The sequence below is a fragment of the Tauraco erythrolophus genome, chromosome 6, assembly GCF_009769465.1.
Source record: "Tauraco erythrolophus isolate bTauEry1 chromosome 6, bTauEry1.pri, whole genome shotgun sequence".
NCBI classification, from domain to species: Eukaryota; Metazoa; Chordata; class Aves; order Musophagiformes; family Musophagidae; genus Tauraco; species Tauraco erythrolophus.
In genome coordinates this window covers 13987804-14059892 of record NC_141470.1, presented here as the reverse complement: position 1 = coordinate 14059892, position 72089 = coordinate 13987804, and positions in this window count along the sequence as shown.

Below are 72089 nucleotides of genomic sequence, written 5' to 3'. Positions count from 1 at the left end.
ATGAAAGACACTTGCATGAAAGAAGAGGAGCTCACCTGCTACTGAAGTAAAAATAGTCTTATTTAATTCTGAAGTAATTCCAAATTTTGCTATTGAGCCAAAACATATTAGGTGTGAGGGCAATTATTTATTTTAGTTCTGTACCAGAGTAGAAGGAAATTGTTTTGGGGATTTTGGGAGCAAAAGGGAAAAACTCACTTGTACTTTTGATTCTACCCCCTACTTCGTTTCAGCTGTATCTGTTGCCTCAACTGTATCTGTTTCCCTCGTAGTCACTTCCTTTGCAAGGGTGGAAATATGAGTGAGATCACAACCAATGCCAAACACAAATTTTTAATTTGCTAATATTTTCCTGCAACACCTCATCATTTCTACTTCTTCATAACACCCCTACTGTGGGAAATAAGGTCACACAACACACCAGTACTTATTTCACAATACCTCCTGATAAGGAACATTTTACTATTCTCACATCTCTACCCCTTTTTCTCCTCCTTTCCCTGCCCTTCTCCCTCCTACTCGGCCCCTGCTAATAGCTGGTCTAAATTTCCCAGATTAATCCAATGTGCAAGAAACAGTGATACAAACTTGAAAATTAAATATACACAAAAGCAGAGAGGCTACAGAATGGAAGATGCACGTCCTACTTGATTTGCTCTGTGACAGACAGACTTATAAACAGATACACAGCTTTGCCCATAGCCACTGTATTCCACAAACCCTTTGAAATATTTCAGTTTCATGTCTGTGATAATTAAAGAGCAATGACCTTCTCATTAGCGCCAAGAGGGCTGATGATGATTGTTCCCCATTTTTCTTAATGGATGCAAGCTACACGCATGATCTTAGAATATCAAAGCAATTCTCCAAGATATTTATTAGAGTCAAAATTATGAAAACACATAGCAAACCTTTAGTTTGAATTACAAGTGTTAATATATGCAGAACCAAATGAATAGCTCATCTTTCTTCCTCTCTTGTATCTTAAATTTTTCATTACAAATTTCCAGGGCTTCAAAGTAGTATCTCACAGTCGGTCCCCTTTTTTCTCTCTTGCATGACAAAGAGCTGTCAAAAATTGTTCCTGTGTTTGTTAGTATTTTTCTCTTTTTTCTCTCATCTAAATGTCAAACAACTTAGCTTAAATAAAGCACAGCATTCTTCATCTGGTGCTTCTCAAAAGAAAAACAACACCACAGAAGGCGTCTAAAAAGGCCCTAATTAATGTTTCTCATTGATTTTGTTTTAGTGTGATGTATTTTATGAAAAAAATATGAATCCAGAAGGCACTCTCATTAAAATCATTAGTGGCTCAATGTTAGCTGAAAACAGCTCATTCTTTGGTGCAGTGTAGAGCTTAAAAGCACGTTCACACACACAGCTTCTTATTTAACATCACAAGCTAGTGTTAGATGAAAACTAGCATTAGTTTTGTCAGGTACTATTGAACTATGATGAGCACAATGTACAAAAGCTATACCAAGGTGAATAATAAGAATATACTGTTGCTATAGCTTGCATCTCTCTCTTTCATGCCTAAAATCCCAAAAATGTAACTTTCTGTAATTTATTTCTGTGTTATCCATTTTAAAACAGCCAAAAAAAAAAAAAAAAGAGTAATCTGGGGCCTATTACAGCAGTGAGACCTAGAGGCGTTCTGTTTTTTAGGCAAATTCTTGGAAGCTTGTTGCCAACATTAACAGAAACATGTTGCTTTTGCAGAACATTGTTCACAGTTCTGTTTTGGTGCAAACATATAGTCATGTACCCTCTCCAGTAGTACTTTGCAGTAAAAACTAGAAGAAATTCTATGTATACCTTCCAGGGGACCAAAAAAAGGAAAAAAATTAAAAGAAATAATTAAATGGGTAAGGAAGTATTTTCAAATAAGTTTGTGGATTTTTTTTTTTTTAAATTACAGATTTTTTTTTCTCTTATCTGCTGCAGTCACGATTATTTATACAGGGCAAATGTGCTTTTCAGAGCAACACAGCTTTGTACTGAAATATGACTTTTGCAGACAGAACTATTTCCAGTGTAAGAAAGCCAGTTTAATGATTTAAATCTTTTGTGTTCAAGTAAAACCGACCGTCTTCGTAAATCATGTGTTGTTTATCTGAGAACATTTCAGTAAGCTGGACAAATTCTGTCAAGTTGCAGTGGAATAATGCAGTAGAACAGGCTCAAAAGTGAGAATTGTTACTACTGCCATACTCTGACACGAGGCATTAGAAATTGCTTTGGGGTTTTTTAGATTTAGTATGTATAGAGCTGCAAGTTAAGCAGAAACACATTTTGGCATCAAACATATGCATCTTATTTTTAAAAAAGAGAAACAGTAAGTAATGTTATTTTTTCTACTGTCTCCTTTGGATTTTTGTAAGAATCTTTATGAGCTGCAATAATACATCTTGTAATAATATCTTTGTATTATGGAACCATACAGACAAATAGGACTAGTGAGAAGTAGCTTATAAGGGAAATAGAAATATCCGAATTAAACAGTATAGCTGTTTCTACTGTTTAAGCTTTGTAACACGTAGTGAAATGACTGAATTTTCATTAATTTGTGCCTTGTTTTTTAATATGTCATTCATTATAAAACTTCACTGAAAACTGAATCGCTGATGGATGCGTTTTTAGTAAAAGAGGTAACGTTTATTCAGGTATGATCACTGTTAATGGGTCTGTCAACAAAATTTTCGTAGAAAAATAATTGCACAGTAAGTAAGGCCATTTACATCTAGATATGAGTAGTAAACCTGTATTAATTTAGGATTCAGACTATGTTAATGGTTTAATATTTTTTCTTTATAGAGAACACAATAGTGAGGTCATCTGTAATAAAGATGATAATATTGAACCTTGGTAGTTTTCCTTCCTATGTCTATAGGACATTTATGCCTGAAATATGGTTGAGAGAGCCTTAAAACGTTGTTTTATGGCAACCTCTGTGCAGTGCTATAAAGCACTTTCTGTTAATGATAAATAAACTATGGAAGATCTATGTCATAGTAAAGGGCTGTGTTCTTTCCCTTGTGAACAACCTGACTTCAGCAATGTTTAACTTATCATGGTTACATGAGCTCCGATTTAACCCTTTTGCAAGGATATATAATTCCACTAGTGTTACTGGATGTATAGAGAGGCACACACACTGCTGCTGAGTTTGGCCTAAGAAACACAGTACACATAAAAGTTGCCATGATTGTTCTTCGACTCTTAAACAACTTACTATCTCAGGAATTGCCTCATTAAAACTTATATAAAATTGTCCAGTTTGTCTGCAAATAATTACTTGAGATGCCTTTTACTGAAGCTGTGCGAGGCTGTCATTTGTACAGTACTGAGTTCCTTAAGAGGTCATGAATAAGAAGCACAATTCGGCTTTTTCTTTGCTGAAATATTGCTCGAATTTATTCATGCTAATGAAGTTGTAGAATATAATAGACATGACACTGTATCGAAAAAGATAAGGGCAGGTTTTGCATTAAAGCTTCTGTGCATTGCACTGATGTATGGGGATTTCAAGCTCAGAAATATAGTTAGACTGAACTAGAGTTCATGTCTTATTTGTGATCATGCAACTCTAAAGCTGAGGTAATTCTATTGAATCCAGTGTGAATTTAGGTCTTAGGCAAACTAGAATTTTTCTAAGTTTACAAAGTCTTCTCTCTTTTTTTTCTCTCCCTTTTTTTTTTTAATTTTGTTCCCCCCCCCCCCCTCTTCCTCCCCCCGCAATATCTCCATTCCTGTATACTGGGTTCTTGCCAGGACTGTAGAAAACAATACTTCAAACAGAAAATATCCTGAGATCTCCCAGGTCTCAGATGAAACTTGAACTGGGACATCTAAAGCCTCTCCTATGTTGTCACTTTTCTCCTTGTACATGTTCAGACTTTCTCCTTCCCTGCACACCCTTTCTGATGCAGGGAACACAGCGGTCTTTCTGTCAGTGTACTGCTGGGTGGCTGGTTCCCATTTACAGTTGTTTTCTTTAAGAAAGATTGGCAATGAAGTCTATGTCCCTGCAATCCCTGTATCCATTCAGTGGAAACAATGAGCTTCCTGATGTCCTCTTTAGGATGGGGAAGTATTCTTTTGACCTTAAGGTCACAGATTGAAGAGTGCTGTTGTTATTACAGTGCGTGATTACTCTCAATAAATGCTACTTGCTACTCCTTTTTTTTACAGCTGAGCCTATGGTTAGGTCCTCACGCACTCAGGCTGTCTTCAAAATACAAAGCTACCCTTGACTTTAAAAGTTCGCCTTTACAAATAACTAACACAGAATAGAAAAGAAAAGAAAAAGAGAGAGAAAGAGGGGTTAAGGACAGTACTAGAGCCAGGTCTCATTCCACTAGCCCTGTTACAACTATTTCTAAGTCACCGCACTACCACATTTTTACTAAGATGTGAAGAAATATTACTTTTATTACTAATATTTGCTACAGAAGTAGAATGCTGCTTGGTTGCACAAGCTGCTTCTTGCTAAAGAAGAAGCTTCAGGAACATGAATTGTGACTGATAATTTTCTCAGGTATTTTGGATGAGCCAAGAATTCATTGCCTCTGGGAAGGTGAAAAATTTTAAGGAGTTCCTGGCTCATGTGAGTGTAACCCACTATATTTCTTTCCCTTCTGCATGGTGTATCTACGTGTTATATGTGGTTACTGTCAAAGAGCTGTGTTCTCCTACAGCAGCCAGAATATGGTTTTTATCTCCTTTGACTTAGAGCTTTACTCTGATGGGCAATCGTTAGCCATTCTTCAATAACTTATAGATAATGCTTTTGCAAGTGTAATTTGCTACAGCTGCATAAGAAAGCTGACTGATGGACAGAGAGGAACCAGAATGATGAAGTTTGGCTCCAGATCTAAACTTAATCAGTGCTTGGAAGTTTCTCATACGTGAGCTTTATATGCAGGATCCTCTCTATTTATAGTATCTTGCACTGATTACACTAATAGTTATTAGCTCTTTTTGAATGTATTGGACTATAGGAAAACAGTTTCCTGACTGTAAAAAAAAACCCAACAGTTCTCAGTGCAACCAGCCCATAACCAAAACAGCCGAGTGACAATGTGTCTGCCTGAAATGGAAGGGAGCACACAGCCATAGAGCTGTTTCTGGATTATCTCAAATCTTAATTAAAAGAAGAGATTTGCCAAATTAAGAAGCTTCTATGTGCCTTACTAAGTAAGTGCTTTGAATTCCTCCTGGAATAGAGTTTACAATTTTTTTCCTAATTCTAGATGTTGTATTTTGTTGATCTTCTGACACTGGAAACAACTTCTTATAAAGCATCTGCCTCAGATGATAACCTGCATTTATCTGATTTACATTTATGTTATCAATTTAGAAATGTATTTCTTTACAAACCAAGAATTTTTCTGCATTTTTATGAATCTCTTGCTCCCTTTAATCACAGCAGTACATTTGATTTTGTTTTACTCTAAGAATTCTCTCAAATTCACATTTTCATTTCTTTTTCTGTTGCATTTGCAGCCCTCAATATGCATCATGTATTGTGCAATTCTTTAGTAAGTGTATCAACAGTGAACAGTGAGTAAAGGGAATGTATTAAGCAACGTACTTCAAACTCATGGTTTTAATTAGCTAGGGACAGGATTTAGCAAGTCACAGCTTTTATTTAAACAGTCTTGACATAGCTCAAGACAGCAACAGCAAATTTAACACTTAAGGCCATATTAACAAACACAGATGGTTTCAGATTCTCTCTTTAGAATGATACTGTTGCTTTAGATGATGCAAAGCAGTTGGAAACTTTCTGAAATAATTGCCAGTTGCAAGTTTCAAGATTTAGCTGTGAGTTATGTCCACTATATTCTACCCATGCAAATTCCTTGATTCGTTTTATATATCAGTGTAAGAGACTTGACACATCAATGATTATTTGGTGTTCAGATCTTTTACTGCGGGCCTGATTTGCCTTTATGTAGCAGTTTATACTGCCTATAACAACTGCACTATAATCTTTTTTTGCACTCTGAAAATATCTGAAACGTGAACCTTTTTCCCTTTATGTTTCAGAATGTGGTGTTTTTTCTTACTTTAAGCTATGGGCCAAGAAGTACATTTTTAGCAGCATGTGTAGCTGAATAAACATATAGCTCCCATTAGTGTTAATTGGAGTTGCATATTCTACTTTGCCTCTCAAGCGGTTGAATACTTATGCCTAGCTGTTTAAAACAGAGTAGGAACATGCCATTTGAAGCTACAGACTAGTGCCAGAATTTCTGGCACAGAATTAAACCTGATTGTTGAAGCAGTTTTGACATAGGCTTATGTCTAGCATAACCTTGCAGACTTTTATTTTTCTGTGCAGCACACGCTGCTTTACTTGCATCCATTTGTGATGATGTTCACTGCTTAAATACACTACTATCTCAGATTACCCACCCATGTAGAGATATTCAGTGAGTTGGGCTTTGCACTTCAGTCTTTTGCTTTGTTTTTATCTATATATTAAGTACAATTTTACTTAAGTCCTGATGAAGCGTGAAGGGAAAAAAGCTCTGGATGCTGTCTGTGGTTTCTGTAAGATGCTTAAGGAGACGTGACTGTATGCTAACCTAAGAATAACTCCTTAATTAAATGAGAACTTTTTATTGTCCAGACCTGTCTTCTATATCCCAGATACCACCAGAAACCTTTAAAGCTCTGTATATTTAGGAAATATAGCTGTGGAGACTCCATTGTACCTGTATAATGACTTGGATAAAGAGGAAGAGATAATATCATAAGCGGTTTCCATTGAGCAAGTGCTGGAAGTGAAATATTTGAGTAAGAGAGGATATAGAAGTATCTCAAAGGAAAACTTTAACAGGAGTTATGAAGAATCTAGTTTTGAAAGAACGCAATTCTAGTAATAAGTTACTGCATAAGAATTTAGGATCCAGTTTATCATAGATATTAAAATAATTACAGCGATTGTAGAATGTCATGGCTAAGAAAACACAATTTGTGTAAGGAGTTTCTTTTGTGAATCCAGGTGATCATCAAAAAAATATCTGTAGTGCCTGGATTGGTGGCTAAATAGCTTCTATTTTGGTTCAGCAAAAATTTCTAAATGAATTTGCATTTTCTGTCTTCAGTAATTTCATGCATTGTCTGCAAACGTATCATCGCTGCTGCCCCACTTGCCTTCTGCCTTCCTTCCTGGGGAGTGTCAGCAAGTCTGTCTGGTTTTCCAAGGCTATGGCATAGGCAGAAAAATAATAAAGCAAGGGCTGAGTGGCTGTCCTTAGCAGTCAGCCTTCCTGGGCAATTGCCTGTGTAGAGTTGTGTCTGTGGAACATGAACACAGGCAAATGGAATATTGGTTTTAAAAGTGTGGAAAAATATTTGATAAAAATGTTCATCTTGCAGCTTTATTTGTTTTTAAAGTCCAGATTTGTACAAACATGGATTGTAAGATAGGGCCATTGTCCGTAGGGAAAAATCTAGCATAACTATCGATTTTCTACTTCTTTATTTATTTTCATTAAATGCTATTCAAGTCAGTAGGTTTCTTCTTACCCTTTACTGCAAGCCCAAATTCATTCACGGTCTGAATGCATGTACTTATGCTGCACTTGGGGCTTGTGTACAACTTGTTCCACCTCCTTCCAGTGTTTGCTTTTTGTGCTGTAAAAAGCTTTTCTGTTTAGTTCTTGAGTTCCTCTACTTCAATATTCTATAGTACAAACGACACTGAGCGACACTGTGTCCAAAGAGATTATGGTCAGTGGTTTTTAACTTCTCCTGTATTAAGACTATTCGCAAAGTTAATACCTTTTCCCCATCTCTCTCCAAGTGTTACAGAACTAGATGTTTTGCAAGTGTGGCAACACTTTTGAATTGACAATAGGAGTTGGAAAAACCAGGGATGGAACGATCTTTCAGTATGTGACATGATGTAGAAAAATGTATAGATTGGAAGAAGAGGAAAAACAGAGACACCTAACTGACAAAATATGACTGCTCCTTAGTATTTTGGGCTGTTAATTGCAACAACTTGAGATCTATGTCGTTTCTTCCTTTCTGTTTTCTAATAAATATTATGTCTCCTTAGCACTATAATGAACTCAAAGTCATTTAAAAAAAAAAAAAAAAGATTTGCAGTTCTTTCAACACTACTGTCTTGCTGCCAACAATAATGTTACCCCTCTGGCAGTTTCTAGCATTTGAGATTGACATTAATTGGAGAAGAAAAAAAATTCAAATTATGTTTCTATTGCAAAGTAAACTTATTGAATTTATACTCGTGACCCAGCACCAGGAGTAGTCCTAAGCATAGCTCCTCTTCTCTAAGATTCTCAGACCTCACTGTGGACAAGCTGCTGCATCTCAAGGACTAGTCTAGCAGAGCTGACCTTCCCCCTGTTTTGATGGATCTGTGTGTTCAGAGTTTATGAGACAGATCAAGGATGAAAAAATTTTCCCAGGAAAAATCTTATTTTCACTTTTTAATAAAACAGAAGCCAGAAGGCTGATTAACAATATCTGGTGACACCTGCCCAGAACCATATGGATTAGTGGTCCACCATAGTCAGAAAACACTTCTCATAGTTTTTCACATACAACAGCACTCCAACACTGGGAGACTCAGAAAGGAGGAAGAATCTGTAGTCTAAAACTACAACAGTTTTTGACTGTAGACAATGTTTTCTTGATTAATTTAGAAGTTTAGTGCTACCTAATTATCAATATCAGGAAAATGAAAACATGTTTTTAACAATCACTCCTAATTATTCTGTAACTGTGTGCCTGTGAGGTGCTTTTCAAACTTGCATAGTTACTTTTCGGAAAGACTATAGGGAAATTAAGATTTTGAGCATTTTTCTGTTCTTAAACTTAAAAGAATTTCAAATATTGTTTTATACTTTGAATTTTTTAGCCTTAATAATATATGTGTTTGTATAAATATGTACATACATACACGTATATGGATAAAATTCCCCAAAACTAATCTCCCATAACTTTACTTTCAAATTATTTTTGTCTGAAAATGCATTTGGATCTGTAATTGTTTTTTTTCATCCTGAGAAGTTTATTCCTGTTTCTTTGCAGATTCTCTTCTCTCCATTGCTTTTTTTTATTATTTCAACACCAAACCAAACATATTGAAAATGCAAATATCTAAAAGCAAAGAATCAATTTGCTCAAGGATCCAGCATGATCAGCAAAGACAAACAGAGACGTTGATGGGGAATAATGTGCACCTAGGGAGACAATGTGGCTGAGCCTAGGGAGTGGAAGGGATGAGAAGGAAATGAACTACCAGCTGGAGCCTGTGAAAGAGAATGCCTAAATAAAAATCAAAAGCTCCCACACAAAAAATAGGAGGAAAAGATTCTCCTGTTGGCATTGTGGTGTTCTCTCAAGTGAATAGTGAGTGATTTGCTTTGGCTTAGATCTTGGACCCAAACTAGTGTTTACTCTGCAGATAACAATCCTGTTGGTCTTCTAAAAATAGTTCATTCAGATTGCAAATATGCACAGATTGCACCAGTCTTGAAGAACATAACGCGACCAGGATGTCGAAGAAATGAGGAAGTGCCTATGTAACATGAATATTATCTCTTTTTTTCATAATTTGCTCTTCACTAAAGTTTTACCTACTGCTTGGTGATGTTTTGGGAGCTGACACACAATTACAATCTGATTTTTCTTTTCTCTTTGCCCATCTCCTACCCGTATAAGGCACTGTTCATTCTCATTTAGAGTCCTGCAGGAGGAAGCCCACTCAGTCAGTCCTCCCTGTGGTGTTCCTTCTTTCCCATTTACTGTTTGTGTTATGAAATGTATAGTTTGCTTTCTGGTAGGGTTTGGAGGCCTCAGCTGTCTGTGCTGTATGCCCATGTACCTATATAGAAACAAACAAACCAAAAGCAAGCTTTGTCTCGAAGACAATGTGATTGAAGATGCATTTATCATCCACTGAACTGTTACGTGAAAAGGAAGAAAAGAGATCTGTCAGTTTTAGTTACCTGTTGAAGACCAGGCATAAGAAATGACTTTGTTTTTCTTTGCCACAGTTAGGGACCTATACTATTATTACGTATCGTATGGATTGTGTAACTGCCAGTGCAGAAGTATATTTCACCAGGTCTGTCTCAAGTTTGATGAGCTCTTTAGTGCTTGTTAGGTTGTGGTTTTTCTGTGGTTTCCTGCTGTCTTTTCTCTTGCAGAAAATAAATGCACCTACTGGTGTTTGGCTTTAGGCTGTACTTGAGTTTTTCCCTTGTAATATGAAACATTTGTCTTCCTGTGTTCACTCGCTGCAATGGTTACACATATAAAAATCATCACGTTGCAAGCTAGACTGAAGGTACTGGCAATGCAAAATTGTTTAGTGTGAGGTGCTGTACGATGAAAGACACTGTCATCACTAGTTAGCTAAGGACAGGAGTGGTATGGTTGTAGTTCTGTGTTACCTATTTATGTCACATGCAACTATGCTTTGGGATAAAGGGAACCTACTTTGGGTCTGCTGAACAGAAAATAGAACTTCGGAGGTCACGGTTGTAAGAGACCTAATAGAGGAAAACAAAGAAGCACGAAGCACAGAAGTCTCTGTAAAGACTAGCTTGCAATGGATTATTTAAACAAACCAATTTCGTCACTCAGGTGTATTAGATTACTTTGTCCCTAAATAAGTGCAGAGAGACTGCACTTTCCTCCACAGACCTTACATTTTGCTGCTTTTTCTTCATTAGTCTCTGCCACTAAACTCTTCTGAAGAGAGCTATTCAAGTCAGGTCAGGTCAGGTACTTATTAGCCCTCGTATTAGGGTCTGAAATGCTTTTTTCTCTTCCCGTGCTTATGCTATCGTGTCCCTGTGATCACACTGTCCTTTTCTTACCACAGTTAACCTCTTCTCTGCTGAAACGGAACTGAGTTAGAAGGGCTTTCTGTACACAGCTACAAGACCCACCAGGTAAGGCAGATGCTGCCCAGGCTAATTTAAGTATCCCATTTCCAAGGATTTGAATAATTATTCTGCACTGGCATTATCTGTTGGATGGTGGCGCTCCAGCTGCTGTGGTTAATTAGTGAAAAGTCAGTTGTGAAGGAAAAGCGTAGGTGGTGCTTTAGCTCTGACTTTAAAATGTAAGCATTGCCAATATGGCAATATAAATGCCTGCATGATGATTTAATGGTTTGCTTCCTTTCAAAATCCAGCCCACACGTGCCCAACTCTGTTTTGAAATTGTAATGTGGAAGTGACTCTCTTAACAGTTCTGAAAGTTTCACCTAAGTTGTGACAAAGTCAGCAGCTGAGGCATTATTATCCACTTGGCATTTCTTTCATGTCAGCAGTAACAATTTTTAAAAGTTAGATGTACTCTACCTTTTATTTTTCATTATGCGTTCTGTCTGCTTCTGACTGAGGCTGGCAAAACTTCTTGACAAGACTGCGATAATGTACTAGAACCAAAAAGATGAAAAATCAGAATAAGGACATTCAGTTACAAAATAATCCCTCCTGTGATTATTCCAGTCTAAAAAAATCTTCCTGTTAGCAAAGTTTTCTGAGTCAGACTGTACCTTTGTTCAGTTTTTGTCGAGCCAGGGCTCAATAACGGTAAATGTTGGTGATAAAACACATGATACCTAGTGTAACAATTCGGGCTCTAGGAACTGAGGACTGAATGCACAGAGTTACTTTAGCACCAGGGTCTCCACTGCTAATGAGTAGAAGTTAATCCTCTCAAAATTTTGGGGGATCGGACTTAGCAAGACCATTACTTTATTTCACATAAGCAATGTAACACTGCTCAATAACCTTTCACTGCTGCTTCTCCCTAAACTTTTTACAAGTTTGTAATTTGCTTAGCACTGGGTCTGAACCAGTTCCTGGGCTGCAGGACTAACACATGGCACAGACAGGTCTTCTGACTGAGTAAGGAGCAAAGGATTTGGTGCCCTAGAAATACCTGATCCTCCATAAATGGCAAAAAATGTAACGATTAACTTGGGGAAACATAGACTAGTGCTGCTGGAGGACTTGCTGGATGCATAAGCCGTTGTTCACTTTTATATTCTGTTGTAAAAATGAAATAAAATATCTATAGTTATTGTAGGAAGAATTGGGAAGCATCAAATCATAATTAGAATGGCAGGAAAGAGTTTATACTCATTACTCATAAAACCAAAATAGGTAAGTAGTTATTGATTAAAGGGATGCATGCTTAACAGCAATTTATAAATCCAGGACTCAAAAGATAATGTTTGTTTTACTGCTTTTAATTATTTAACATGCAGTGACGTTTCTGTTTTGCCAACAGCAGCACAATAGACCCCTAATGAACTGCACTGAGTTACTAATAATTAAACCATCACGCAGAAGTAAGGGGGTGCAGCATGTTATTAGATTAACATTCTTAAATAATCATTCTTTTGTTTTCTAAAGAAAACTCTTTCTGAGAATCTTCTTCGCTGCCCCAAACCAACTAGACATCAGACTATTTAAAAAAGCAAAGACCTTTCATGGCCGACACAGAATCCTTGAAATACTAATGAAAAAAAATCTGAAGTTGAACATAGGACTACAATGAAAGTTTGGTATCAGTACTTCAAACTGGAGCCCATGAAAACAAATGGAAATTGACTGTTTACCAAGCATGTTGGTCAAGCTTTTTCCTTGCTCTAGTTAACATCTTACTCTGTGATTACTTGATTGTTTTAAGAGAAAAAGGCTTGAAGTGCAATGAAAAGTTGATACATATGGTTTCTTGAAGGGCAGTAGACTTGTTGAAAGATGCTGTTCACCAGGGAGCGGAATATATTAGCTTGTGTAAAGAATAGGTTGGAGATGAATAAAAAAACCTAGTCTAATACCTTCAAGTAAAATCTATTATTTTTTTTCTAGAATAAATATTCAGTTCTACTTGCACAGTAGCTACAAAAGGATATTGAAGAAATAAACAGAGTATTGAGAGGGAAAACAAGAATAATAGGGGTTACGGAACAAGACTAATATGAAAAGAGATTGAAAATACTAAGCCTTTTTATTTCGGAGTAGAGTGAATAAGAAGAAATACAATAAGGGGATCAGAAGTAATGACTGGTTGAGAGAAGGTAGATCAGGAACACTGTAAACCCTTTCTCTTAAAGCTAAAACAAGAAAATATATAGCAAAATGAAAAGGAGGAAAACTCAAAATTGATAAAAATAAATAATTTCACTTTGTTCCCAGGCAGAATTCCTTGATAAAAGGTGCCACTGAATTACAGAATTTAGCAAGATTTTTTTTTTAAAAAAATGGTCTAACATTAAGAAATGCTCAAAACGTGGTGGTTATATCACCTCCAAAGTTCCCATTTTCACTTGAAGTTCAACTAGCTATAGGCAAAAACTTAATTTTGAGTCAGATTATTCAATAACCAGGGTTCACTGCCTGCGTCAGAGGCCGGTTAAGGAAGCAGATGGGACATTGCTTTTCTTGCATCCAAGATGAGCTGGTTTTGGTGCCTTCTGCCTTCTCCATCAAGTTAGGAAATTCAGAGGAGCCTGAACTCACCAGTTAGTTACATAAGGTTCATCCACAAAAACTGTGATGTGGAAGTGTCTGGGGAACAGACTGTCCTTGTCAGTAAGTAAAAGTTGTAAATGAACAGAATGCAACATAAAACTGTGGCAAGGAGGTTACCAACTTCATTTTCTAGATGTGCTCCTATATTGTTGAGGAACTTTCACAGCTGAGCAGAATAGGGCCTCATTTGTATTTAAAATTAATCTAGATTCGGTAAATGGTGTTGAGAAGCTAATGTAGCAGGGAAAATGTGACTAGAAGGGAAGAGTCTACATAGAACTGTGAGGAGAAATATAATTTACCTTGGAAGGGGACTTTTTTTTTTGACTTCACTAAGTTTTACCCCACTTGTAAGAAAGTAACATTGCTGATTTGTCTTTTTTGTCAAATGCTAAAGTGGGCAAATAAAGGGTAATTTTTTTTCAGTAGTGCCAGAAATTAGTGTGGATACTTGGACACTTAGAAAAAGCAAAGGCAACATGCACGTACTTACTTATTTTACCAGTGTCAGCCTTAATAAGATCATATTTTATGCACAGACTTTTCTTTTATTTGGTATTTTTAAGACTGGCACGTTGCATAGTACATTCTTGAGCTGTCAGGCTCTAACATCATAGAATCATAGAATGGTTTGGGTTGGAAGGGACCTTAAAGATCACCTAGTTCCACCCTCCCCCCACCCCCACCATGGGCAAGGACATCCTCCACTACACCAGGTTGCTCAAAGCCTCATCCAACCTAGCCTTGAGCACTCCCAGAGGTGGGGCATCCACAACTTCTCTGGGCAGCCTGTTCCCCAGTGCCTCACCACTTGCAGTGAAGAAATAACATTGTTATACACCACACTGGTGCTAAATGGGTATGACTAAAGTAATCCTGGGCTGGTTCTAAAAGTATCCTGTTAAATGTACATTCTTAGGCACATTGTATATCTGACTGATGCTTCTCTAGTCCCTAATCTAAGAGTAAATGCATACCTGACCTACTGCAGACCGAAGTCCTCAACTGATTAGCACTAAATTATGGCTATTGCAACTGTGGCTATTGCCCCGATTGCCCAGCTGGATTGAATTGGTTGAATTTCCTAATTAAGGTTTAGGCCCTGCCTACAAAAGGTGGGCTATTTCTTCCTGGTTGTGGGAGGTGTAACCATATCTTTGGAGCTGCAGCCTAGGCTGGTGAGCAGCAACTGGTGACCCCAATGTGATACGTCTGAGAGATCCTGAAGACCGTGACTCCCTTGCTGGAGCCAGAGTAGCCAGAGCCGGAGCCAGGACTGGAGCAAGAGTCCTTTGATAAGGAAGGTAAAGCTGCAAGCCCAAAGGAGGGAAGTGTGCTGGAGTTGGAATGAATGGACTGGGTCTCTGCTCACCATAAAGCCTTCACCTTCCTTTAAAAACAAAAACTGGTAAAACAAAAAAGGGGAATTATGGCTATTGCAACTGTGGCGATTGCCCAGCTGGATGGAATTGATTGAATTTCCTAATTAAGGTTTAGACCCTGCCTACAAAAGGCAGGTTATTTCCTGGCTGTGGGAGATGCAACCACATCCTTGGAGCCATGGCCTGGGCTGGTGAGCGACACTAAATATGGCTTTGGGCCAGTATTTTTGAGTGTAAGCATCCTTTAGGGGAAAAAGAATCTTATATGTTCCAATAATGCTAAAAAATCTGCAGTGGTTATTTCTAAAAATTGAATTATTTTCTTCAAATTCATACCTTCATTGGTAAGGCTGTTAGCTTGTCATCAAACATGGAAGCTTTCTCTATTCCATTATTCCCCTAACCTGTGTATTTTAACGTATCTAGGTCTCAATGTGAAATGTCTCACCACTTTGAGGCTCTTAGAGCTATATATTGTTTCACACTAATTCTTTCTCTCTGGTGTTTGACAGCAGCCAGGTCGCGTTCTGGGGAGGCTTCGAGTAGCAGTGCTTCTCATCTGTGCAGGCTGCTCTATTCATACAAGCTTCTTATAAGGTGTTGCTAGTAAAAACTTTTGCTGTACTCCATATGCATATCTGGGGAGATTTTACCTTTCCCCCAAATACGTTATCTCTGAATATTTGCTTTAAGTAGCCTGAAATCATTCATAGGTGATTAGTTTTATGCTGTTCAGCTTTGGATCTGTGATTTATCTCAATTCTGACATTACTAGGAAGCCTTAGCACCAGAAATGCTATCCTGATGTGGCTGTACTTGCCCTGGCAAACAGACTGAGAAACTGTCTGCTTAACAAGGATATTGCTGTAAATATACACAAAGACTGCACTTGCATGAAAGACAAAGCAACCAAAGGCCTCATACCCTGCATTTTACACTTTTGAATGTCATACTATATTAGAAGAAATATGAAAATGAAACTGATTTTTAGAACATTAGTACATGATAACAATGCTCTTTTGAAATTTTCACTACAGAAGGTCTTCAAAAGAGGTTATTAGGGACTTAATTGTGTTCCAACTACAGCAGATGTTTCTGAGTCACAGTTTATCTGGTCTAGGAGATTGGGAAAACCCGTCCTAAAAAATTGTCTTTTAATGGTCCTTTAGGCTTGGTCCAAATAGAGTAGCAATTGCCCTGTGCTTGAGCAATGGCCTGCACCAGATGCTTCACAGGAACGGATGGAATTTTACAATAGGGAGATTCAGGCTAAACCATTCCTAGTTTTCTGTCTGTTTTTTTCAAGCAGTCATGTTCCTTCCAAAACGTTTGCTTTTACTCATGAATGTTCTGGATATCTTTGAAAGTGGTCTTGGTAACCCCACCACTTTGGTGTTTACATGGGTGGGCAGGCCATGAGCATGTGTATCATGGCCACGCTGCTGTAAATCTGACCTTTGTGCGTGCAGAAGTTTGCATGTACTATGTAATGAGAAACACGTTGTATGAAAAGTACTTTCTTTTGCAGAATTTTAACTTGTTTTTGAAACACAGGCAAAATGAGGGATATTACTTCATACTACTATCATCTAAGTGTCAGATGTCAGACACAAAACAAAGAATATTTCCTTGATTACTGCATCCATGTGGACTGCTGCCAACTTCCTACCAGGACTTTGGGGATGGGACAAGTAAGAGGCTTCCCAGATCTTATGCTTTGTAAACTAACTTAGACTGAATTGTTGAGGAGGTATTTTTTTAATGTTCACATGACTCATTTCTCCCTATTTGTGTTTAAATTTCTTCTGAAAGTCTGAGGAATCTGAAGAAAAGCAGTTCATGGGAGAACTTCAACCCCTTTTTGCAAAAGAGGTCCAGAGGAGGGCCACGAAGATGATAAGAGGGCTGGAGCACCTTTCCTATGAGGACAGGCTGAAAGAGTTGGGGCTGTTCAGCCTGGAGAAGAGGAGGCTCCGGGGTGACCTTATAGCGGTCTTCCAGTACCTCAAGGGGGCCTACAAGAAAGATGGGGAGAGGCTGTTCAGGAGGGCCTGTTGTGATAGGACAAGGGGTAATGGTTTTAAAATACAGGGAGGTAGATTCAGGTTAGATATTAGGAAAAAATTTTTTACCATGAGAGTTGTAGAACACTGGAACAGGTTGCCCAGAGAGGTGGTGGATGCTCCATCCCTGGAGATGTTCAAGGCCCGGTTGGATGAGGCCCTGAGCAACCTGATCTAGTTGGAGATATTCCTGTTCCTTGCAGGGAGGTTGGACTAGATGGCCTTTGAAGGTCCCTTCCAGCCCTAACGATTCTATGATTCTATGAAATTCATTAAACTTAGCTAGTACGTGGGTTGTTCAAACTGAATCTCAACTTAGAATCTTTTGAAATTGGCTCATCTGTCAAGAATATGCTATTTCATTTAAACTATGAAAATACTAAATAAATAAATTGAGTAAATATTTTGGCTTCTGACAGCTCTTCTTCTTTTTATTCTACACTTTACGTTTTTGAATTTTTTTTTCCTCCATGATGCCATGTTCAGGTGAGACATACAGATGGCAAAAGTAGTAATTTGGGAAAAGAGCTGGGAGGAGAGTTTCTTACAGTGATAAATTCCCAATTCCTTCATTCTTTTTACATCATATAGATAATTCTTATGATTTTAGGAAATTAATCTGAGTATTTGGTAGCAACTAGTTGGTTTGGGCCCCTTCCGAATATGAATGCAAAGCTGGAAAAAATCGTGTTAAATCTTTTTCTTTGTGATGCATCAAAAAGTTCAGAAAAAGTTCATTTTATTTTTACCTTGAAGAATCGCGATTAGCCAGAAACTATGCTTTCAGAACCTGCAAACAGTCCATTTATTTGCCAGCATCAGAATGAGGCTCAGAGTTCCAGCGAAAACATCTTTTTGTCTGCTAATGTAATGGGTGCTTATTTTCTGCATCTTCATGTTCCTTGGAAAAGCATCAGGGTTTCATTGTAAATCCATTATGTCTCCCTTGGTCAGAAATTATAAATGACAACTAGTCCCAAGGTAAAGAAAAGAAAGTATTATTTTGTAGAGTAAAAAGGGGTTAAATCACTTTTTATCATGACTGTCCTCCTGGTTATGACATATTCAATGTATTATTTAGTTTAAGTGCATGATTAAGATAGGACCGGGGTACTTCTGGGGAGCATTTTCACAGACGTTATACTTACAGTACCTCGTTCTGTGGTACAGAAGAAAGAAAAATGACATGTCCCTTTGTGAACCTATCCTTTTAAAATTAGGTTATAGATTATATAGTGGTGTGAGATCCTCTATGAATTTCTGGGTCAGAGGTACTTTGTTTTCTTTCTTTTATACAGCAAAACCCTTGTATCTTTATTAAAAATTTATTTGCTGTCAATAATTAAATGCTTATTATTTGATCTTTAATGGGGTCATGATTCCCATATTCCCATATTAATGAAATAATGCAAAAGTAAAAAATGCCTTTCAGTTGGAAAAAGTACTTATTATTCTTTCTTTATTCTGAGTAAAATAGTTTATCTTAAATTAAAAATTTAAAAAATGAATTTTCTTTAATCTTAGAATTAAATTAGTGCTAATTAGTTCTATTTTCTCTACAACATTCAAATGCTAAAGTCTTAGTCATTTCTTCAGAGTATTAATAGCGCCCTTTGGCTGTAATCAGGATTATCTTCAATTAAAAGCAATACAGTTAACTGAGTTGCATTAACAGTTATTGTTCTCAAATCACAGGGTTAAGAACACAAATCTTGTGTGTTTTCAGCATGGGTGCATTGCAAGGGTGTGTGATGCATGGACGTGTTATTTACATGTTAAAAGTAAGAAGCACTAACCTACAGTGTTCACTGATTAAATCCTTTCATATGTGTAATACACTTCAAACAAAGTATTTTTTGAAAGTGGTGAAGTAGACAGAATTCAAAGAGATTACAGTAAGCTAAAACATTTTTTGGATTTGGTCAGTGTTTGAGTAGTCTCCCCCTGCTTCTCCTGTACACCCCTCCCCCAGCACTTCTTTACTGTAAACTCTCTAAATTATGGGGCGTTTTCAATGAGTGAGTTCTGCTTGATATTCACAGCTGTTATTCTCCTTTGTGAACAGTTAAAGAGCACTTGCCAGTCTCCAATAATTCATCTTATTTTATTAATGCTTTTTTTTTTTAGTTCAGAAAATGTCTTATATACAGTAGTAGTGGATTTCAGCTGAAAATAGAAATATTTCATTCAAATTTCTTAGTGTATCCAACATGAATTAATGCTAGTCTCACAGAAACAGAAAAAAGAGGTTTCATCCATGCTCATATAACAGTTCTTTTTTCTGGGTTCAAGAACTAAGCACAGAATATGGGACTATTTTGTTAAGATTGCTGTGTTTACAAACAAAAAGTATAAATGTCTTGAGCAAACAAAACTGATGAGGGGAACTGTGCTTGCTTGTTAGCACATTACCACCCCAATATCAAAAATAGACTGTGATTCTGTCTCAGTAAAAATTAATAACAGTTAGTGATACAAAAAAAAGCCTAAATGTTACAAAAACATTCTATATATATTTGTATATGAACACCTGCCAATATCACTTCTATATTGTATTCCAACCAGAACAAAAAGCTCTGGGCACTTCTAGTGGCTACCAATAGTTGGAAGTTTCCATCAGTTTTGTTCAAATTTTTATACTTTAGATGCTTTACCAAATGATAATATCTGTTCAAAGAGATTGCAGTAAGCTAAAACATTTTTTTGATTTGGTCAATGTTTGAGTAGTAATATTCTCTATTTTATTTTTCTTTAGATTCACCTGTTACTAATCCACGGAACAAGATGGTGATTCTTCTATGTTGCTGCCTTTCAGGAGTTAACGAGGTAAACAGCATAACTGGACAGATACTGTCAGTAAACCATCTGTAGTCTCCAATATTAAGCAGGTTTCTAATATTTTAAAATCTATTTTCTCAAAGTGAAATGCAAGCACAGGTTTTCTTTGAACTAACATTTGTATTCTATGCAGCAAATACCCTTTTTGAGTCTCAGAATGCTGGCACAGCCGTCTTAGTTTGATACTGAAGCAATAAATCAAAAGGGATGGACAAAGATATGAAACCATGCCCTTCAGAAAGAGCATTGTGTCTGTACATGCAAAAATAATTGCTTTCTTGGAATGTGACAAAAGAAAATTGAATATAAAATATGGTGTTAACAGACAACAAATGTAATATTTAGAGGATTCTTTTTCTACCTCAGTCAGGATTTCCTGAGGAATCACATGTCTTCGGTACAATATGTAGCTAGGTATGTAAGTAGAGCTTAATGCCTTCCTTCTTGGAGGAAAATTTAAATTTGCTAAACTTTCCCAGAACATCACAGTGTTTGTCCCAGAATGTGACTTTAAATAAAATAATGTAACATAGAATCCAATGATTTGTTAGATTCTCCTGTGATTTAGATGAGGCCAGGTAATCCTCTGGAAAATTGCTGCAGTCTGTTGTGACTATAGAACTCTTGTATCAATCCAGCAATTAAGGTACTATGAAGAACCTTAATTTTACCCGATGGCCAGTATGTTGCTTACCTCTTTCTTAGGCCCCTTTCTCTTCTGCTTGCATGATAAGTAGAGATTTTACCAGTCAGATTTCATTACCCTCTTCTGCACTTAGAGGAAATGCAGAAACATGGACTTTATGCAGATACTGAGGTTTTTATATAAATTTATATATGTTTGTGCAGAAGAGTGTGCCTATATATTTGTAGGATGGAGAGAGATGGTTTATCTGTGTGTATGATTTTTTTCAAAAGAGGGAAATCAAATTCCTCACCTGAATTAAGCAACATCTTAATTTTAACATTAAGCAACATATTTGACAGAAAAAAAGTATATATTAAACTAGAGGAAAATTTATGAGCAGAGCTTCTTTCCTTTATGGGGCATGCCCCTTAACAAAATATACAAAACTTGATTGCCCCTTGTATCTGTCTGTTTTAGCAAGTTATATCTCTTCATAGCTGCACTGCTGCTGGAGACCTCAATTTGCTATTATAGGTTGCAGGAGCCTAACCCCTACTTCCGTTTGGTTTTTAGACTGGGCTGCCAGTCATCGAAATTGCAGTTGCAGTTTTATTACGGATTGTAAGGCTTGAGCAGAAGTTAGTCCAGGATTTAAAAGGCTGGTATCTTCTGTTGAGTTTTGTCTGTAGTTGACATGAGATATTTCCCAGGAGAAAAGTTCTGCCTCCAGTTCTGTTGATGAATTTGATTCCCCTGCAGAAAATGCCAGGAAGGATATGTAAAGAGAGAAAGGGATACAGAGGCAGTTTTGGGCAGTGGAGTGCCTGTTTCTGTATTGTTCGTATTTCACAGTTAGGTTAACTGGTCCAGGAGTATGGTAGGCTGTATTTTGGTCACGGTCATTGAGAATTGCATAGGCTGTATTCTGGTCACGGTCATTGAGAATTGGTCACAGTGCAATTAAGACTGGGATGTGTTGTTAGGTATTTTGCTATTTATTGCAGGCTTGTTCTTTTTTCCAGAAAGAGCTATGTTTATACTTATTTACAAATGAAAGTGTGAAGGACAGATATACAAAATACTTCTTACCTGAGCACAGCAGATAGGCATACAGATGTACGCTCATGTACCTTGGTGAACCTCAGATGATTTCCCTTTATGGCATGTGAAAGGGAATATGGTGCTTCTTATTCCTATCTCTTTTTATGTATTACTGTGTTGAGTAGAAGAAAGAATTACTGTTTAGTATCTCTCTTCAGTTACCAATTGATACAATGCTAGGTAAGGAGAATGGCCTTTATTATCTCAATTGATTTCAGTAGACACTGGATCTATCTAGAAAAAATGGCCAGGATTTCTCCGAATCTTGATGGGAAACTTTTTGAAATCTGAGTAAGTTTTGAGTTTTTTCTTTCTCCAACAGTGTTTTTTAATATCTCTCCACAAAACTGACTGGTCAGGTACACATTTTATTTCTCAATTTTCTTTATTATCCAGAAGGAAGTATTGAAATGATTATAACTGTCAGCCTGAAAGCTGTGACACTGTAAGAGTGTTCAGACTGACTAGCTGATCTGAGTCATTATATGTTAAAAAAAAAAGAGGAGTAGGCCAGTCAAAACCTTTTTTCCCTAATCACCTTGTGGTGAGAATGAGGAAAAAATGTTTTGTCTTACAAATCTGCAGGAGCTGAAAATATAAAATTCAGAGTTCATTCTCTACAGAGAAATGAGGAAAAGAACCAAAGAGCTCCATCAACCCCTGGAGCTCAACTTTCAATTAATAGAGCTGTACATTAACTCCTCTGATGTTATTACATTATGAAATTCACAGTAAATTAAAGCAAAACCTGCTTTTCATTGAATTTTCAGTGTAATCCAGAAATGAATTAGAAATGTTTATGTGTATGCAGAGAAGGTCAGTCACTTTGGTACCTCATGAAGAACCACCCTAAAAACCTGACCCTGTCACCAAGTGTGGGCTATTGTGACTCTGCTCAGTCAATGAGGAGGCTCCCCTTGAACTCAGGCTTTGGGGGAGGCACCTTAGAAAGCTCCATGCAGTATTGTAGCATTCTCCATTTTTACTTTAAGTGAAGGACCTCTCCCTAATAAATTCCTATTTTTTTTTTTTGATGTTTCAGGGTGTAGTTCAAGTGAGAGTGAAACAATCGTTTCCTGGGTACAGTTAAAGATGTGCAAGAAGTTGTCTCAAAAGATTTCAGGCATTTGATTGACGAAACAAAACATGGTCCTGACATCAATTTACGGAGATTACTTTTTAATGCATATGACTTTAAAAGCATATGCAAAATTAAGATCAGTCACAAAAAAATGCATTTAGATATGGCATTTAAAGAATGAAATACATAATGTATTGGAAATTAACTTTTATAATCTACAGAAAATGATTCTTATTGCTGGTTCTCTCTATTTGTGAGAGCTTTGGCAATGAAAATATTAATTACAAGCAAAGGAAAACTGAATTATGTGAGTTTTTTAATTAATATTGCTTGTGTGCCAGATAATGACCTCTTAAAATATTAGTGTACGTGATTACGGAGTTCTTTTACAGTCAAATCCTGCTTGTCTCCCACATGCAACTTCTCTCTGAAGTTAAGGAAAAGGTGTGTCTTGCAAAAAGGATTTGGCCAGAATTTTCCCCTGTGCTAGTATTCCTAATTATCATACTGGTTTTCCCCTCTGTTTTCTCTCTTTAGATTAATGCTGTTCCTAGCGAAGATGACGAAAAAGTTCACAGTGACTTTAACGACAGTGGTAAGTCCTTCGACAAAAAGTACATATAGCCTCATTAAAAATATATTAATTTATGCTATATTTACCTGTTTTGAGCCTTTTCATAAAACACAGTCCAGTTTAAGAAAACAGCTGAAAGAACTAGATTTATTTTCTGCTGTTGAAAAGAAGAGGAATCTTGGCAGTAGCCTTTCAGTGTCTACACAGTTATCAGGAACATGCTGAATTGCTCTCTGTATCAGTCAGGTGAAGGACAAGAGGAAATAGGCTTAGCTAGTAGAGAAAGGATGTCTGCATTCAGAAAAAAAATTAAAATCTCATTGTACAAATAAGTAAGCAGGTAAATAACAATTTCCCTGAAGGAGGAAATGCAACTGGAGGTTTTAAAGAACTGTTAGCTTTTCCCAGTAAACATTTACTTAAGTACAGATGACTCTACCTCAGGTAATGGTATTAGACAAAGTGATCTACTGAGATCCCTTTCATCCCGATAATTGTCTGACTTAATGTTTCATTTATATTTCAAAAGTGATGACACCAGTTTCCCAGCTTTCTTTTGACAAAGATTTGTCCTTTAAAGAAATATTACAATGTATATTTGACTTTCTGAGAATTCATGAGTGACTGTGGTCAAGATGTCTCCTCCCAGCTGTACACATAGTCGCACTCCGCTAGCAAAAATTGTCTCTATCTTGTTTACTCTCTGTACTTTAATTGCATTTAAAGAGAAGAAATTCCAAAAATGCCTCATACTTCATGAGAGAAGACATATGAACCGCATGTAGCTTAATCTTCTTATTAGCTGAGAAGAGGAGTGAGTAGGTGGAGGTATGGTGACTTCAAGGAGAGGCTGGGTTATTGCAACCTGTTTCTCTTCGGAATGAAAATGAGGTGAAGGTTTTCCTACCCAACTCTTAACTGAAAACTGAGGCTATTATAAGCTTGATCCTCTTTCTGCAAAGAAAAGGTGGGAGAATGATGGAAATGTTCTCTAGACCAGATCTCATTCTTCTCCACCACCACAGCAAACAAGAGATTTGGTTCCAAACATGTACTGGTTTTCCCTAGAGATCTGATAAGTATCACTGACAATTTATCATAAGTTACTTTAATACCATCTTTGTGACTAATGATGCTGTAAAAATAGTTATATAATTTAGTTGTGATTCTCTTTAGATTGTCTACTTTTTGCAACAAGCAAAAGAATACCCATGCTAACAGATGTCCTCTGCATAGCTTGGTAAAAGTGGCTTTATCTAAGTGCACTTGAGAGCTCTGTATCCGCTATAGCCATGTTGAATAAAAGTGAAAAAATTAATTTGGATGTAAAAGTAGAACACTTTCCAAAGGAAAATAAGTGAGGGGGTGGGTGAGTGAATAACCCTAACATAAAGCAACTCATACATTATTAATCTAATTTCCTATAAAGTTTGAACAAAAAGCATGTTGAGACATTACTCTGTGTTTCCTTGTTAGACTGTGTTCATAATGCCCTGTCCCATTTTATGCAACGTATTCTTCAGCCTAAATAAGATATTCTTGAAGCCTCAGGATTTTCAGGCCTTCAAAGCTCTCTGTTTCATTTCTAAATATTATGGATTTTGAAGCACCAGAGGCTTTAAGTTTGGTCCCTCAAAGACTGTTCACCCTTTTAGGTAAACCCCAAGTTGGCTTTCATATTTGCTTATTACCCAAGATTCTTCACAAGAAGCTTCAGCCTGTTTTACAATTAAAGGCTTTGATCATATTTACTGTAGCTACGTAAAATATTACTGCATGAATGTTACATGAGTTCCATTTCTGTATTAGGCTAGGAGTTTACCTGATATCTAGTATCTACATGAATCCTTTCTAACAGAATTATTAAACCTAAACATTTCAATTCTCCTTGCTAACCATAGACAAGGAGAAGAGCTGCTCCTCTGAGCTCTCCCAGGACGCTTACTGTGAACAGCCCCCAAGACACTGGGGTCAACCATTGCAATATTTCCATTCCTAGATAATCAAGGTTCTGTCTGGTCTTAGTTTTTTTACTTTAGTTATATGATGTGTCTGAAACTATTTGGAAGCTTTTCTCAACTGCACATGAGCTTTAAGGTCTGGACCTGAGTAGCAGAACATACTTAACAACGTACCTAGGAACAGCTTTAGTTCTGCTGAGTTCAATCATAGCAAAATAGTTACGAGAAAGGCTTTTATGTATTTGTTAAGAACTACGTGCAATATGCCAGTTTCATTCCTTTTTTAGTATATATTCCAAATTTTCGTTAAATTTTTTAATTGTCTGTTCACAAGTGAATTAACTTGAGAAATACTGAAGTATGTTGAAGATAACTTCATGCTTTTACTTCCTTTGCGTAAGAAAGTCACTGAATGCATAATATACCACATAAAGTATAGTTCTGGTATAGGTAACTTTTAAGAACTGTGCACTTTTCGTAAGAGATATATGTAAACAAAATTTTATTTGATTCTTGCTCTAAAATTCAATAAACATTACTTCAATGAGAGCTCCTAAGAACCTGCCTCTCTTGTATTCTCAGAAGAGTTGTTTTATTATCTTTTGTTCACTTCATCTTCCTGAATTAAAAGACAAAAGTTAGTTTTTGAAACTGCATTAACCAATGAGATACATCAGCTAAACTCTATCTAGCTAGAAATTTTGAAGCTACTTTATCCGTTTCTTTTGGAAATGTTTTGAATTTCATGGGCTTCATTAGTGTTACAAAATGTTTATTATGGTTCCACTCTGGTTAGATATAATGGAATGATATGTGGGATATGAGAGTTCTTCAAGTTTGGTGACTAAACTTGAACTTCACTGGAGTTTAATCTTGGTAATGTTTGTGAAAGATTAAGTACAAAAATCTGTATTTAGTATTGCAGTAATAGTATTTCTTTGTATAGTAATTCTTGTCTATTTTGGATTTATTGAAGATGACCAGGACTATCTTCTCTTAAATTAGTAAAATCGTTTCGTATTACTTCTTTCAGATGAGACTTAAACTTTCCAGAAAATTTCACTTTTCATCGTTTTGTTGTTGTTTGAAGTTGTGATTCCACTGGCATTAACAGCAAAATCTCAGTTTTGACTATATGGTATTTTTAATGATGTTTCAGGGTTTGCATGTATGCACACACATCCTGCAAGCAAACTACCCTTCTGCCCCTAAAGAAGAGAAAAGCTAAGGAAGTGTTTCAGCATTTGCAGAATAGAATATTTTGGTATGCTTTTGTTTTACTACTTATAATTTTGTTGTTTAAATATAGAAAACTGGAATGTAGTACTTTCACTGTTTTGATACAAATAGAAAATCCTTCATACAAACGACTTCAACCAGAAATTTTTAAAAATACTCATTTGTAGGAAGTGTCGCATTTAATTTTTCTTATCTTGAGAAATTTAACACATTCATAGAAATGCTTCAGGAAATTTCTTCCTGGCTGTATTTTTCAGGGGAATACCAGCAACTTCCAACCCCTGAGAATCAGTCTCATTCCTTGTATTTTGTGTCCTGTAGACTGAGGATTATTCAGCTACAAATTTCCCTTTCATTTGTAGCTTCAAAGAGTGTTCTTTGCTGCATGGAAGGCAGGCAGTGAGCTGATTCCCTAATACACCTTCCCTTGGACCGGGTCCACAACAGCAATTGTACAGAAATCATGTAGGAAGCAAATTACAATTTGTCCCTCAACTCTTCTGATTATTTCCAGTTTTTCTGATATAGATATTGACACATGTTCCTCAGGACTGTATTCTCTTGTGAATACTACTCTCCTTCCCTGCTCCTCCTCGTGTTTAATACTTTGCTATTCAGCAAAGCACGCAACTCTTCTGCCACTACTGAGATTTTAATACATATCATTGAATCTCAAAAAAGCAATAGGTTTTCAACACTAATGGATTAGTGATCAGGATAAAGAACTGTTCCCTCTTTCTTATTTTTGTATGATTTTCTGACATCAGTCCTTTCACTGACTTCACCAGTTTGTTCGTTACATGACTTATATTTAAGGAGTGAACAAGTGTAGCCTTAAACTTTTCTGGTCTTCACTGCTAGGACTGACATTCTCATTTGGTTTTTTACCAGTTAGTTTTGTTAAGTGCGCCTTTCCACAGTGCATTCCTCTTCATCTCCTATGGTGTAACTTCTAATCAGATTCAACCTTTCCATTTGGAATTCTTCCAGAAGCAGATGACATTGGTGGTCTTCTGTATCATACAATTCTTGGTCATGTTACTGGTCATATTTCTTCTATAAAAATTCTTTTGATTAATTCTTCTCATTAGTCAACTTGGTAAACAAATTACTGCAGGAAGCTTAAGAGCTTGGATTGAAAGCCAGAACAGAAGCAAAAGATATCTTGTTTGCAAGTCACTATTTTCCCTTGAAAATATCTGCTCTTCTATCAGGTTGTCAACTGAGGCTGCTAGAAGTTTTTATTACTCAGGGTTAATTGCCTCTGGCACAATCATGTCAGATTTCTCCTGAGAATTACTGATAGCCCACTCTCCTTCTGAAATAAAATTATTTTCCTGTGGAGAAATGTGATGACTTTTTAATATTTCTTTAAAAAATAGAATAAATGGCATCAGGACTTATATTCCTCTGCCTCCTAGTTTTGTTTTTTCACCTCTCCTAAGGATATTGTTTTTCTGTTACTAGGTAAACCTTCACCAGTTTGACATGCCAGCTCAAACTGTGTCGTATTTTAGTCCAATAAATATAACTAGTTGCTTTCTTGAGAGATCAGTCTTCAGCTCTCATGTATGTGAATGTTGTACTGCAAAATGGCCTTGGAGTGCTTTTAATTCATTTTTTTATACAGTTCAGGCATAGATTGTCTTGCTGAATACTTACGTAATCAGGAACACTTTTTTTTATTATGTCTGCATCCTATAGTGTCTTTCTCATAGTAGACTGATTCCCTAAAAGCCTCTGGGAAGTAGGCTGCTGGAAATCCATAGTCCTGTGGAACTGCTTGCAAATCTTTCTCCATAGTTAATCTACTTTAAATAAATTACTGTAATATGACAAGTAAGGATAAATATCAGTGTAACCAGTTTCTGTTTCTGGAAATACCTCTCCCAAAAGGAACACTCCAGAAATTCTATTTTTGTCAGTCAGTGACTCTTGCATCAGCTGTGATGTAATTCTGGAATTTCCACTTCTGTGCTTATCCATGAAGGGGCAATGTGAGAATATCGTGGTCCCAGGGCTGGCAGTGATGCAACTGATACTTATTTTAATTGACCGTGGCTTCTGCCAGAGCCCTGCGTTCATGATTTCGGAGCATGTGGAGGGCAGGATAGAGTTGTCACTGACATCCCCATCATATTTTCAATTAGTAAACATGTTTCTTGTGCGTTCCAATGATTTGAGAATGGGAAAATGTATTTTTGACTTTGAACAAAAGCCACTGAAGACTTTCTGAAAAATGCCTGATTAGAAGTGTGACAAATTAAAGACATTTGGAATTTTTCTGAAGAGATTTTCAGATGTTGGGCAGATGTTATTGTTTGCTGACCTAGGACTTTGCAGAATGGCAGAAAATAATTTGATGTTCTAACAAAACATTGATTACACGCACTAAATAGCCCTGGTAAAGTATTTCCCTTATGGCTTACACTTCCAGGGTTATGGTTAAATGAGCACCCCATGTCATCAAACACACAGAAGGTGCCTTTACCACTCTGAGGGGATGATCCCAGCATTTAAATAATGATTTACTGCTGCTTTTATTAGAACAATTATTGGTTATTTCAGACTTGAAATGGGCAGATTAAGCTCTGTGAACCTCACAGCTGAAACCTCACAACACTGGCAATTTTCAGTGATTAAAGTAATTTACTTTATCTATAAAATGTAAAGATATTTCATAATAGCCATACAGCAAGTACAGGGAGGTGTAGTTTTCCTGGAGATAATCAGACCTCTGGGGATAAAGGGTCCTGGCTGCACCTCATGCATTGCGAGACCCAGAGGGCTTTATTATCTGATGATTACCACACCCCCGTTTCCATGTCTTTTTGCTTAATTAATCACAGTAACATTATTGCCCAACTTCAGACAACAAAAATAATGAGAGAGGCTTTAAAAGATTCAAAGACTAGAGGAAAAACAAGAGATCCCATAGGAAAGTACCCATAGTGAAACTGAGGTTTACAAATCATTGAGATCTATTAAAAATGATGCTTACATTTTGTAAAGTGCCTTCTTTAATATAAATATAATTATGTTTTAAATATTGTAAATGTGTATATACAATATAAAACATATACTTGTTTTGATCAGAGGAGATGAGATTTTATTTTTAGGACAAAAAAAAACCTTTAAAATATCACAGCCATAGCATTGAAGGTTATAACCACTTGCTGTTTTATTGGAAACGCTTGCCATATCTACTGTGCTGTTCCTTATTCTATCCAAGTACAGTTCCATGTACATCCTTATTTCTTTTCTGCCTTTCTAAATTATCTATCGATCATTCAGTTTATGGGGACAAATCCAGAGTAAAGTCTTCAGGTTTTGCCTGTCAGAACTCACTTCAGAAATCTGCACAAGCACACATGATTAAACTTCTACTATATTCTCATCTCTCCTATTAATATGTCCTTCTCTGCCACACTTGACAGTTGTTCTTACTGTACCTCAGTATAATTATCTGTAAAATAGGTGCCTGATTTTTAAAAAGCTGGGTGAAATGTAATTAATTTACATGCTGATGCCCTTCCTTACACTTAGTAACATTAGCTTAGACTGAGGGCAGAAGCCTTTTATTGTAGCTCCAGTCCCATCAGAGAAGATATTACCGCAAGCTGCATATCACTGATCTCCTCCTGATTCTGCATTTAACAAAGTCATTGCTTCTCATAGCATTCATTAAATATTTCTAATATTTTGGGTGAAATGGGGCCAACCTTTCAAAAAGCACAAGCTACTCATTTTGAAGTCATAAAAGACGCAAGTCAAGGAGACAAGATTTTCTTGGGCTTTGAGCTTTCCAGATTTATTTTTCTATTAGTCAAAATATACCTGATCTGCACAGCACAGTCACCGTGGCTGTATGGTTCCCAAAATGGGATAAATATCCAGCCGTGAGAATCTGTAAGCGGTCCATCAGATCTTTTAACATCTGCATACACACTGTTCCATTTTGTAATTTTATCTGAAATTTAGATTATTATGAGCATCTAGAATGAAAGAGCGATGAAGAAATGAATCAACTCAGAAGAGCTCTGCACATCCGTTTGAACTAGTAACTTTTAATCTTGCAGAGAAAAGGAAAAATTCTAATTTGCATACAAATAATGTTCTCAGAAGCTCTAATGTATGCTGTAGAAAGCATAAAAACATTTCTAAGCTACTCACATAAGGCAACTAGTGGATTCCAGTTAACAATACTGGTTAGGTCTGTTGGAATAGAACAAAAACTTAAAAACAGAACAACAAAAAGTGGGGGGTGGGGAAAGGAAGTGAGAAGTACAGTCATTTTTGAGAAATACATGTACTGGCATTTTCAATATCAAGTTCTTATACCATCCCCATCTCAGTAGCTTTCAAATGACTGTGGTTTCTGACTTATACTTTCTAGTGACATTAATGTTTTTGTTTTGAAATTTACTATCATTCAAGTCCAGAATGAAACAATTTTCTTTAATTTCTTTTTTATTTTTTTCTGCAACAAATGTGTTCATTTTGAAATGTGATTTTTAAAATTTAAAATATTGATGTAGATCTTCATTGTGGAACATAAACACCACCACCCCCCAAACCCTGTGAGATTACAGTTTTTCGATAGGAAATAGTGTATCATTAAAATAATTTTGCCCCAAACAGCATTTTTACATGAAAACAATTCCAATTAAAGGTTTTTAAACACCTCTGATTTATGGGTTAAGATCTACAGTTAACTTCCCAAGAGATCACTGATTTCAGAATCCTGTCACGTGCAGTTTGTTGGTTCAGATGCAAACTATGTGGGCGCTTTTGCTTTCCTCCCTCTACGAAAGTCATTACATCTCAAAACCTTTTCCAGAAGCTCAAAGCACAGCTGGTACAACTTCTTTTCCCTTTCCGAGTCTTTCAGTGATAAGATGTGCTGAAGTCAGTATCTGAAAAAGATCTAGGGTCCTAGGGAGAACATCTACAATGTTTTCTGTTTGCAGACAGGAAAATTATTGATCTGGCACTGTCAGCCAGTATAATGGTCTGATAATGATATAATGCATTTGAAGAATTTCATATGGATTTTTTTCTGAAGAGATTGCTGACTCAATGTTGAAAATATTAGGCATTTTCTAAAACTCCACCTGTACAGTCTCAAACGCTTGTTTCTTAGCTCCAAACTGCCATATATACCATACTCATTCAAGACCGCAGCTGAACGTGTCCCACAGCTAAAGGTCCTATGGTGTTTCCCAATGCCTAGGCATTGATTTTGGAATTTATGCTTGAAAGGAAAATGATTCATCCTGACAGTTGGCTACATATGGAAGTAGATCCAGGTTGGATTTGTAAACATAGATTTTCCAGCAAACATAACAGAGTGGGCCAGAAGTCAGGAATCTGGTAAGGCCCCTGGGCTGTCTATATACCTCTGTCTGCAGTTCAGAGCGTGTTATGGCTTAGTCAAGGGGTGGTAGTAGACCAAACTAATTCAGGGGGCAGAACATGGGTTGACAAGTGGGAAATTTGTGGAATTTGGGGGAGCAATGGGAAGAAGCATTCTTCATCATAAACTTACAGAAGTGGAACCTTCGTGAATGAAGCTTTTTCAGAAATATTAGCTAGATATAAACTACACATAGAATCCAAGAGCTCTGACTCTGATCCCTTCCTTTATTTTTTTTTCCCCCGAATATAATTGATAGACTTACATGTCCACTTTCAATTTCATAATTTAAAGCCTAGTATCAGAAAATAGAAATGGGAAATGTGTGTAAATTCAAACAATCACTGTTGCCCCATCCTTTTACAAAAGAGAGAACCATGAAAGATATGCAAATTGTCCATAATTATACTTTTAGATGGTTACTTAAATACCTGTCTTTTTCACACTACAGGCACAAAGTTAGTATACCTCAGATATGCTAATAAAAACAAATGTCTGTGGTTTCTGGCAAAATAAAAGCTCCAGTAGTTTGCTATGTGTACTATATACAACTCCTAGGCGATGTCACGGTGCCTGCTGAGACGAGCTTGGATAAAGCTGCTGCAGTAAAAAGATTAAGGCTATTTTATATTCTTTGATTTTAATTTTAATGCTCCCTGCATTTAAATTACTGTATTACTAATTTTAGCTGATATATTAATACATGTGTCTCAGCTATTTATACATACAATATGAAACCCAAGAAAAAGACCAAACAGGATGTATGATTCTGTAACTCAGTAACATCAGGAACTGCTTGAGACAGTCAAGCACAGGGCCACAAAGATGATTAAGGGAGTGGAGCATCTCCCTCATGAGGAAAGGCTGAGGGAGCTGGGTCTCTTTAGCTTGGAGAAGAGGAGACTGAGGGAGGACCTCATTAATGTTTATAAATACGTAAAGGGTGACTGTCATGAGGATGGAGCCAGGCTCTTCTCACTGGCATCCAGTGATAGGACAAGGGGAAATGGATATAAATAAACTGGAACATAGGAGGTTCCACTTAAACATGAGGAAGAACTTCCCAGTAAGGGTAACAACACTGGAACAGGCTGCCCAGAGAGGTTGTGGAGTCTCCTTCTCTGGAGATGTTCAAAACCCGCCTGGACGCGTTCTTGTGTGATCTGATCTAGGTGGTCCTGCTCCAGCAGGGGGATTGGACTAGATGATCCTTTGAGGTCCCTTCCAATTGCTGACATTCTTTGATTCTGTGAACATATAATGTCTTTTCTATATGGTAGGTTTGTTCACAGGAATCAATAGGATTTGCAAAGCATTCAACTTCAGAACTGACTTCAGACATATCTTTACAGAATCTCCTTAATTAAAGGTGATGGTCAATGAGAACCTAAGATTCTCTCCTTTCTTGATTTCAGACTTTGTCACTTAAATCCAAAGTGATTGCTGCCTCTTAGACATCCCTACTACTTTTAATAGCATTACTGAGAAAACAGTTTCAACTCTATGTATATTAATGGTGGTAGAATCTGACTCTCTGTAAATGAGAAAAGAATTTTCATAAAAATTTGCAGATGGCGAGGATGTGAGGATTTCTGTCTTTTTACTAGCGGGTTTCGTAAAAGTACATGGGAAAACTATCCCCCTGATTTCAGGGTATTCCATTACCAATGCATAAGGTACTTGCAACAATAGTGGATTACTGAATTCAGGAATGTAGACTGAGTCTGAGTCTGTGCTCCTTGTACTCTCCAGAGACCTGAAAAGTTCAGATTTGAGCTTTCAGTTTTGATCTAACTTGTAATTGACCCTCCAGCATATATAATTTACTTCTAGCACAATATATCTATATTCTGTCTTTACTTATATTTTCATTCTTCTGAAAGTACTTACATATTTTCTTCCTAATCAGACACTCATTTAATATATTTCATCTGTGTCTTTCAAATCTCCGCCTTCCTCATATTAATCACAGATCAGATTAATAGTACTTGGTAACCTGACACTCTTTATCTTAATTACCGTTAAACTTAGTGATCTGAGAGAAGGTTTACCACCAGGTTTTAAACCTTTCTTGTGTAGTGCAGAATATTTCAGTTATCAAGACTATCGTTACTTATCAAGACTTTCAAGCATTTTAATAATATTTTTCTCAGCCTATTCAACTCTTAGATGAATATTGTATCTTTTTATCTCCCAGGCCTGATGACCTTGGATAAAGAATAAAATGGATAGGGATAGTGGGTAAAACTTAGCTTTTTTACTGTCTTGATATGCAGCTGAGTTACTCTACTATTAGTATATAAGTACTTAGTGCTATTTGGCTATATGTCTACTGCTATTTACTTGAGTTTTCATATAGGTTTTTTTAATAGCTTAAAGGAGAAAATCAATGAGTGCCAAATAATTATTGAGGATTGGTTAGTTCGGAAGGTTTTTTAAGAGTGAGTGACATCTCTAGAAGTGGGAGTCCTGTTTAGAGTCTCAAACATAGCACAAAGTTCCTTCCCTGTCCTTGCAATGGGATCTACATATAAGTCTGGGTTTTTTTCTCCTCATTCATGCTGGAAAGCAGGGAAAATATCTAAAGAGGCTCGGGTAAAATTTGTACTGTAGGAATAGATTCTTCTGGAGATCAGAGTAGAGGGAGGTTACTACCAGCAGGAAAAGACTCTCTGCTCACCCAAATTAGAATCTCATTTTGTAAAAGAATGTGAAGGGAAAGTAATTTTTAGAGGATGAATGTGTTTGGGTACTTCTGAGCAGAACATCTGATGTCATCTTCATTATCTTCTTCTTATCAGTTAGAACTACCCATATAAGTTTAAGTTCTTGTTACTCATAGAGACGAAACTGTGGTCTTGCTTTGCTCTTTTCGCTGGATCTCATTTTAGCAACCCTGCTCATGTCATACAAGAATCAAGGAATGGATTTTCTGTAGTAAGCACAAAAGAGTTCACATGATAGATGCACTGGTTACTGTAGTGCTGATATCAGAGTGTAAATCCTTGGAACCACAAGGTATTTCCTCTCTCTGGCATGTCTGGTTTTGGGTGATGCTAAAACTTACCTGACACTTGAGATTTCTGTACAGATTGTTAGGTCTGTAAAGGTGTTTTTCAGGCAAAGTTACAATACCCTTAGGCACGTCCTAAGTGCTAACAGCACTGAGAAAAAAAAAAAAAAATGAATCCACAAAGCTTTAGACAGACTAAGAGTGCAATAGGGAAGGCAGTTTGGCAGGTAAGGCATTCTTTGCTGAAAGCATAGAATGCTGAACTGCAATAGTTAGATAGGTCTCTGTGGGCCATCAAGAACACATAAAGACTGCCAACATCTCTTATAGATCTTTTCACAGATCTTATTACAATTCACAGTAAAGTGATCCTCTACCTGTCTTTCCTGAGGGGTCCAATTAAGGTAAGGATTTATTCAAGACTCATACTGACCTGGGGCTTGCACAGTGCAAATCTAAGAGGAACATGATGGTTCTTCCCTTTTATCTCAAGAGCACTCCCTATGCAAGAGTTTGCGCTTGCAGATAATCTGAAGAAGGATTTTCTAGTTGGGAATTCTCCCGTTCAGTGGTTCATAACTTGTTATACTTCATGTAATTTTAGAGAGGGAAATGAACTTATTTCTTTCATCTCCTAATGGCTATCCAGACAAGTGTCCTCAGAACCTGAAAAGGCATTTGAACCAGGATACTTTGCATCAGATGAATATTCTAAACGCTGGTCCATCATGAGGATGTGCCTTTTGTTGTCTCCTAAGAATACTTTATCCAGTTTTCCTCTTTGTATGCTGATGAGCCCACTTTGGCTGTGGATTTCATGAGTTGTCAAAGAGTATAAAAATAACTACTTGAGCTTGTATTTACCTTAAAGTAACCTTGTGTGTCTGTATATATATATATATACACACACACACACACACATCTCATATTTACGTTAAATATGTCCCTTGGTTCTCATGTATTGCTCGTTTATGATTGTTCCATAATTTTCTTGTGGAACTGTTGAGCTTTGTGAAGAATTCCAGAGTTCATAAGCTATGAGAAATAGGTAGTAACTGCAATCCCAACTGTAAGTCCAGTATTTAGGGATTTGAATAAGACAGTTTACTTTGCAGTTCTGCCTGAATCAGATTCTTACCATTGTCGTCTGTAAATGTTTCACATCTCTTTTCAGCCATTTGTAAAGATACGTGGGTATGAAAGTTGATATACCTGCATTGGTATCACCATGATTACTGCTAGATTGTGCTTATTTGTAAATTGGATAATCAGTGAACCTCAGAAAGCCAACAGAATGTGCCTGACTGAGCTACAGAAACATAAGAACAATTTACTGTGAGAAGCCCCTCAGTCTGTAGGATGCATAAAATAGCTGTGCTCTGACTGTGAACCCAAGCACAGGTGGAGCTAGGTGTTCGTATCAGAGGTGCTAGCACAATTTTCTGAGCTGAGCGAAAACGAGGTATGGAATTCTGGAGGACATATGCAGGAGCTCAAAAGACCCAGAGTTTGTTCTCAATTAGATATCATCAAGACTTCAAAAGCATTAGGGGCTCTATATTACAGAGGTGGATGCTTGCTAGTAAGGTAGCACCATTTTATTTTATTTTATTAATAATAGAATAGCAATGGAAGAGTGAGTAACATCATAGTACAAACAGATACAGAGCGTATCAGGAGAGGCGGGTAAACAAAACAGAATTGTTGTGATAAAAGGAATTTATTTCTCCCAATGAATATTCAACTAAAATGTAGAGTTTGCAGGTTTGGTTTATTTCTGTTAGTTAAAAGCAGATTTATTTAGCTCTTCTTATATTCTTATTTTTACATTACTAAATTTAAAGAATAGAGAGAGAACTTTGCAATTTGCAATTAATGACATTTAGTTTTATTAAAAATAAGTAGAGTGCCATATCAATAAAAAATAGACATTAAGATTATGAAGAAAATAATTTGTCAGAATCCTTGCCTGTAAGTAGGGTGTGCTTGGAGGTTTTATTGACCTTATTATCTTGGTAATTTAGGGAAAGACATGTGATCTGCTCAAGGTAAATAGCTTGAAAGCATTTCCACCTGAAACTGAATCTGTTTACGTGTAGGTGTAGTTGGGGCCTGCCTTGGGCTTTCTGGGCTTGTTGCAGAGCCTGAGGCAGTGTCTTACCTACTGCAATGTTACTGAACCAGCTTATTAGCTACTACTGCAAGAAAATTAGGGTAAACATGTACTAGTGAGGTGACTTTAATAAGCTAGCTACCTGTGCCATGAATTTACTGAATACCAAGTTGTTCAGCAAGATTGAAAGACTTGAACGTTCTTATACATTTTTTATTCCTGGAGATGAAAATTTGGGAAAAATAAGGAATTGCAAAATGCAGATACATAAAGCCTATTAAATACCAGGTGACTGATTCTGACAACAGATGGTCATTGGACTGAACTGTACACCTACATTAGGGCACCTATGAATCAAGGGAGGCCTGCTGGGGCATGGAAAGATGTCATCACACAACTGCAGAGAGGTTGTTGGACATTAGATTTCACAGAATCCATCTTATACTGGAGTTGTAGGTCACAATAAACTTCCTTACTCTGCTCTGTAAATATGACTTGACATCACTATGATACTATGAATTGTTAATAAAAGCCCATGTCTGCTTTTCCAGCAGGTGGTATACCAAAGAAAAATTATCGCAAAATCCATATTTTGGGTAGGCTTCTAGTTGTAATTCAAGCAAACAAATCGAAAAGATGTAGCTTATGTCCTACATCTGGTTATCTGTGTTAATGGTACTACTGATTAAAAAAACATCTCTGATAACCAGAGATCATCTTTAAAGTTCATACTTTTGCTGGTACTTAAATTCATGTAACAAAAATCCTCAAAGTCTATGGAAAAATATGGCCAAAAGAAAAATTTGTCGACTTTTCTATGTACTGTGACTATCAATGTGTCAAGGTAATAATCTGAACGAGCCTACAGAATGTCTGTGTATCATCTAGATTCTTCTTAAGCCTGATTTTTCTTCCTGTTTTAAGAGAATAAATAACATTTGCATGCACTAAGTATCTGCTCTGGCATGATGAGTGATATCAGAAAGATGATTCATAAGAATAGATGTACAATTAACAACAATTTTTTTCAGAGAGTCGTAGAAGTATGATCCTCTTATAGATAAAGGCATGGACTCATCAGAAACTTGTGAGAATTGTGAGATTATTAAGTCACCTATAAAGTCTCATAGTAAGTGTAAAAGTAGTGAAGACTTCTAGTAGAAAATAGCAGTGGAAATGCAGAAATATCAAGAAGAGGATATTGCAGAAATACGAAGTTTTACGAAAGAAAAACAATTTAAAATATCCCCCATGAAGGCTATATTTAAACAAAACAAAACAAAACAAAACAAAAAAGAAAAAAACAAATGCTAGTAAAAGCAATGGAAATAGGTGCATAGGTTCAGAGGCTTATGTTTAAATCTCATTTCATTCTTCAGGTCCCTTTTTAAAGCTGTCCTTTATCATAATATCAAAAATAATACTAAAATTTTAAAATAGATTATACAGGTGCTTGGACTCATGCTTCTCATGCTCACTTATTTGCTTCCTAGAATAGCCTTCCTGCCTCTGTATTTTAAGCGTTCTGGGGAAACTTCCACTTTGATGGTGCGGTCATAATACCCGAAATGCAATGGAATCCTTTTCTAACCCTACAGTTCCATAGTGTTATGACAAAGCATATGCTAATAGAGCATTATTGGAAGTTCTTTAAAAATATAGTCTGCTACAATTATTGCAGCTTAAAGATATATTCAAGCAGAGATAAATTTTTCTATGCTCAATCTGGAATTAAAGTTTACCTAAACTATGCAAAACACTTTTTGCATGTAATTACTTTTGAAGGTCTAACTGAATATTTCAAAGATGAGACTGATACTAGAAAGGAAGCTGATGTACATACGAAAATCCACTCTTAAAGTACTTTCTGGTTCAAGAAAATGCCTCTTTTTCACTTGAATTCTTGGGAACAGTCCGTATGCAAGCTAAATGAACTGAAGAGCAACACTATATTTCGCATCTGCCTACTCAGTGAATCTATGTTCCTCATCTGTAACAGGTAGCACTAACACCTGAAAGCAGTAGAGCTGCTAAAATCCACCTCCACAAAAAGTATTCATGATTTAAAGTAAGAACACACGATAAAAAGGATCACGGTTTCATCATAATCCAAATCAGTTTTTAGGTGTTAATATTCTTAGATTTAAATAAAATTTGTCAACAGATCTTTTAGATGCTTTGGAGGAGACCAAAACAATTAGTTTAATTTTTCAATAAAAACTAGAAATAAATTAGCTCCACAACTAATTTGTGGAAAGAGAAAGACTTATCTATTATTTCTTTTTAACAAACTTTGACCACACTCAGTCTAGGGAGCTCCATACAAAAGATATACAGGACTGGAAAAAAATAACTGATTAAATTTTAACCAGCTGCTGGGCAGATAGTTTGCCTGAGGCACTTTTGTCAGTTTCAAAGGGTCCTTTTATTAATTTTGCATTTTGTATTTTGTTAGTGGAAAGAGCTAGCTCTGTTGGGACTGCCAAAAGCTATAGGCAGCGAATCTAACAGCAGCAAAGAGGAAGCTGTAGAGCATGCCAAGTAGATTTAGCACACTGAGCACTCTAAATTACATTTGTTTTATCAGTCCTAAAAATATATTAACTTCAGGTGTAAGTTCTTTGAATAAAGCCTTAAAGCTAGTACATCCAGTTCCTCCTCTGTTTATATAAGGCTTTTACTTTGTCTACAAAAATAAACCACTGTAGTCTTTGCCAAATATCTACCCATGTAATTTAAATCTTTTTGTCTTATGATTGTTGGCACATTCTTTGTTGGTCTATTTTCTTACTCACATTGATCTTATGTTCTTACTCAAAAAAGTGTTGGAAGTGTTATCTAGATCCTCCCCACTTTCCATGACATTCAGGTACACCTTCTATAGTCAAAGATATTAATGTCTAGGTGGAACCAATATTTAAATAAACATGTTCTGCTTTCATTTGAACAGAGCCAACATCCATATGAGCCTGTGGAAAGTGCTGGGTGCAGCATATTGCTCAGACAATTTGTGAGCAGAAGTTAGAACTCAGGGGTTAAATGGAAAACACAAACCTCTCTTGTGATGCTGGGAATTTCACAAGTTCCACTCAGGCAGCTTCAAACAGCATTAAACACAAAGGAAAAAAAGTATACCCTCAGGCTAGAATTTGCAGAAGACTTACCTGCAGTAGAATGGAGCTAAAATTAAGCCCGTAGACAAAGCATTTGGGCTTACATTTAGAAAATTGAAAGGCAAAGTACATATTTTTAGAATGCATATCATATTCCTTTTCTAGTTTCACTGCATTTTTTAAGATAGCTTTTTTTTTTCCCAAGCAAATTTCTTTATCTCAAATCAATATATGATGGTGTTACTGCTGCATTATTTAATGTCTTCAACAACTATTTTTGCGTGCAATCCTGTGTTGGCTAACCTCATTGGTATCACTGATACATAAAGGAGCATGTTCTTGCTGCCACTGAAGTTAACAGTAAATCTGATATTAGCAAAATTAACTTCATGGGAGAAAACTGAGCTCAAAGTAGTTTAAAAAAATTAAGTTTATCCACCTTTTTGTCACCTAATGTTTAGTCAGGTTTTGTGTAGTATTTTAAGAAAATTGTGGTTTATGTTCTGGATTACCTCCTAGGTTTATCTACCATGTATAAATGCAAAAAAAAAAAAAAAATTAGGAAGTCTTTAAATTGTACTAGTTCCTCAGTCTGTAGTTAAATGAAGTTCTACTCAGGAAAGTACCAAGTAAGAGAGAATAGAAAAAAAAAAAGATTATTTGCTGGGACAACTGAAACCGTCAGTTCAACCACACTGTGTGAAAACACTGAAATTAATTATCTTTCCACATTCAGTCTGAAGGTCCAGCTGTGACTTGGCAAGTGCATAAATAAACAGCTTATGAGATACAATATTTCTGTGACTTTCTAGGCTCTTGCTCACATATTTTATGGAACTAAGGGCAGATAACTGATCATTTACGTTGTGTTCATCACATGGAAGGATGTTAATGTCTGCGGTGTCAGCTAGAAACACCTAGGTGAGCTTGGATTCTGGAAGGCATATAGCTACACTAACGGAGTGCCCTGCTCCTCCTACTCCTTAATAGCTTGAGTGTCTGTTATGTAGATAACAACTAACTCTCCTATAAAATTAGGCGTCAGACTGACTACTAGCCATGCAAGCTCTGTAATCAGAATAGGTTCTTTCTTCAACATCATCATAATTCAATACTTCAATAGACAATTTTATCAATGAGATAATCTGACAAAAGCACAAGTTAGTTCTTTCTTTCATAACTGCATGTGCTCTGTATTGCTTACAAGAAGTGACAGTCACTGATGAGGAAAGCTAATTCTGTAGTCCCTGTGGAGCAACGGGAATGCCAAGGAATACAGTGTGTTGGCTTTTGGGTTAGCAGAGATTTATATACTGTGCTTAACTTTATGTTTAGTGAAGTAATGCATGCATCTTGCAGGTTCAGTGCCATAATTTCTGCCACAGTTTAAACCCGATGGGCCCTTTCAGTTCCATTGAGGTTGTAGCATTTAAAATCATGAGGGGGTCATTCCTCATTTGTAACTGAGCAAGTAAGACAGTAAAATTCCAGACTATGGCAATGTTGGAAAGCAAGTTGGTTTTTTCATGTTTCCTGTCCTTCCTCTTTCTTGACTGTAGAGATGCAGTTGTTTGATATTAGAATAGAATTTACTCTTTCAATTGAGCAAAATTATTTATTTCTATGTGGATTAATTCTTTGAGGACAGTGTTATATTTTGGAGCAATATTAATGTTTTAGTTGTAAAAACAATTCTGCAAATTTTGAGTCATATGCTAGCTTGTTTTCTCTCTATGGTATGTTCTTTACTAATGGATGTCGGGTCACGGTTAAACTAATGTTAATTAAAATTTATCACAAGTGGCCAGTTTCATAAACTTGGAGCCAGTATTACTGAAAGTGATTAGTGAGTTTGGGCCTTTCCTTTTGTATGTTCTCAATCTACATAAGGCTGATGTATGACGTACCTTATGGCAACGAGAAGATATAGAATCAAACATTCTCATAAAACTGATGCTGCTGGTCAGTCATCCTCCCTGCCTCTCTAAAAGTATCTGAAAGGGTGCTGGACCAGATTGTAAGTACTTTCCACTCTGTATTGCTTTCAGCTGCCCATATTATTTCTCACTATTATAGCTGTCACTGAATCTGACACTTACATTGAAAGGACCCAAGTTACTCTGCATAAAACAATCTTTCACAAACAGAAAGCCATAGTAGGAAGAAGTGGCACATGATTTTAAGTATGAAAATGGAGACTAACACGGAACTGTACCACTTGTGGCCCATGTATTTCCTGCCTTAGAAATTCTTCTAAGTTTGCCTACCCTTCAAAATATTAACTGAGTGCAGAGTTCAAGATTCTTTCATTTTGTTCTCACGAAATGATGACATGCATTGTCTTACTGCTGTGAAGTCAGATCTTGGCATGATTCTTTCAATTTACTTCTATGTTGGGTTATTAGTGAGGATTTTTTCCTGCCTTAAGTTTCCTTTCATGTTCAGTGATGTGCAGGTACACAAGCATTCAAGACTCTTAACATTTTTCTGTGATGTCCCATTTAAATTAGGTAAAATCACTCTAATGATTAAGGGAAGTGAACACAAAAGCAGCGTGAGCTTATCTGAAATGAATTTGTCTTTAGGTTTCAGTGAATACCTGCTGAAAAGTTGTTATAGTGTTTTATCTGGCTCTACATGCAGGATAACATGGTTCATTGATATTTTATCACAGAAGAAATTTATACCTCCTATTGTGCCTCAAGAATAAGCAGGCAGTTGGTTATGCCTACTCTTTTCACCCCACTTTTGAACATGAACCGTGCTGTAGTGCTCAAAATGCTTTAACTGCACCAGTGTGATGCTGAAGAAAGGCAGTTTTATATGTCTTTGGTTACATCATCTTACAGTGCATTAGCTGACGTGAGGAAACCCAAAGTTTCAGGTGAGACAAAAGCTAAGATTTAACTAATTTTGCATTATTCGCCTCAGAGTGGCCAATTCAGAGGATTATGCAATAGCCAGATGACCCATGGTACTCATATTCTCCGTTGACAGAACACTGTGATCCTTTCACATCATTTTTCAATTGTTCCAGATAAAGGTCCTGAACACCCTGCTTTATGTCAAATAGTCTCTTTGTTGTCACACAATGGATCCAGACATCTAAAAGACTAAAGTACAGCATGATTTTTCAGTGCTAAAACTATATTCTGCATGGTTTGGCAGGTTGTAATATCCATATATTTAATACTGATGATTTAATCTAAATAATGTTAAATTGAAAGCTTGAGGTTAAACTTTTAGAAAAGAAATAATTACCTTGCACACACACTAGTCAAATCATTCCCTCCTTAATCCTGAGTACTGGATTTACTTTGAACTAAAGATGGAGAACTCATTACGGAAAATTTCGAACCGGCTAACAATTTGTGGGTTCAAAAGTATCTCTAAAGTAGGCTGATGGACAAAATCATCAGAAGATAAGAGGTATGTAAGACACATTGATTTCTTTATGGTAGGCTGCAGAACATAAGGAATATTCACAGCTCTCTGCCTTAGAAGGTAGAAAGATTCAATCTGAAAATTTTGATAAACAATTGTGAGAGGATGGTAGCCAAACATCCTCTTTGACCTATATTTTTTAACCTCTGGGCCAAAAAGTAGATTTCAAATGTACAGTAGTCAATTTAGTAGGAAGATTTTCTTTCATGTAACAATAAAACCGTAAAAACTGTGAGGTTAATTTTAGTGGCACCTAGCAAGGCATGATTACTATTCATGGATATGCTTTACTTTTCCTTCCCTCTTCTTTATGTCTAATACAGGATCAGGCCCTGGGTTTGATGTAACTTGCAGTACTGCTGCTATTGAGTGCATATGGATAGTTTGGTTTTAAATAAATACGGTTAGGTTTGCAGTGAACAATATGAATTTCCTGACTTAAATATATTTTACATACATTGTAAAGAGTAAAAAGTAGTATCAGTAGTTCCATTCTGTAGCTGGGCACAGGATGAGTTTCTTAGAACTCTCACTCCTACATTACAGTCAATCTACCTTTTCAATATTTAGAGAACTTGTATTAATTTTAATAACTAGCATCTATACTATGGCTTTCAGGCAATAACTTCAGATTCATTTCTGCTTCACAAATTATAATCACTCAGCCAAGTTCTACACTCGTTTATAGTCTGTCTAGTCCTTATGAATTAAATGGATCTTTTATATATGTTCTGGAGGTATGTTTATCACAGAAGTAAAGACCCAAGGTCTTTATAAGAAGAAACCTAGTAACCATCCTTAGTATTTTGTTGTGAAATTAGTTGTTTTTCTTTGATATTAGTAGCCAACTAGAGCTAATCAATGTGCAATTTTACATAGGTATAGTATTTATGGTGCTTATGTTTTCAGCGTAGCTTGGGAAATTGTTTCAGATTCTTTTTTTTTTTTTTTTTAACAGGGTATTTAATAGTACCAGTTTGAAATTTTTCCCTGCTGAGACTTTCCTTTGGCAACTCTGCTTTTCAATATTGGCTGATTTTGTCAATCCACATGATCTTTGTGTGGGCTGAACTGCTGCTTACTGGTGCGCTTTGCTTTTTGGGTTGTTGTTAGCTTTGTTTTCTATTTTTTTTTGGTGATTAGTGCTTTTGTTTGTAGTGAAAGAGAGAAAAAATGGGCAGGGAGTGATCATAGCGAATCTTTGGAAGTAAAGGTTCAGAACACAACACTGTAAGACTTTTCCTTTCTTGAAATTCTGATATGAGATTTTTTGGTTTGTTTTTTAAGTATGAAATTCTGGAAAAGAGTAAGAATACTGGAAATTTCAATTGCATCTTAATTTGTAGGTTGTAGACACATTCCCTACTGATGTACTATTACTGTATCTCAAATTTCTTTAGGGGTATACTAAGGAGTTTCTGTTGAAAAACCCCCACAAACTCACACAACTACAATAAAAACTGAAGAGCAGACATGTCCCACTCCAGACTTGTCGTCTAGTGCCATGTTACATATTCTTTTAAAAAAAATCACCTCCTTAATTGCTACACTGGTGTGTCATTGGTCATACCATTGACAAGAGTTGTAGTACAAACAGAAAAATTGCATTAAGTTTTTGTATTTTTTTTAATAAAGGAAAATATTTTAAAAACTTTCAAAATAAAAAATGGTGAAGTATAAAATCTTCAGTTTGTGGCCTACATAACATCCTGTCAGATGTGCCAGAGGTTTGCTTTTCTTAAATGGCAAGAACAAAATCTGTGTGAAGACGATGAAAGGTTAAAAAGGCAGTTTAAATTCTTATGAATGAAATAGATCAGTGGAAGAAATAATAGGAAAAGACCACCAAACTCAGGGAAACAAAAAGGCTAAGGCTAGGTGGAAAAAAAGCCAAGATGTGAAAAATATTATTAAGGTAATAGTGGAACAGAAACTTTAGAGATAAAGTTAAATATACATAAGTTAACAAATTAACCTGACATTGCACTTGGGCATTTGGAACCCAGTCAGTATGGAATTAAAAAATTAAAAAAATTAAAAATTAAAAATTAAAAAGTTCAGAAAGTCTTAAATAGATTCAGACTGCTTAATACATCTGAAAATTGCAAGGATGGAATCGTCATTGTTTAAAGTTGTTTCCCCTGGGGAAAAGGTGAATCACAATTTCTTGGTTTGTAAAAGTCGACTGGAAAAAAAAACCCTTGTGAAGTTCACAAATGAATGAAATGGGATATTAAATCATAGCACAAATAAATCTGTTTTATGAACTAGTCAGAGTATTCTTGCGAAGCAGGTTCATTTGGACTACGTGTGTTTAACACAGCTGAACACTAGGTCTTATGTCTAGGAATTCAGGTATGTTAATTGTACTTAGGAAACAGGAGACCTTATTATAAGGTAATAACATTACCTAAAGTAATAATACTGAACTTTAGGGCTGTGATTGCCCAAGATTTGGATTTTTTATAGTTCATTCAGTATTTTTATAAGTAATCTTTCATTAGGACATAAATACTTTCAGCAGCCCAGTAGAAAGGGATACTGGACATCTGATCACCGCTTAGAAAACTAGAACTCTGTGGGTGGGACAGAGAGCCAACAGAGACTTCAAATGCTACTCCACAACAAGGTACTTCTACTCAATATCTTTTTCTTGTGGCCTCACTTAATCAATGTGGCTCACAGTTTCAAAGTTTAGTAACACTGTTGGATGGTGTCAACACCTGAAGTTCAAATCTTTGCTGTTAATTTGGTTTTGTATAAGCATATAAAGCTCAATACGTAAAGCCTTCAAGTATATATGCTGGCTTTGAAAGCTACACTGTTTTAATTAAAGCTTTAATATGACACTTGTTGTTGCTGCTTGCAATTCCTGCGAGAGGAAGAGGTTCAAAACCTATGTTGTTATGCATTTCAGATATAGATTCCCATGTGCACTTCTCCTTCTGCATATGAAGATTTTTGTGTAAACAAAGATCGAAACGTGTGAATGTGATTCAAATGTCTTTTTTTTAATAAAATCAATATGAAAGATTAAAATTAAATAGTTGCAAAACCAAATATCTTAGTTCACTAAATTTAGTTCAGGTTAATCTTTTATTTTCTACTTTTTCAAAAAGGTTCATCTTAAATTGTCTATAATTAATTGCTGGTTTTCACCTTTTGTTGCTAAAAGTGTTCTGCTCAGATGTATTAGTCTTCTGTTAATACAGAGCTGTTTTGGCTGTAGTTTATGTTCATTTTACAGATTTCAAATAGATTTTTCATGGAATGGTGAGCCTGGGACAAAATCTCATGCAGGTTGGATTAAATTTTGGAGAGTGGTAGGTGGAAAGTGTTTTACAAAGAATGATGTACTCATGCAATGGTTATTTCAGATAGTGCAGGGAAAGAGCGTGATAATAAGGAATGGTAGCCAGGGGAAAAAAAGAAAACAAAATTTTTTTTTTTCAAAATTAGCTATGAGTTAAGATGCAATGTTTGAATAGGAATCAATTGCACCTCATCTTGGCTCTTGGATGATTGGTGAAGTCTGATTTCTATGACTAAAACAGTGCTGTAAATCCCAAACATTAAAGAAAATTCCCACTAGAAAAACAGAAATCAGCCAGATGTCTAAAACGAAGATAAGAACAAAACCAAAAGGAAAAAAGTAATGGTTCTTCACAAAATTGAGCAATTGAACAACTTGGGGATTGGAGTTATGGACTTTTTAGTTTTATTTTCTGTTTCACAAAGAAACTCACCCACACTGAATAGCACTGATTTAACAAAAGTTAATGAGTGGAGTGGATAAAAGCTAGAGATGTCTATTTTGCATTACAAAACATTTCGACATTTTTTTTTCCTGTTTTGGATCAAAACCAAATAAACATTTAATGTTTCAGAACTTTTCATTATATGAGGATATCATCTAGAAATAAGGCTACATTTTTTTTTGAAATAAATTGCTCCCCTCTCTGTGTATTTTCAGTTGTGCCTAACTTCTATTATGTATACAGTACTTTATGGTATATAGCAAGAATCAAAATATTAAGTTAATAACTATATTTATATAGATCTCATTTAAGGACAGCTGCTTTTCATTGAATTATATTTCAAACATCTTACTGTTTACATTAGTGTATCTTGTGTTACATTAGAAAATTTTGATGCTGATTAATAGGTATGGGTGGAAAGTTTTCAAGATAACTGAAAAAAGTTTTACATGTTAGCATATGCTTAAATATTTCAGGTTAAAACTTTCTCAATATTGAAAACTATTATTATTTTTTAATATAAAAGAAGTAAAATGCTCCCCTTGGAAAAAATCACAAAAATATATGGGAAAATAGGTATAAGTCAAAATCTGTAAAAATGTTATCAGGGAAAAAAGCTTTAGTTGGCACCTGTGGAATTTCCTGACTGAAATTTTCAGTACACAGTTAAGACAAAAGTAATTTATATTTGGATATCTATAATATCAATGGATGTTCTCTCTAGTTAGAAAAATGTTTAACATATTTACATAAACTAAGAAAAATGATCCTTTATTATGATTGTCAGTGGACAAGTTATGGTCCTGGCACAACCCTCAGTTAGTAAAATACCAATTTTACATTACTCACTGAAGTGCTCAGTTCCAGTTTTAAAAGGTACCATCATTTCAACCTCTGTGTAGATAGCAAAAAGCTAATCACATGAGTTAAAAATATTGGAAAATTAATATCTGGCTGCACAAATCATAAATATCTTGACATCATAAGTTTAATGTTTTCCATAATGAATCCAACTGCTTAGATTATTTACCTTATGAGTCCCGCAAGGAAAAGAAAGCTGAAATACCTGTATCATAATATTTCTCATAACTGATTAATGTTTGCCTTGGGAATTACACGATGTTCGGTGTATTTATTTTTTGCCACTTCTAATGCTAGGTATAACTTTCCATAAAAGATAAATGTGCTCTTGGTCCCTTAAGCAATACAGAAGGAGCAGCTAATACGTGTACGTTACAATAGCGAATAGTCCTCCCGATGTATGCAATGCTTTCTATTTTCCAAATTAGTTTTCAGAGTCAATTGGGTTAACAGGAGAGCTAATATTTCAAGAAGAGTTTTAACAAACTGTTTTGTTAATTTTTCCCTGGGGATCAAAAGCGGGAAATAGGAAAATGGCTAATAAGAGCAACCTAGAGCTAGTGATATTGTGCTGATAGAAGGAACTGAATTAACTTAAATGTGTTGCATTGATTTAAGATGTCTGTGATGTATTAGAAAATGTGTTCTTGCCCTGCATATACTATTGGAAAACAAACCATGCATTTTATTAATGTAGTATCTTAAGACCTTGGTAAAAACTTAGCCAAGGCAAACTTGTCTTTACTGTCTTGTGTGTATTTGCTTTAAGATGAAAAGTCTTGAAAATATAAAAGAATTTGTAGGAAATGTGTAAAACATAAATGGCTGCTCTGATTCTTGCTAATCTATAGAACTTCCAGAGTTTTCCAATGCTCCTTTGTGTATCTTTTTCTGAATGAGGGCAGTGTTTGAAAAAGGGAGCCAGAGGAGCACTATTTTCACAATTATTTGGTCCCCTCTAGAGGAAAAGGAAGCGGTACGTACGTGCTTCACCTCCTCCCTAGGACATGGTACACTGTAGAGTTTCTTTGCACTACAGGTTGGATGCAGCCACAGAAAACCACACCATGTTCGCTTCCAAGCCCATAGATAGATTCTAATGCACTCTGGCAAGATGCCCCAGTGAGTCCGAAATATGGGTGGTTGTCCCTTAGCATGAGTAATGTTAATGGAGATAGGCTTGTGACCTGTCATGGTTTGATGTGGAGGGGGGGGGTGGTTCTGGTGGCAGGAGAGGGATTTTGCTCCCTGCGACCTCCCCGGTTTTGGATCCGGGTTAGGCTTAGTTCTGGCCACCGGATCAGACTGCCATCCCCCTCGGGGTTGAGCCAATAGGGCGCCTCTGCGAATTGCCCTATTTAAGTCAGGACAAGGGAACCGGAAAAGGTGCTTCGCCCAGGATCGACCAGAGAAGGGAGGAGGGCACTGCCCCCGCTCCCTGGCTCCCGGCCGGGCGGCTGCCTGCGTCGGGCCGGCGCTGCCCACGGAGGATGGCGGCGGCGGAGCCAGCTGGGGAACTCGGGGGCACCCCACTCCCAGAGTGCCCACTGGGCTGAGTTCACCTGGAGAGGACTGAGATCTGAGAGAAACAGCTGCATCGACAGCAGGTCAGTGAGGATGGAGCGGGAGGAGGTGTGCCGGAGCCGAGTTTCCCCTGCGGCTGATGGTGAGATAGCAGGCTGCCCCCCTGCAACCAGGACGGCCTCGGTGGAGCAGCGACCCACTCGCAGCCCGTGGGGAGAAGATGCCTGAGCCCGAGGATGGTCGTGTTGGGGGCACGGCAAGGCAGAAAGGCATCTGGAGTCTGCGTGACGACCCACGCCGGAGCGAGTGGCTACAGCTCCCTAAGTACCCGAGACTGTGGTATAGCCCACACCGGAGCAATCTGTGGGGAAGGATTGTTTCCAGTGGGCTGGACTCACGTTGGAGAAATTTGTGGATTTTTCCTCGTGGGTAGGGGATCCATTGGAGCAGGGGAAAAGGGTGTAAGGACTCCTTCTCCTTTAAGAAAGAAGCAGCAGTAACAGCACGGAATGAACTGACCTGCACTCCCCCAGTCCCTGCCCCCTGTGCTGCTGGGGGGAGGAGGTAGAGCCGGGAGGACAAGGAAGGTGGGGGGGGGGGAAGGTGTCGGTTTTAAGATCTGGTTTTGTTTCTTTCTGTCCTCTCAAGTGATCGGTTTTTATTTCCCTTTGTCCTTCTAAGTAATCATTAATAAACTGTTTTGCTTTGAGAAAAGCGCTGCCTGTTTTGCCCAGGACCATGGTTGGTGGGTGCTCCCTCTGTTCTTGCCTCAACCCTCAGTCCTTTTGTTTTTTTTTTTTTTTTCTCTCCTCTCTACTTTATTGGAGAAGGAGAGACTGTGTGAGTTTTAGTTGCTGGATCAGCCTAAAACCACGACAGTCCTTTTTGGCGCCCAACGTGGGGCTCGAGGAATTTGAGATAAGAATAGTGACTGGGAGAGGTAACGGGCAAAACATGGACTTCACAGTGCTGAAAAACAGAAGGACCTTGGGAAACTTTGATTGTTGTGACTGGTGAAGGGACAAGGGGTGGATTGTTTGTAAAATGTGTGTTCTTCTTCTTCTTCGATGTTGTTGTTGATATTGTGTTCTTTTTCTGTAACTCTGTGTTCTCTTTCTGTAACTAAAGTTGTGCCTAAATATGGAATTCGCAGAGGCGAGGGGTGGAATGTCATGGTTTGATGTGGAGGGGGGGTGGTTCTGGTGGCAGGAGAGGGATTTTGCTCCCTGCGACCTCCCCGGTTTTGGATCCGGGTTAGGCTTAGTTCTGGCCACCGGATCAGACTGCCATCCCCCTCGGGGTTGAGCCAATAGGGCGCCTCTGCGAATTGAGCTATTTAAGTCAACACAAGGAAAAACAGGAGAAAGAAAAAATTCCATAGTGCCACTTCTCTTCTAGTTCAGTTATAAAGCAATGACATGATCTTCCGTTTACTTATAGATATTAGTGTCATCAATATACATGCTAAATGTATGAGTAAAATGTTACCAAATGATCCCTTATTTCTGTTCTGTTTTGCATTATACTGAGAATAGGAAAGCAAATTTAATTAGCCATGTTGACCTTTGCTTCTTCCCATACCTTGCAATTTTTTAGAGCCTTGTTTTCAAAAGTCACATTGCCTGTTACTTATTTACTATTTTTATAATTGTCCTTTTCAGTCTTTTGACATTGAGGGTTGTGTTGTTCATTTAGAGAAGAACAAAAATACGACAGCAAATCTAGACTAGTTTCTTCCCTGCTACTTCTGTCATGAATTCGGTGTTGCTTACACACCAGGGAAGAAAGACTAGGCAGTAACTTATACTGAGTTATCTGATGTACCAGGATGAATGTGGAAGTTGCGTAAATGATGGCCAGATCAGTATGGGAGGACCTACAATGGGCATGAAAAGATTTGCGGCATAAATCTTTCAAAAATAATGTCAGGTACCATTGATACTAACCAAGAAGGAGGGCTTAGGAGAGCCATTGTTGGGTACTGCAAAATAGTGTCCTATTTGGGTGTCCTGCAAACCACATATAATATTTTAAAACAATAACATCCAAGAGTCTCCTACAGTATTCCGTTTCTCCTCTCAGGAGCAAAGGCTGATAGTAGAGCTAACATGTTAAATGGTGAAACCTCCTGCTACGATAGTTGTGCTGTCTGCCTGTACAGAGAGCTAGAATTGAAATGCTTTCTTTGATGTATTGAGCTGAGTCCTCCATTCCTTAAAGCTGAGAGTGAATTACTTGGCTCATCTCCACAGTTACAAGGCTATTGTTCTCCATTTGGTCATTGTTGTGTTTATATTTCTGCTCAAGGAATCTTTCAGAGCAGACTGTTAGTTTGGTTTAAATTCTGTGGCTGTTCATAAATGTTACAGTACTCACATCTCGGCATCAGAGGAAGCAAAGTAAGCATTGTTTCACTTAATGCAAATCGAAAGTACCCGAGGGGAAAATTAATATGTTCTATGGTCTTGGAAAGGTTGTGTCACGTGTTTTGACAAAGGCAGAAAAAGCAGTAAGTCAAGACTGAGTATGGCAGGCCAGAGTGGGTATGGCATCAAAACTGGTATTTTAAAGAAACTTAGGTGGTTTTTCTTCTCCTTAATACCATTTACCTCTTCTTTACTTTTATTTTAAATGTATTATCCTTTCAGTATGTAGTTTAAATTAGCTACTGAACACAGTACTTGCCTACTGCTGCTACAGGCTGCCACCTACCACAAGGCTGAAGATCTTTTCAAATGCTAGTTTAAAACTGAATATATTAGTTTGGTCCAAATATAGTATGCTATCAGAAAGATCAGATTGTTTTTCACTGAGTCTTTTTATATATGCACCTCTTCTTCTCACTCCTTATTACTTCAGTGTCTCTTTTCCTTTAGCTTTTGTTGTGCCTGCGTAAACACAGGAACCTAAAACATGAAAAGCAAATTCAAACAAAAACCTCTTCCACCTTAGGATTAGGCATGGAGTTTGCCACAAGACTTGCATTCTGCTGTGTTGCATCCTTTTCCTCAACCATAAGTTGGCCTTACCGATTGAGACTGCAGGCTTTTTGACAGTCTTTTTGCTTCTCTCTGTTAGTAGAGCCTAGCTTTTGAGATTACCATTTAGTCTGTAGTAGATTTTAGGCATTGCCATAGTAAGTAAAATCATAATCAGGAACAAATTATTCTCATTTTGGTTTTGTCACTGGTTAGGAGTTTAAAGGCAGTAACATATTACAATAGTGGTGATGCTGTTACTTCATTTATACCTTTCTTTGTCTCATTGTCATTTTGATGAAATTAACTGGAGAAAAAGCCAGAAAACTTCATTGACTCCTTCGTTTGGACCTGTGTGCTGAAAGAAGGACAGGATTATAATTGTAATAGTGCATTTTATAGTGTTTTCAAAGCTCCTCTTGGATGTTGGAAGGAATCTTTTCCATACATGCTTAATAACACATCTAGCTAAAATATTCATTTTTCACTCATATTCAGTGAATTTGTCTGATATTTTTAATCCTGTGGGGAATTTCTTAACAAAAGTTTTGCAAGTAGGTTTGAAACAAATACCCTTCCTAATTTTAATATACATACCTTCAAGGCCCTTAGGAGCTATTGACATCAACCAATGATGTGGGCTTCTCTGTATAGCCCAAAAAAACCAAACAGTATCCCATGCAGGATCTAGCCTCTTTTACATCTCACCACCTGGCTTACGAGGTTGTATATCTTTCAGCTGAATCGTTTATGTCAAGAGAAGCTGTTAAAGTTTCTTTGGCAGATTGTATAGATGTAGCTGCCAATGAAAAGACATTAATAAGTTAGCTATTGCAGCTGTGCTTGGATATACCCAAGGCAGTTTCAATTTTACTATCATTCAAAAAATCTGCCAGTTCATATTGTTCCCCCTGTTTGTGCTCTTGAGCTGGGCTCTCCAGGTTCATCTGGTTCCAGCAGTAGCTTAAGTTTCCAGTTGTTTTAGGGACAGCCTTTCGTCGAGTGTGATGGGGAGATGTTTTTGGTGTGGTGTTGAGTGACAGGCTCATCAGATGTCAAGCTATAACAGCTCAGGGATCTCAGAGTGACAGCAGCACTTCGTAAGCCAGACTTACACTACCCAGATATGGCTCAACGCACACACTTGTGCCTTGGATTTTCTGCTGTAATTCTAACAGCTTGTTTTTCCATCTTACCCCGTTGAGGAAGGTGATAGTGCTTTGTGCATATGTGACGAATAACACAGGTTAAGAGTATCCATTAGGTCATATTTCAGTGAAAGTCAGAATAATCTCTCTGCTGAAGTCAGTGTAATGTTTATATATGTAAGTTAATTACTTTTGCCTGAGTTATCAAATTGACACTTATACTACTTTTTTTTTTGTGACTAAGTACTGCTTTGAATGTCCTGCTGCAGAATGCAGAGACCCCATTAAGTTAAAAGTTGTCACTGGTCAGCATTGTTCTGTCATCAATGTTTGTGAGAGCTTTTGTGTTGTCTGTCAGAATGAATAATTATAAAGAGATGCATTAATCACCTATATCTGGTGATACATTTGGATAAATGTAACAAAAGCAGAAAAATATGAGAAATATGTCAGCTTGATTTATCTACAGATACAGAAACAGTTCAGTGAAGCTTTTAAATACATGCACTGAAAACTTCTCTAGAAAGGATATATTGCTTATTCATAATCATTTGACTAGAGAAATACAAGACACCCTTTAAGTGATAGTCTTGGAAAGCTGTTTCTTTGTCTTTGTCATCCTTTTCCCTGGCAGGGTAGTTTCCTACAAGTTGTATTCCTGTACTCCTGTACTCAGTTTAGTTCTATGACCTTGATGACTGCTGGAAAACACATTGCAGCACTGACTTACTCAGAATGGCAGTTAGTACCAGGCAAACACAGTGAGCTCAATTAGCTCAATTTCTAGTAGTCAGTATGGGACAGTATCATCTGACCAACCTCATACTACTCAGTGTAATAATTTTTTAGTATTTTCCCTTATTGTCCTACATCTCTTCTTTCTCCTGGCTGCTCTGCTGCATCTGCTTCTAGTCTCACTTGTTGAGACAAAAAGGAATTTATGGAATGGAAAAAAAAAAAGATGATCCCTAGAATCATCCAGCCGTCACAGAAAACGACATAGATCTTTCGTGTTTACAAAAACCTCCCAATATTTTTCATGCTATAAGGAGTTAAATTTCAGGTCTAATAAATGCACACAGCAAGTGCAAAGTTTGAGCATCAGTAGACACACTGTAGAAGTTCGTGATTTACTTAAAATGTGCTGTTAATGACCTGATACTAGGTTTTTGAGTAATTCATTTTTTTGGAAGGATGTAGGGGTTTTTACTGCAAAAATCAGACTTTTATTATTAGATGTGTTTTACTTTCCAGTTTAGGCTGTAAGAAATATATATAATAAAGTTTGAGGCCCTAAAATTTTAATTATACACTGAAAAGTCAGATTAAGTGCAAGCAAATATTTAGAAGTATTCACGTGTTTCTTTGTTTCTGGTTCCATTTGAGATGAAACACTGAAACATTTGCATCTTCCTATCAAATCAAATCGTTGATGCAGTAAGATGCTTAACTGCAGAAGTTCAGGAAGCAAGTCATGTCATACCGGCTAGACTCATGCCAGGTCGAAGGAAGGTATGATTTTGGCTCCTGGCAAATGATACCAAGCTCTGAAGATCATTTCATGTACCTGAGTACAGGGTTTCTCCCTGGTAAGAATCACTGTAAACAGTTGTTGCTTCTTATTGTGCAGCACTGTTACTGTACCTATGAACAATTCTTCCTAGGATTTTACTAATTAAAAGTTCCAGGCATACCTCTAATATTTCCTAAAACTTCTTTCAAAGGTTAATAAATGAAACTGGAAAGATTTATTCAACAGTGGGATGTGCTTTTTAGTTGATGTTTTTCTGTTTGTTTGTTTTTCAGTATGTTTTATATTACCCTGAATGGTATCATTTCTCTTTTAAAGAAATCTGAGCACAGTATTTGATAGTTTTATCATATGAATTTCAAGGAGAATGCTAACATAGGACACAACAAAACACGAATGTTCTCTTCTGCCTCAGAAATAAAAGTAATAAAGGTCTAAGGGCACTCTACTAATATTCAGATAACAAAGATTGGAGTCTTATTAATATTGACTTCATCTGTGGTTATACAGCATTTGACACAATTAACTTGACAAATTACTATTAAATGGAACAGTCTTCTGTACAGATGTTTCTATGCCAGCCTGTCTATTAGCCTGGCTATTTATACATTCTGCTGTGCATCTTTGTGACGGATTTCAAAAGAGCTAAATTGAATATTTTTGCCTAACTACAGTAGGTTCTAGGAAATGTTATCCCATGGCTACTTGTCCTCAGCATGTGACAGATACAAATCACCACAGTATGCCCTCCATTAACTTGAAACATTTACCTTGATGTCCTCTGGAAAGACTTGGTGCATCCGAAAATTAATGTATAAAGATTGTACCTGCTGCAAAGTTTTTTCTTCACTTAGAAGTCTTTATAGGTCAAAAGAAAATAGATTTAAATGCTCCCTACTCAACTGTAGTACTTAAACTACTGCATAGCCAACCCCTGGTGGGTGCCTTTTACACCCTCCTGAGTGCCTTTCTTAAATTGATCTAACACTCACTCTCCATGAAATTTTTTCATGTTATTGTAGTTGGAAGTAGCAGACTGCAATCATTGGTGGCGTTTTGTGGTTAGAACTATCTGCAAAAAAAAATGTTCAGAAAGTAGTATTTTTACAGGATATATAATTGGGTTGAATATGGTTTTCTGCTGAAAGGTTCACAAGGTATGATTGCTGAATGCAATTATTTGATAAGACACGTAAGAGAATAGGTAAATATCTAAAAATAAGTTCAAAGAAGTAAAGAATCAGAAGAAAATATGAAATATTAATGGAGATTTTTACACAAATGGAGTGAAAAGTATTAACCAACATAGAGCATCCCAAATAAATACTCAAAAATGTTTGCAAGGATGTAATTTGTCACAAAAATCAGATAGATGATACAAAAAATTCCTGTTTGTTTTTATTCAAAGGCACTGCACACAGAATCATCTAATTACTTGAACTAACTGCAGCACAATATATTTGAACATTATTTTCCTCCATCTTTTTTTCATCTTTTTTTTCCAAAAGCATGACATTCTCTTGATATACTCACATTTCTTTTCTGTTGCCTTATTGTTTATATGCTTCAAATAAAGATCATAGTTCCTTTGTGTTAGGTTTTATACAGACATGAAAAATGAATATAGTGTCTCTCCAAAGATATTGCAATTTTATCACATAATGAGCAGAACAGTAAAAGAAAATTTTGGAGATAAATAATTTTTAGAAGTCTTACTGGGAATTCTGGAAGAAATATAGGAACTGTAGAAGATAAGCTAGGAATAAACAGTAAACAGTTAATCTTATGTGCAAATCCTTAAGATAGTAATTGCAACATAAGAACCATATAAAATAGATCTAATTTATTTACGTAAGTATATTGTTACTTACCGTACAATATATGAAATAATAGGCTGAGAATTATATTTTAGAAATAAAAAACCTGGTCCTAGTACAGCATCTGAATCATTGTTGACTGTCTTAAAGATTAATCTCACAAAAAGAACAGAAGAATTTGAAGGAACACTATTACAACTGAAGAAATAAAATTTTAAAATGTAGATTGTTTTTTGTAGTCCCAAGCTGAGATTTGCTCCTGCCAAATCATAGAAGCAGCCATGTTTTTCACTTGTAAACCGAGCAAATTTGAGCTGTAAGTGAGTAGGAGACACATACATAACCCCATGACGATATTTGAAAGAGAATAGCTTCTCTTTGATGGGAACTAGTTGATATAGCTGGGAGAAAATATCCTCATCAGTATTTCAAATGTAGGACCTAGAGAGAGTACTCTGTCTCACGGTAAGAGTTAACACTCCATATTTTCTTACTCTGTTCATTCTGATATTCTGGAGTTTAGCTGACTTTACATATACATTCGTGTGTACATACATACATATATATCTCATAATAAGTGCATGTCAAATTTCATCATCCTTTCAAAGAAAAGCAGAGCAGGAATACCATCTTAAGTTGACTTTGTTAAGAAACAGGATTTTTAAGTTCTGATTCCTTAATTAACTCTGTTTTCTTAAGCCGTGCTTATTTGTGAATTGGTGACAGTCCTACTCAACACAAAGCCAAACTTCTTTCCTTCCTGGGACTGACACGATGAGAGAATGCAGGTCACTGTAATCCAACAAGAGATCCAGTCCCATGAATGCTTTTGTGAACTTGGCAGTTCACTCCTAACTGGCCCTCACTGCGCCAGGTCAGGGTCAAGCAGAAAATTCCTTCTGTCCTTTCTTTATCAGCTTTTAGAATGTTTTTGATAACAGACCACTTCAAACCATTTCCTCCAGCACAGAATTAAGATAACTTCCTGCCCAGATCCCAAACAGTCTCATGGCAGAACTGTCATTCCTTATTGCAGTCATTTCTCTCTAGCCCAAAGAAGAGGCAGCAAAATTAATTCTGCTTTACCCCTGTTGCCCACCTCAGAGGAGAAATTGAGAAGATAAATACGCAGGGAGAAGAGAAACTTGAAGCACGAGTAAGAAGTGTGTAGGCTAAAAAAGGAACTGGGAGTTTTTCGTGGTGCATATTCCTGTGCACAGTTGCAGTATGTTTGTTTAAAGCACAAAGATAATTTAAAGTAGTCCTTAAAATAAGAAGTCATCCCATGTAGAGGCAGCTGTCTGTGCGAACAGTAATATATAACACAGCCATAATTTGGCTCGTCAGTACTGTATCAAAAAGTCTCCATAATTGCTACAATATGCACTTTGCACAATTTCAATGTGTTGAATTTTTGTCATTTATTCTTAAACTAATCCTCCTTTAAATGTTCCTTTTCTGCTGATGTGAATTGAAGAATTCTTTAGTTAACGCCATTAGCTTTTCATGGTATCTAAATCTCTTCTGCCATGAGCATCAATACTACAGTGCTGCTGTCTACGAGCAGTTCTGCATCAATGCTTTGAGATGGAACATGACAGATACAGTAATGTTCTCCACGTAAATTGCTCTCTACATATAGGCAACAAGCAAAATAACATGGAACATTCATTGCCCTGCGACTGCAAAAATTACAACTGTATTCATCGCATGCTGGTTCAAATGTCTGAGCCAATCATAATATACAGCAGTCTCAGTGAATTCTAAAAGCCACGTTCTAAGCAACAATGCACTGTCTTGCTCCCATGAGGTTCCTGGAAAAAAGGATTTCAGTTGTAGACAAATTTCTTCCCTTTTTTTTCCTAATAGCATGGAATTGAAAACTAGCTAAATAATTTTGGGTTACAAATTGGTTTTTAGGCTGATGGTCTTGATTGTTACCAATAGCTATAATACACAATAAATACACTGACTTGACTACTCTGCCGTATTTTGTGCTTATATCCAAATCTAAATAAGTAAATTTGATTCAATGAAATACATAAATTTGTTGCAGAATCAAGTGTTACATTCTTCATAGAATTGCAGTCATTCCCTCCAGCCTTCTGACTTATAAATCCAGCTGATAATATTGTCATTTGTCATTTAAACTCAATCTCTTCCTTGTTGGAAGCAACAGATAGTTTTGCTACATATGTTAATGACAATATAACTTTCACCTTCCTCCCAACTTTTTTTTTTTTTAAATGATGCAGTGGCATCTATTATTCTTCTGTAATTTCTAATGAAAATCTGTAAATAATACCTTATTCTATAGTAAATAATGTGTTTTAAAGACATCTCTTTAAAAAAAACCCGTTTTATATATTGAGCTTTAAATGTACTATAAAATGTGATATATTTTTCGTGTGTGTATGTATGGTGTGTAGCTTTACTTCCTTATACAGATTTCTTTTTGTTACACATCAGTTTATCCGGAAAATGTAAATTGAAGTTGCTGTTATATTTACGAAAATTAAGACAGTTATGAAACATAGAACATATAATCAACATTATTGAGTAGAAGAGAGCATTTTATAAAAACTTACTGAAACTTACTTAATGCAAGAATATTTAACATACTGCATGTAGTTTAAGTTACTGCCAATGGATAATCAAGCAGTTTAGGTAAAGTTCTTAGAATCTCAGTCTCCAAACAAGCTGTAAAAGACAAGGCCTGCTTCAGTTTTCAGACAATTTGACAGTGCAACTTAACAATACACCTCTCTGAAGTGACACCTCTTGTCTCTATGAAAATGTATCCTTGTCAGATGAATTCTGACAACAACCTTTCCCTCAAGGTTCTTTGTGGGAACGTTGGACTGTCTGGCACAGAGCAAAACAGGAATCATAACTGCTTGTCTCCACGATGTTCATTTCCTATACGTAGGGAAATAATGGGATCTGAATAGGAAGGAAATAATGCTTATTTATAAATTTTTTAAAGATTGCATTAATGAAGGGTGCACTTGTAAACCTGTGAATTACTTTTCCAGTTTTCTTCCTCCCTATCTCCTTCAGATGATCACTCTTTGGTTCCTCATTCTCTTTCAAAAGTTTTTTTTATTATTTCACTGCGCTCTGATTGTCAGTCTACCTGCTACTCCCATTTTTTTTAAACATGCTATATTTTTCTGAAGAACTGATTTGACAGTATTCTAGCTGGCAGTTTTCAGTCTGGCTTCTCCTTTCTGTCACACTACTTGGACCCAGATTATCAATGTCCTGTCACACTTCGGCATGTTATTGCCCTCACCGTCTTGGTTATCTCTTACCCTGCATCTCTGTCCATTAGCTTTCATGAATCTCTTCTTTCTTCATTCTTGTAGTTTATCAACTTTGCTAGTAGCTGCTGCCTCTGAAAATGTTTGTAATGTTGGTAACTTTGAAATGTTTTCCTTTGTTTATAGATGTTTTTCAAGTTTCAGAACTAAGATCTCTTCTTTTTTCTTTGTATGATATTATTTGATCTCAAATTTTTGGCTGCCTCTGTAACGTAGAGAGTTCCTAATCACATACATTTTTGCTGCTCAAATCTTCCAGAGCTAATAATTTTGCAAATATGTTCTCTAGGATATCTGCCTGCATTTCAGATGAGCACTCTAGAAATGACTGTCACACTTTAAAGTGTTGCTGCTGCTCTAATCCAGAAAAGGATAAAGATACTTTGAAGATTTAAATGATGGGAGATAGCAACAGAATAGTCAGTCTTGTACTCAATCAGAGATGGCAACTGTGTAAGTCTTTGTGAATATGAAAATAAATAGCTTCTCTTTGACATACTAGAGAAGAGCAAATTGGTAGTGAGATGGAGAGGATTGAGATGATCTAATTTAATGTTATATACTAGCATAACGTTTGTAGCCTCTTCTTGAACTGATACAGAAGGGCAAGCTTTTTGTTTAAGACTACACAAAAAGTGTACCAGTCAAATCATGTGGAAGTCATATCCTAGCAGGCAAGACCAGTGAGAGCAATCATTTTTCCTGAGTGGATGGATTACAGATTACTTTCTTCATGCTGTTGTAGAAAAAAGAATGTGAAATATTCAGCCGTTTCTTGTACAGGTGGACCTTCCAAAAGGTGAAACTGGAGACCTGTCTGGCTTTTGGCTTGAGTGACAGGGAGGATGTTATAGTGACCCACAGAGGACATAATACAAAGAGATTACGGGAAGGATTAAGAGCCCGCTTGGATATGCTGAGTTTTTCCTAATGGCTAAAATGTTGCATGAAAGCACTAACAAGCCTGAAACAGAATTGTGGTTAAAAGCTACTTGTTCTGCGTGCGTGATGTCTGTATGACATTGACTTTTGTATTTCTATTGTTCTAAGTAAGGCATAGAGCTACTAGAGAAGTTCTGACATGTGGGATGAATTTTGACTATGGAGAGGTCATCAGAGACATTGATAAGAACAGGTTAAACTGGATTAAACAGGTTAAAACATGGGCTAGAATTGAGGGAGAGGAACTTTTAGGTACTCTGAACTGGTCATTTTTGAAAGCAGTCAGACAGGAGGAAGAGATGTGGTAGTAGTTATGGGAATCCAAGCTTATTTCTAAAGAAAACAAGCCCCTCATTTTTACCACGAGGGACACGGTTAGAAAAGAAGGATGGGGGTTTTGTTGGGAGGCTTTATTTTCTAAATGCAACTTAAATTGCAATCTAAATCTAGCATAAAGTTTACTACTGCACGGTAACTTTTAAAAATATTTCTACTCCAGTCAAAAGCATGCTTACGGTTTATGTGATCACAGAATGTATTTACGTTATGTGTTAAGCCTTATTTTAGTATGCCAAGTCAACAGAATATTTTTTTCAGGCACAAAAGTAGATGGAAGATACCAAACCTGTATATTGTTAGATGTTGCCTTTCAGGAACTTCAGAGATGTGTATTCATGCTAACAGACTGAATGAAACAAAAGTCTTCTATAGTTCTCATTCTGACTTCTGTTCCTTGGAGGTAAGCATAGCTACCAGAAACGGAAGGAAAAGGAACAGCCAAACCCCAGCTGCCTGGTGTCATCTAAGCTGTTTGTGCAAGTGCATTTCCTCTTTGATGTTCTTGGCAATGGCAACTAACCAGCTGGGACGTGTGTCAGCTTTTTTCCGGGGAATGGAGGGGAGGGGGAACATTCATACACATACACTCTTGTCTCTGGTCTCTTTTGGGAAGCAGCAATTAACAGCTGAGAGGTTATTAAAAATTTCTTCCTAAATTACATCTTATCTATGGCTTGCTCCTTTTTAAACAGTATAACAAACCTTGATGAGTGGAAGGGCTCGTTTTAACACCATAAGACTAAAGGCAACAATTTCATGAGGAAACAAATTAAATTGTAATCCTGAACCTCTGGCCTAGCTCCTATAGGGCTAGTGTCAAACGTGACCTAGCTGGTTCACATAGCAAACACCATGAAACCATAGTAGCACCTACCACAGATTTACCACCTGGGTAATCAGCTTCATGATTTCTGTGGCTGTTAGCTGCTTTGATATCAGTCACCCAAATAAGCCTACAGCTAACTCACCTGCTATGTTTACCCAAGAAGCTGTCACATCTGTGATAGCAGCATAAATATGACTTTTGACTGAGGCCATGATTCTATTTTTTTTATTAAAAAGGAGAGGCTGTAGCTGTAAACCTTTAAGACTTGGACAATTCACTGAGACTTCTCTTAATGTGCTGCTTTTTGTTTCATGCTCTTTATAAGCTCATAAGGTAATGGCACTTTTAATTCCTATCTTGGTTATGTAAGTCTTATGATTTTATGCAGTTCTGAGAAATTCAGAATGGCAGTAACTTTCCTAGTGAACAGTTTTGTGCAAACTCTGTATGAAAGTTTGTCAAGGCCATATAGCAATGTTCAGTGGCAGTCACTTGACACGTCTTCTATTTCCAAGAAATAAGCATTACCAATAGAGTAAACAAAATGTTTTTCTTTCCTTTAATCTTTTGAATATAGAAACAGAAAATAAAACGTAGGAAAGCATGAAATAGTAGATACTATAATCAATCTATTTGTACATCTCCTTTCCTTCTCTCATTTCTTAAACCCTAGTAAAGTTGTACCATTGCATCTTATTCCTCACTTGTGGTATACCTTCTAATCTATCAAATTAATCAGGCATCCTAAAGCTTTTTGTCAATTTATCTATCATGTCAGACAAGAAGCATTGGACTAGCATACACCCATCACACAGTGCACTAAAAATCAATGGAAAGTAACCCTGTTTACTGCGGCATCTTACACTGAGCGTAGTTAAAATACTGTCGTTCAGTAAACAAAGTACTTTGTAATGTAGAAAATATTAATTTGCTATAAGGTATTTCAAAATAAGGTGACATATTTCAACACTTGTCTTAGTGCCGACATTAAAAGTATGAGGAGACTGTTTTTTGATAGATTGAGCAGCACATAGCAAATCAGAAGTTACTTTTGGTGGTTGCTCCTTTAATGAGATGTATCACACAGCTTGGATAAATTATCTGCTGTGTGAAGCAACTTATCATGTCAGAATATACAGTATATTGTCATGGGCTTTTTTCTTTTTTTTTTTTTTTCCTTTTTGATTCTCTGGTATTCTGATGAATTATTTGCAGCATTTCCCTTTCACTGTTGCTAGAATAATCAAGTTATGTTTCTTGAACATCAGTCTATCATTTTCATTGACTTCCTCCATTGTCAAAGACATATGGAGGAGGAAAAAAACCCCCACTGCTTAATTTCACAGGACATTCTTCTGTTTCCTTTGCTTCTTTGTTTCTTTGCTTCCTCTGCTTTCTTTGTTACAGCTTTTAACTTAGAGAAGACTTTTAAGTTTCTCCACTTCAGTGTAAGCTAATGAAGTCTCATTATTTATTTATTTTTTAAATGAACTGCAGTTTCACCACCATGGTCCTCTGAGCTTTAGATGCTTTCTTATCCATAGCATCAATTGATCATCTTCAGGATTACGTTTTTATCTACGCACAGAATATGCTTAAGAATTTTTATGGGTTTTTTCTTATTTAAAAAACAAAAACAAAAACCTACTTTTGGCAACCAGTTTTCTAGTTTAACACAGTGGTAAAATTGTTTATTTATAACCAGCAGCAGCTAAAAGTATACATCTCTACTTGAGCAATAGAGTTTGTAGTGCAGGTGCAAAATGTATTTGTTTTAAATAAATAACATACCAAATTCACAAAGACCAACTTCTAACAGGTTTTGTTAAACAAAGTATTTTTTAAGTGGTTTTTCTCTGGTATAGTCATTTCAGAGGAAATTCATTTATGTTTCAAATTACTGAACTTCCCTGACCTCCTGAAATCATTCTCACATCCAGAAGTAAAGACAAATGGATGTATCATTATTCCTTGGAAAAGTTTACTACACATATCTCTGGAACACTGCTGAAGCCGAGTTGCTTCCAAGACTTGTAAGAGCATCGTGAAAAAATGAAGGTCACCTCTGTCTTCTCTGGGTGAGTTTTCTTCGAGGTCAGACTATGTTTGTATGATCCCACTGAACTTAGCAGGAGATACCTCACTGAAATCTAATCGTGCCTTTACTAGTCTGTGGGCATTATAGGTGTTTTTCCAAAGTTCATCTTCTATACCCTTTGGAAAGTTTTTCTTTCTAAGAATTGCATTAGTATGTTCTAGTCCGACCCAGATTAAGGTTTCACATTTTTATATCAGTAATTCTCTCATTAAATTTTTTAACTTTACTTATCTTAAAAATATTTAACTCCACTGATAAGACTGATGTTCATTTTCAAATTGGTAGTATAGACTCATGTGTACATTGTGACCCTTTCTTATGCAGTTGTCAAGATATCAACCTATTGTCAAATACACAGATATAGACCCTAAACATAGCTGTAGCACTGTGATAATAATATTTTCCAGCAGTTGGGGATATTTATCGATGGACAAGTCAGACACATATTGCTTTCATACCCTTGCAAGTCCAATTTTACATCTTTTTTACACAGAGCCAAAATTTAATCCCAAGGAGCAGAACTTCCAAAATGGGACACCACCCGAGAGGACAAGATTTCTCCACCAAATGCTAAGTATTAGACCACACAGTCCTGCCCACTGAAGAATGTTAGTTCAGTAACATAATAAAAAAGCTATGCCATTGAGTCATCAACTGTGCAATTTCCCAGAGGACTCTATATGGAGATTTGGTGTGTACACTAAGGGAAGCCATCACTGTTCAAATGATAGTCATGACTACATAGATCTGGACTAAACCCACCAAGTTTCCTTTCTCCTATCTCCCACCCCAGTGAATAAATATTTCCTAGCACTCTCATTTATTTCTGGAAAATCATGAGTAAATTTGTGGGAGGGATAGAACGACTATATCATTTTCCCTCTTCTCTTCTTTGTAATACTCTTTATTGAGTATGACTTATTTTCCCTGTGCTGTAAGCTCAGTATTTATCTTAGAAGCTTAAATAAAAAGGTGTTTGCATGGTTGGAAACCTTTGTATAACTTCCTGTAATTCTTTGTTATTCCTGCAGGCAATTGAAGAGTATGTTTGCAACAACAGCTCCAACAAAACATGTTGGATTTATTGTTTTGTGTACGCTAGGACAGTTATAACTCAACATAACATATCCCTTTAGTGTCACATACAGTACACCCTATACATGAATTTCTGTAGTTACATCTCCATTAGCAAGTGGTGCAGTGCAGTAGGAGTGCATCTTCAGCACAAAACATTTGCTGCTCAGGTCACAATGTACACTTTTATACATCTTTGAAAGGGGTTTACTTTGAATACCCACTAGCACACATGGAGCATGTAGGTGTGCTGCTGGACCATGACTTTTGATTTTGTTCCATTCAAAAGTAATTGAGATCTCTGCCTAATCTTACATCAAATACAGGAGGAATTCTGTGCATACACCGTACAACTCATCATGTATTCCCTCTGAATATGGGGTTATGTAGCTTAATTTGCCTATTTCATCATTGTATTTTTAATGCTGAAAAGACCATTTAGGGTTTGAGCTGGTCCATTTGTGTTTGAAATCTTGCCCATATGGACATACCTGGTTTTGTAGTGAGACTGAGGCTAACAAACTCTTTTGCTTTTGGCCACAAGGATAATTTCAGTTGTGACTGTTCTTTAGGCATCTATTTTCTGAGCCACAGTAACAGTAACACACTTAAAAATATCTTTAGAAATACTTTATTATAATTAACTGCTCCTCATAATCTACATGCAACTTCTTCTGTAATTATTTTTTCACTTTTTAAACCACAGATTAAACTAAAGATTCTGATAAACTATAGCAACTTTAGTGAACAGAACAGGAAATTTAAGAAAGGCTCTGTGGTTAGACAAAAGATGCATTTTTTTCAGTACACTACCTGATTCAGTATACTATCTAATTAAAATAAATTTTTACAGAAAGAGAATAAATACAGGAAATATAGTGGGATTGTGATCGACACTATTCTGACCATACACTCAATATTTTGATGTGAAAGTTCACACTAAAGATACACTGTTCTGATTGTCTGAAGTGATATCCATTTGTTTAGATCTACTTGATAATCTATATTTGTACAGCAGAAATCATTGGTATGGCTTTAGTCTTTGTAAAAAACACTAAAATTATGTACAGAGGGAAGTCTCATTATTTGACGGAGTGTGGAGTTAGCTAAATATTTTTTGAGCAACTACAAAAATAATTATCCCCCCAAAAGCTCTAATTTATAGTATAATCTGTAAATATGCTTTTAATGAGCAAATCACAAATCACACTTAATGATGTTTGATACATGAGCACCTTTTGGTGATAGAAGAGACAAAAATTTTACAAATTTAAACCAGTCAAAAATATTTTTATATGTGACTCAAAATATATTCATAAGGCAGCTAGAATTAAAATATGTAGAATATAGCTTACAATTAAAGAGCAGAAAACCACTTTTAATATATATTCAAAATGATAAAATAATTGCTAAATTATGCAAATTTTATGATAGACCAGAAAAACAAGTAGACTTTTATTTAATTGCCACCTTTTGCTGATTCAAGTATGTTAATCACAGGGAGTCCTAATAGTTCTATCAGGCTTTACTAATGTATTCAAGTAAAATGAACAAAGTAATTAAATGTCTAAATATTGATTTAAAGTGCTCCAAGTATTAATGAAGTTTTGCTCTCTACTTAGCATGGGTTAAACTATGGTTTGGATACCTTCATTCTTTTGGATTGTTGCTCAAGACTGAGCAAACAGGATCTAAACATGACGCTGGCAATTTCTTCACCCCAGTGAAGAGAAAATGTATCCTCATTGCCTTGGTTCTTGCAAGATTCTTATTACTTCTTTTTCCTGATAATCTGTCTAGGATGATGGACTATAATTTCCAAAAGCTTCTACGTATTGCATAATGGGTGTAAGTTTAGAAAAGATTGGCACACATCTGTTGTTCAGTGAGGTGAGTGAAGAGTAGAAGAAGAGGTTCATGTTTGTGTTTGTTAAGCCTTCAACACTTGGATGTGGCTCCGGGAGAAGGATAAAGACTAAGACTGCTATCCCGCCCTGGACATCAAAAGACTAGACACAGGAATGATTTACCTTTGAATGACTGGGATTAGGGAAGCTCTGCTACCTTCCAATTTAGCTCTCTGAACAATATCCTCTTTTTCACTCACACCTTTTATTGTCAGAATTTAAGTAGTACAAAACCATTGGAGACTGTTGAGGAGGAGTGCTCTTGAGATCAAGAACTCTTAAACTCTTTCTGACCCTCCCAGCTCATTTGCCTTCATGTTTTGTACAACATCTGCTCTGTGATGTCCTATCTCCAACTCCAGTACATGACTGTGGCTAGTAATAGTAGCACTTCCAATGCAGTCAGCATCCTTGTCAGTTTTTACTGTTTCTACTCCTGTGTTAAAATTGTTCCTCTGCTATTCATGTAGCAGAGGATTTCATTGTGGTGTTATTTTTGGGAATCAAGTTAGAGAATCTTGTTGTCTAGATGTTGTGGCACTTGCATACTTAGGAACCAGCAGCCCCAGTGACGTGCCTTCTTGCGATGGCAAAAACTGGGGGAACGTTGGTGCTTCTTATAGGCTACTCCCATGTGGCTTCATCCCAGTGCAAATTTTCTACCTTTAGTGCAAAAATTCTCCCATGTTGTACTAGTATATCTCTACTACCACCTGATGTCCAGGTCCATATTGTCTCTACAACCAGCGAGAGGAACCAAGTTGTAATTGAGATACAGTAGTATGAAAGGAATATTCCAGTCTTAAATTATATTCATAACTAAATATTAAAATATCCATATCAAAGATCATGTGTTGTGCTGTCACCTTTGCCATGTAGGCACTTAAGTTGCAGGAGAATCTTACACGCCCACATTTCTACTTAGGCTGAATTGAACACAAGACTTCTAAGCTAGATAATTTCGTATGAAGGTTATGAAGACTTAGGTTTTGTGACTGCTTCACAGTGAAGAATGAATCTCATTTCATCCTTCCTTGAGGAATCAAGGATTACTAATCGTCAATGCGGGGATGTTCCAAACTCTGTCTACAACTTACCTCAGCAGAAAAAGAAGAAAACAGTATCAGCGCCCCCTCAGTTGTTAGCAGTTAATGATCTATACCTTGATCATGACAAGATAGGTCTTGATTCAGAAAAGCATTAAGTCATGTCCTAGACATTATGTGCACCCATTACTAAGCAAAATGTTGATGCATGCAATTATCTGGTCATATAGGGCATTCCATAACTAAATGTGCATGTATGTGTGTTTGAATGTGTATAAATAAATTCTGCAGGTGCAGCTGTGTCATTTTTGGATGTCCTTCACCAACGGAATTGTAATGTGTTTATAAAAACACAATCCAAAAGTCTGACTCGGGACCTTTCTAGAAGCACTAGCTATTTAGGAAATTCAGAATTTATATTAAAATATGAACTATTTTCATTCACATTTCTATCTTTGTTTCCTTCAAACTCTGTCTGAAAACAGTGAAGAATTTTTTTTTTTCTTCACACAGATGGAAAAATAAAGCACAAATACCTGTAGCTAAAGTCATTATAGCAATTCTTTTTCATCATTTCTCCGAGTGCTGTATTTTTGTTTCTTTAACATTTTAACAGTTCCTGAAAAAAATGAGGTTAACTGAGGCCCATCGGGTCTGCTATTTTTCTTTTATAATTATTTTTATTTAATTGATATCTCGAAAAGGCAACTATAGGTTGTGGTAATGGTTTAGGGAGATGCTGAGCAGAAACAGAACAAAAGCGTGGCTTTAGCTGTAAAGAGTTGAAACTATGGTAGTAATAATAACTGAAACATTTCTCAGTTGAACCTTCATAGCCAATAAATCAGGGCCCACTTCATCATTCAGGATATTATCTTATAATTATATCATCGTACGAATTAGAGAGACAAACCCCAAATTTGGTTGATTGAAAGCTACAGGAGAGACATTAACAGTAATCTTTAAAGAAGAGTAGAAAAGGAGTCCAGAGTCCCAGCAAGCACAAAATATAAACTGGTTATAGACATAATTTTGGTGGAGGAGGGGTCACTTTCTCCCTACCCCTGAGCTTCACACTTGGCCAAGATGTTTTTTATGATCAAAACATTCGCTGGCATTTAATATTTGCTACATTAGTTTCATACATAGATTCTAGGTAGAGCTGCTATTAGATAAATGTCATGATTTCAGTTTTATAAACAAACAGGTTATTATACAGTCCTATGTTTTCCAACTTCCACTACACAATGTTCTTTTGTATGCCTCAGACAATAAGCTGACAGCTCCATGGAAATCACTTACAACATGCAGTAGTCAAAAGTGTTATAGAGTTCACTAGAAGTAGAAGAATGCATAATGCATTGAAGCAATGTTTTAGGCATTTATATTAGACTTTTAATGGAAAAATTAAAAAGTAATGCTGCTTTGCATTGCAGTAACTGTACATCAACAGTATGTCTTTATTTCTGGCACATGAAGGGTAGTTTCCATAGCAGCAGCATCTGTAGCACTGAGCAACATGGAAATTGGATTTTTTCTCTTGTATTTCACAGATTAGAAAGGTAAAATGTATGGAAATAGGGGAAAGTAGATACTACCGAAATGTGATCTTTAAAACCTGCTTTTCCTTTCCAGAATTCTGAAATTGTAATGGAATAAACAATTCTTGCAGTTTGTTCCTGTTTGTTTAAGCCTCATATATGGCTTAATAAATGCTTATAACACCTATTTTTGCTTTAAACTGATAGAACTACAAAATTGCAAAACTGCCTCAGTCTACCTCCTGGTATAGTATCATTTATTTGCTGGCAATTCCTTTACTATTGGTCAAAAGTGTGTAGTAATTAAGGCCTATATTGCACTGAGACTGTATTTTTATATTTCGTTCATTTCTGTACTGATAGCACTTAAGCTATGATACAGATAGGAACCACTGTGTGAAAAATGTGTGCTATTCACCTAAATTAATGTTGATTTTTCTATCAAATTCTTAAAGCAGGGGGATACTTTGCTTTTGTTATGTGCACAAAACTTAAAAATACAACTACATATTCTCACGTACACACTCTCTTACTCTCCTAGACACAGAAGGGTATTAGAAATACATTCAGAAAAGAAACAAAAAGACTGAAAGGTATTGCAGAGCTAACCCGCGTTGTTGTAGGAAAGCTTATATGAGAATCAGAACAAAAAAATCTGAGTTGCTTCTCTAATTTAGCAGGAAGCAGCTCAGTGATCTTTTTTCTTAATATATAACAGTGAGCTTTTTATTTACATTATTATATTGCTTTTAAAGGGAATGAAATGGTCACAGTTGCATAAAACACTTTTGAAGCTTCTTCCTGGTGAAAGAACATGAAATAACTTTATACAAACCCAGGGAATGGGTGATTGAGTGGCTGTGTGGCATTTAGTGCTGGTCAGGTTAAACCACAACAAAACTATATTTTGAAAATATTACTTAAAGCATGCATTATAAGACAAGCTTACTTTCTAAACATTTTACCACAAATTGAAGAAGAAACTGTGTAGTACTGAGGACTGGTACGTTTTTTCAGAACACTTTCGATTTCCATGTTTGGGCCAAGTGCCTCATGCAGATACTCCTCTGTGATGGTTATTATTTCAGTAGGGAACAGAAATTTTAAAAATTATCTTTGTATTGGGAGTTTGGTTCTTAACTCCTTTAAGCACTCCAAAAAGTGCTTTCAGTCACACTTTTAAATTTTGTTTTGCATTTTGCAGTCCTTCCTACTGACTTCATCTAATGTTTAAACAACATTAAGTATGTAACCATCATTTAACAGCATTACTTTGCAATTTTTAAAGATTTTAAGAAATAGCACACCTCCTGCAGGATTCATTCATCAAGAATAGCTATTAGCTATATAAAGAATAAATATTATTTATTTGTTCCATGCAGAAGTTGTACTTTTCTTAAAACACATCTTCAGCTGTTTGTCTTGTGAAGAAAATTTGGAGGAGCTTCACAACAGCTACAGAAACAGACTTTTAGTGGTTTTCCCTTCCTTGTCTTTAAACTTACATTGCTGCGCTACTCCTGATCACAGCACTTTATTTTCTTGAACATTCCTGATAAGTTATATACACATGTAAAATAAAATATGCACCATATTTTGGTGCATGGATACAAATTGCAAGATTTCGTGTTTGCTTTTAAACTCTACAGCTTCTCTGTAGTCTTAAGCTTATCTGAGCAAGAAATTTTTTGGGTTGCATAGTGTCAAGAAGATAACATGAATTTCCAACACTGTGTTGCCCTGATATTTTTTCTCTATTTAGTTTATTACAGACTTTCTACTTACCCCTTGTTTTGTACAAATAGCTTATCATCCAGAAGACAACAAAGAAATATACTTATTTGCTAGTCTGATTTCCTGCTATGA